The sequence below is a fragment of the Macrosteles quadrilineatus genome, unplaced genomic scaffold (assembly GCF_028750875.1).
Source record: "Macrosteles quadrilineatus isolate MER2022 unplaced genomic scaffold, UCM_ALF_1.0 Scaffold_5__1_contigs__length_97177068, whole genome shotgun sequence".
Classification (NCBI taxonomy): Eukaryota; Metazoa; Arthropoda; class Insecta; order Hemiptera; family Cicadellidae; genus Macrosteles; species Macrosteles quadrilineatus.
In genome coordinates this window covers 91,245,875-91,317,963 of record NW_026542598.1, presented here as the reverse complement: position 1 = coordinate 91,317,963, position 72,089 = coordinate 91,245,875, and the positions used below count along the sequence as shown (strand labels likewise).

The 72,089-nt window shown below is 34.8% G+C and overlaps 1 protein-coding gene across 2 annotated transcripts; it reads left to right on the top strand.

The window, feature by feature from the left end:
* The first annotated feature begins 18,877 nt into the window (after positions 1-18,877).
* On the top strand, positions 18,878-70,868 carry LOC128995434 (NUAK family SNF1-like kinase 1). Of its 2 annotated transcripts, XM_054420453.1 has the most exons (20): positions 18,879-19,455; positions 23,266-23,388; positions 29,498-29,576; positions 30,427-30,547; positions 32,094-32,245; positions 32,555-32,620; positions 33,508-33,638; positions 34,468-34,589; positions 35,274-35,488; positions 36,222-36,327; positions 36,740-37,734; positions 37,996-38,093; positions 38,253-38,381; positions 47,883-48,017; positions 48,833-48,985; positions 51,834-51,999; positions 54,793-54,890; positions 56,656-56,747; positions 64,341-64,398; positions 66,264-66,381. In XM_054420453.1, the coding sequence occupies exons 2-19, from the start codon at positions 23,291-23,293 to the stop codon at positions 64,388-64,390; spliced, it is 3,006 nt and encodes a 1,001-aa protein (XP_054276428.1). In that variant the 5' UTR covers positions 18,879-19,455; positions 23,266-23,290; the 3' UTR covers positions 64,391-64,398; positions 66,264-66,381. The 2 variants fall into 2 exon arrangements, with proteins under 2 accessions (XP_054276427.1, XP_054276428.1); XM_054420452.1 differs by lacking the exon at positions 64,341-64,398 and having other exon boundaries at positions 18,878-19,455; positions 66,264-70,868.
* Positions 70,869-72,089: the final 1,221 nt, after the last annotated feature.

The window sequence follows — 72,089 nt, the reverse complement described above, 5'->3', positions numbered from 1 at the left end:
TTGTTTCAAAACATTGAATCATATCAACTATGCATTAAAAATAAAATAAAAATGAGAAAGTCAAAAAGTTCACTGTAAAACCCGAGATTCGAACCAGGGGCTCCAGCATCGAGGCGATTACACCACGGAAGCTTCATGTCGGACTGTGCAATTATAGCCATTTTGAATGCGAGAAGCTGTATTAGGCCTCATAATATAACTTGAAAAAGATTGTTTTATGGCATTGTGTCATTTCAAGCATGTATATAGCTTTATCTTGTTTCAAAACTGTTTTATTGCCAGTTCAAACTGTTTTCATGCTACTTGGGTGATATGAATAGTATCAATACAATTTCCCTTTATTGATTTCTAGAAATAAGGAATTCAATAATGAATTTGTGAGGGATTTTTATCCCTAACGATAACCCAATAAGCATAACAAAATTGTTAAAAGTTGTCAAAAGCTGTATTACAATTGTTTTATATCAATGTTAACACATCTATCTATTCTATCTATATATTAATTACGTAAGCCGATTCTTTGCGTCAAAATTATGGGCGACTGGGAAGTCGTAGAACGATGGGAGAGAGCTCGAATTATAAAGGTCTTGACCCCGTGACAGCGGGAAAAATAGTGAAATTCCCCAAATTTTAACACAAAATTAGATATACGGTAAAATGTTCTCCATAAGAATAGCATTGGAAGCCATTTACTGCTGATTTTTGTTTATTTCAATACAGCTGATCGTGATTTATCGCTAAGCATGTAAGCAATATTACATTTGGATTACTCATTTGCCATTCAATTCTGCAATGTACTGTATACTATATAAAACCACGGATAATGTTTCCTATAATAATTCAGACTTTTTAGTTTTAGTACGCCTTTTAGTAGGTTTTAATACGTTTTAGTACGTCTTAGAATGTTAAAATCAGTTATTTTACTGTCCCATTTGCAAATTTTTGTAATTTTAAGTAAAGTACCTGGGGACCGAGCTTTGCTCGGGGAAAAAATCATCACTCTGAAAGCAGTCTTAGTATTGGAGATACATAAATCCATTCCCAAACTAAACACGGCTCGCCTTGACTACTTCCTTCACCACTTCCAACTTAGCGGACCTGTTTTCCTCCCTTCCCAAAGCATTTCAGAATTGCAGACACCTTAATCTAATCGTCATAAACAGTTCCCCACGCTCCGGACTACTCGCCTTGACTACTTCCTTCAACACTTCCTACGTCGCGGTTCCCACGCTCCGGACTACTCGCCTTGACTACTTCCTTCAACACTTCCTACGTCGCGGTTCCCACGCTCCGGACTACTCGCCTTGACTACTTCCTTCAACACTTCCTACGTCGCGGACCTGTTTCCCTCCCTTCCCATAGCATTTTAGGATTGCAAATACCTTAATCTAATCGTCTTAAACAGTTCCCACACTCCGGTCAGCTCTCCTTGACTACTTCCTTCACCCCATCCTACGTCACGGACCTGTTTCCCTCCCTTCCCATAGCATTTTAGGATTGCCCATACCCTTATCTAATCGCCATAAACAGTTCCCACACTCCGGACAGCTCGTCTTGACTATTTTCTTCACCACTTCCTACGTCGCGGACCTGTTTTCCTTCCTTCCCGTAGCATTTTAGGATTGCAGACACCTTAATCTAATCGTCATAAACATACGCTCCATACTACTCGCCTTTACTACTTCCTTCACCACTTCCTACGTCGCGGACCTGTTTCTCTCCATTCCCATAGCACTTTAGGATTGTAGATACCTTAATCTAATCGTTATTAACAGTTCCCACACTCCGGACAGCTCACCTTGACTACTTCCTTCACCACTTCCATCTTAGCGGACCTGTTTTCCTCCCTTCCCATACCATTTCAGAATTGTAGACACCTTAATCTAATCGTCATAAATAGTTCCCACGTTCCATACTACTCGCCTTTACTACTTCCTTCACCACTTCCTACGTCGAAAACCTGTTTCCCCCCCTTCCCATTGCATTTAAAGATTGCAGATACCTTAATCTAATCGTCATAAACAGTTCCCACACTCCGGACTGCTCGCCTTTAAACTACTTCCTTCATCACTTCCTACATCACGGACCTGTTTCCCTCTATTCCCATAGCGCCCATACCCTTATCTTATCGTCATAAGCAGTCCCCACACTCCGGACAGCTCGCCTTTAAACTACTTCCTTCACCACTTCCTACGTCACGGACCTGTTTCTTCCCTTCCCATACCATTTTTTATTATTGCCTTTACTACTTCCTTCAACACTACCTACGTCGCGGACCTGTTTCCTTCCCTTCCCATAGCATTTTAGGATTGCAGATACCTTAATCTAATCATCATAAACAGATCCCAGACTTCGCACTGCTACCCTTGACTGCAAATGCTACAATGTATCGAGTAATCTTTAGTATAATCTCAGAGTAAATGAGGTATAATCTTTGCTAGATTATTAACAAGTAATGCTTTCCCTTTTGTACTGTATTTGTAATTTGCTAGTATACTGTGGGTAGTTGGCTTATTATGAACACATGCTACAACTTCAAGTCTTTTGTTTACTTTTTGTTTGTTATTTAATTCAACCAACATGGTTACTTAGCAACCCATAAGACTAATGTTAAAAAAATGTGACTTTTAGTTTAGTTTTTCTACGTAATTAGATTTTTGTTGGCAGTTCTAACTGCATGAAACTCGTTTTTAGGCCAAAAATAAACTATTTACAAGATTTGAAGAAAATCGTCGGAGCCGTTTTCGAGATGTTTCTGCAAGCAAGCAAGCATACATACATACAAGCAAACATTGCTCGTATTAGATTATAGGATTAGTTATGCGTATGATAAACAGTAGAATCATAGGGGAAGGAATTGAGCTTAGAATGGCTGAAAAAATAACAAGCTATTTTCTTCTAATTTGAAGGTTTTTGTTGGGTTGAAGGAATGTTTAACATGAAATAACAACATTGTCTGAATAATAAATTATTCAAGATAAAATGGAAAATTTTAATTTGTTTTGATTTCAAAACATATGTAATAGTACTTTACGCAACGATTGCGTAAAGTGAGTTTTATATAAGCATTGATGTGTGTTACACGAGTACCTCACGACACGAGTAGAAAATTTAACCTTAAAAACTTCTACGAGTGTCGTAAAGACTATTAACGCGAGTTGTGTAGGTTGTGTACACTACTTTACCTACGACCGTTTTAATTACTAGCAATCTGGATTTAATTACTAACAATCACTACTGATAACTTTTTAGAGAGGTTATGTTTTCGTGTATTGTCATTGCCACTGAAAGTGATGCAACGACTTGTTGTATAATCAGCTGATTTCCTGTAATTACGTGTTTGTTAAACTTCGTTAAATATTATTGTTCGGCCGCTTAGAAAGCGACCTCCTCCAGCATTGGTTCAGCATTAGCGCGCAGGTCGTTTTCTAAGCGGCCGAACTATACATTGCTAGCAGCATTCTTACCATAAATAATATTGTATCAGGTACAATTCGGCAAATATTTCATTTATTTTTGGACTTCCACCAACTTAAATAAGAATATGCGAGTATCAACATGAACAAGTCGGGTCAACAATTAAATTGGTCAACTGATCAGCTGATTAGTTGACGTTCGAAGCATTACAATATTAATTCTTTTCTCTCAATACTTGAACCTCATTAGTCCGTTACCTGTGTTGATATGAGAAAAACTATGCTGATATGAAATGAAACTATGCTGATATGAATGTAAACAGCTAAAGTGAAACTTTTCAATTTAAGAACTGGACTGAAATGGCTACTTTAAAAAACGGTCGTAGGTAAAAGATTTTACCTACGACCGTTTTTTAAAGTAGTTTTTTAAAAGGGAATAAATGTTATATTTTTAAGTCGACATTTCAGTGTAAATCCAATCAGTCAAATGGAAATTCACTTAGTCTACAGGTTTGCTGCGGCGGGGGTATTTTCTATTGTAATATTTACGCCAACCCAAATTCAAATAGTAAATAATTCATTTCAACCAAGTCAGTAAATGTTTGTAGCAAACTGTTAATAGCTATTTACCTTACAAGTGTAGTAAGAGCGTTTTTACATCACGCAGGTGAATGTTGTGCAACGAGCGGAAGCGAGTTGCATAATTTACCGAAGTGATGTAAACACGCTCTTGCGTAACGTGTAACGTACAAGATTTTACCTGACCCGACAATATACAGAAGGTTACGAACAATATTTTTCATTATCCATTTCACTCATCTTCTAACAGTAACATTCATTTACAAACAAAAGCTGGGTTAGGAAAATTCTTCAAAACATAACAGAAAACAATAAAATTCAAGCGCGCAGCTGATTTCTAGCGTTGAACGTCGTTGGCTCCATAGAGGTATATTTTTTATGTTAAGCACTCAATGTTATTTAAATGGGTTTCATTACATCACCGAGTGAGTTTTTTCCAACTTTACATCACTCGAGAAGTAACGAAGTTATATACATCACGCTTGGGATAGGGAAGTTTAACATGGCGGGTTAGGTAAATTAGCAAACATATCTACTGTGTTGCAATTAACATATGTTCTTCTTCTCACTTTTAATTTCTGACAACAGCTGGAGTTTCATAAACATTTTTGTTTCCCAAGTTAATCTTATGGAGAAATACGAAACTTTAAAGGGTCTCAGGGCCTCACTGTTTAATTATTTCCCTAAAAAAGTTTCCTGCTTGGAACTTCATGCTACCCTCTTTCCAAGGACACCAAAAACATGTCAATCGGTTCAGTAGTTTCGGAGGAGTAATTGTCACAAAAAAACCTGTTTGCGTATTAAATAAGTAACTAGTAAATAAGTTGCTCGAAATCGAGCAATTATTGCAAAGAAGTAAAGTAGTTATTTAAAAAACAAATAAAAGTCATCATAATTTTCGATGAGTTCAAAAGACCTTGAATTGAAAAATAAATAACAGCAATTAAATTATACAGCTGATCAAAATGTAAACAATTACGTCCTTAAGGATAACATGTTAAACAGCCACTGGGGCAGAGCCCAAGCAAGCGACTTTTTCAAAAATGTAAGGCCAGTTTGCAAATCTACGCGACACGCTCTTTCCAATGAGACGTCAATGGATAAAGAAATGGCGGAGGAGTTCAACCGACAAAGTTTCATGTAGCGTATTAACTATACTATACATAGATTCCCTAAATGTTTAACTACAGTGTCAGTGTGAAACATACCTAAAGCTATGATTGAAAACAGTCTATACAATATGTAGCCTATGTCAATTCGAGTCAAGAACAAGACTGGCATTTACTCAATAAACAATTTCGAATAATGGCTATTACCAATCGCTTGATTAAACAAACCTTTATTAGACATGATTGGCCCCGATTATTCCATTTGATTAATTCATTAATTTTCCTACGCCTACGATAACGTCATGTTGTTCGATCGACATGACAGTAAATTTAAGTTATTGTTATGTTCAGTTTATAAGCCAATCATCGGTCCTAGGTAAAGAACACGACTTTCGGCTTTTCAAACAATATTAGATTTTAATCAAGAATGGAGGACGAAAACGAATGGTAAAATCTGAGCCAAACAGGGTAGTCATGTTCTAGTTTCTCATAAATCACTGCGAGAATGTATAAGCGGATACGAAGCTTTCTATGAAAACTAGCGCGGATTTAAATCGTACAGCTGTGCTTTTGTTAAAGATCTAACTGGTGATTTTTTTAGTTGAAGATAAATTTGTTTATTGGGGCTTACTTCTTTTATAATACAAATAAATAAAGAAACTACGATGGATTTAGTAGATGTCGAGGCTAGTGACGTCTAGCGGAGACTAGACGAACTGCTGCGGACTTTGATGTCAGTGACACCCAGTGACACCTAGCGGAGATTAAGCCGCGTTTACACCGGAGTTTGAAACACGAGTTGCAAACAGAAATTGCAAACATCTCTAAAAACGCACATTTTTAGACGAAACATTTCGCTGTTGCAAACAGTTTTTCAGTGTTTGCAACAGAAATTTTTGTTTCCACTTGAAGTCGGTAAAGATCAAAGGGAGTTGCAAACTCTTTGTTTGCAACACTAGTTTCGGTCAATATGAGCAGTTGAAACACGAAACAGAAACATTTCTCCGCCATCCCCTATGCTACCACCTCCCCTCTCACTCACGTGATCTCTCGCACGACCCTGTGTCTGGAATCAGTGTTAAATTAATCGGGAAAATGCTGTTTGACTGTCAATGAATTAACACTAACCTCAAATGACAAGGTTGTCTAATTTAAAAATAACAATAACGTCTCATGTGAATTGGGTTATAATTATGTCCTTGTAATCTTTAAAAATGAATAACAATGTTAATTTGATGATTTATACAATCACCGATGTTCACCCAGCATCGTCTCGGCCTACGTTGCTTTGACAACACGACTCACGCCACCGCGGCTAAAATAACATCCTCGACACTTGACATCCTCGGAAGGACTGATCCGAGGAACCAGAACGAGGCGAGTCATAATCAAGGTCGAAATTATTTCAAACATTTTCATGAAACATGGAAACAAATCATGAAATGAAATGAAATGAAATGAAATGAAATATTACTTTATTATCACAAAACATTTCACAGATCCAGCGTTAGCTGGTGAAACAGGTGATATTGTCAGAGATCTTAAACACTAAGTTACATAACAAAACTAAAATCCACATAGCTTAAACTAAAATATATTTACTTATCATTTAAATAATCAGAAATATTATAATAATTTTTCTGTAAAAGGTATCGTTTGAACTCATTTTTAAATTTTGAAATACTGTTAATTTCTTTAAAATTAGTGGGTAGACTGTTGTAAAGCCTTAATCCCATATAATAAGGAGATCTTTCATATAAACAAAGGCGATGTCTTGGATATTGAAAATTTTTTGAGCGTGTATGATATGGATGACTGATTTGTTTATCATTGTACATTTGATAATTAATTTTAAAATTCACCATCATTTTAAATATATAAAGTGAAGGCAAAGTTAATATCTCATATTTAGCAAATAAAGCTCTGCATGAGGTTCTTTTAGGCATAAATGATAAAATCCTTATAAATTTCTTCTGAATTTTGAAAACTGCTTTAGAATAAGAAGTTGCTCCCCATAATTCAATCCCGTATTGCAAGACAGAAAAGAACATTGCATAGTACACTGTGAGTTTAGTTTTTAAATCTATTACATTTCTCAAAACATACATTTGAAAGCAAGCCGTATTTAATTTACCAACTACCATTTTTATGTGTGTTTTCCATGTTAAATTCTTATCGATATCTAAACCCAAAAATTTTGCATTTTCAGTAAAGGATATAATATTATTATCATAAGATAATTCAACAGTGGAGTTTTGCCTATTCTGAATTGTTTGAAATAACATCACCTGTGTTTTAGAATTATTAAGTTTTAGCCCGTTGGCTGTAAACCAATTAGATAAATTAAGAATAGAAAGACTGATTTCTTGTTTAAGATTTTGCAAATTATTTGATTTAACTATTGCTGTAGTGTCATCAGCATATAAGATAAGGTTAGACGATACATTTCGAGGTAAGTCATTAATAAATATTTATTTGAAACTACTGTTTGCAACTGCTGTTTGCAATAAAAGTTTGCAACTTTTTGTTTGAAACTCCAGTGTAAACGCGGCTTTAGACGAACTGTTGCGACGGTGAGCGAGCAACTTCGGACGTGATGAAGACGTCACTTAACTATCGTATAGTATCGTAACGATTGTAAAACTGTCACGACTCTTGAGTGAACTGAATAATTACCCCAACCGAATGAATAACACTTGAGGTTAGAATTTATTGATTTAAATAATTAAAACAGGGTTACTATGTCCTTTCAGATTTTTTAAATTTACGTCACGTGATTTGGATTTATTCAAGTCAAATATAACCACCTGTTTTACTTATGTTTAGTTCCTTCAAATTCCGTTATAAAGTGACTATTTTCCAATTTTCCAAATGTCGAGATTAATTATAAACATCGCATTCCATTCTGTCTTGGTTCTGATCAAAATTATTGGGTTTTAGCGAATTTCCCATACATAATTATTGTATAGGGAATAAGCTATTACCGTAGGTCTCATAATAAGACCTGGACCCGGGACCGATTTACTTTTTCGTTTTGAGGTCCCTAGAAGTCAATTACACCATCCCTTCAAATTCATATATATTTATACAGGGTTAGTAAAAAGTGTGGAGAACCCCTGTTATTTTTTTAACGGCCCATACTAGAAAAACTAAACTCGGCACACCTTTATGGCATGTTATGAAGTACTTTTTGGGCATAACCGTCACTTGGTGTACATCCCCAAAATGGGGGATTTTGGGGTAAACTCAAAAATTTCAAATACAAAGACCTATCGAGTGACCCCTCATTTTGAAGGTCCTGGTAAAAGAAAACCAAAAACGCAAACTAGAGGTCTTTATCTCAATTCAGGAAAAAATGGCAGCCAATTGAAATTCTCAGAAGTTGAATTTAACTTGCAGCTTTCCAAGTCTGGAGACCACCTGTAAATTTTGTAGCGGCTCACACTAGGAAAACTAAACTCTACACACCTTTTTGGCATGTTATGAAGTACTTTTTAAGCCTAATAGCCACTTGCTTACCAAACCCAAAATGGGGCATTTTGGGGGAAACTCAAAAGTTTTTAATGATAAGCCCCATCAAGTGACCCCTCATTTTGAAGGTCCTGGTAAAAGAAAACTAACAACGCAAACTAGAGGTTTCAATCTCAATCCAGTAAAAAATGGAAGGTGATTGAAATCTTTAAAATCGGAAATAACTTGCAATTTTATATTGAATTGGTTGCCATATTTTACTGTGTTAAGATGGAGACCTATAATTTGTGTTGTTAGTTTTCTTTTATTATGACCTTCAAAATGAGGGGTCACTTGATGGGGCTTATCATTAAAAGTTTTGAGTTTCCCCCAAAATCCCCCATTTTGGGTTTGGGAACTTATGAGAATTTCAATCGGCTGCCATTTTGTACTGAACTGAGATAGAGACCTCTAGTTTGCGTTGTTGGTTTTCTTTTACCAGGACCTTCAAAATGAGGGGTCTTTGTATTTGAATTTTTTTAGTTTCCCCCAAAATCCCCCATTTTGGGGATGAACACCAAGTGGCATCTATGCCCAAAAAGTACTTCATAACATGCCATAATGGTGTGCCGAGTTTAGTTTTTCTAGTATGGGCCGTTAAAAAAATAACAGGGGGTCTCCACACTTTTTACTAACCCTGTATATGTGTCCGTTAGCACGATAACTCGAGCGAAAATGATCCGATTTTGATGAAATTTGGTATAAAATTGTCATGCGCCTAATAATTACGGAAAAAAAATCCAAAAAAAGTGTAAATTTAAAATTTCCATCTTATTCTTATGGAGAATAAGTAAACTGTTGTAGTTTGCTTGTTTATGAACATATTTTGATGAAATTTGTAAAATACATTCATATCTTACAAAAAAAAACTTTTTTCACCCTCCCTGTTGCAAACCTAAGTACTCGTTAAACTAATTATATTTATATAGGGAATAAATGTGATATTTCGATATTTCTAAGAAGACATTTTAGTGTAAATCCAATCAGACAAATGGAAATTCGCTTAGTCTGCAGGTTTGCTGCGGCGGGGGTATTTATTAAACTTTGTTTAAATGGCTAAACCATATTTAATTAATTAAACTGGTATATGCCTAAATTATATTGAGTTTTAGGTACCTCAGCTAACGTCTATGACCTAAAACTAGAGTTTTTCCTTTTTTCAATGTATAACATTTTTGTTCAATTCAATTCAATTATTTAAGATGGGGACGCCACTATGTGCGTATTTTAACCCAAATATGAGTGAAGGATGAGTGTAGGATGCGTGGCGCGATCTTGTAGTCTTGTTAGTGACTAAGGCCGACATGTTCCTTAGACACAGCTGTTAATTAATAGCCCATACAGCTAATGGCAACTAAGGGACCTACAGTTTATAGTGGAATCCGAACCACATTTTTCCTTGTAATTTACGAATTGGTCTAATTATCAGGATAATACTGCGGATAGTCGTAGTACTCACTAGTGCGGACGTTAATCCACACCAGGTTTATAATGTTACTGTTTATTTCACCAGTTTATGTTAATATTTTGTATAATCCATAATGTTCATACATCTGATACATTTTAGAGATATTTTGCATTTTATTTACCCGTATTGATGTCTATTGATTTATATTTTACATCTAACATATTTAAAAAATATTCTCTAATGATATCAATGAACGATTTGTTTGCTCAAATGATCTATATTGATATATTTTATGTTTATAGATGTCTAGTGATATGTATTGACTAAGTTTTCAGTGATGTCTGTTTGTTTGTATTTACTTGTAATGACATCCATGAACATCTATTGATATCACTAAGCATCTAGTGATATCAATAGATTTTTTCTATTGATTTCTATTGATCTCTTCCACTAGGGCAGAACTCTTAAAATTTACTCACTACTACCGTATGTACTTCTTTGTTATAGTTGTAAACTGAGATTGTAAAAATGTATTTATTTATTCTTTTTAAACATTTCATGTCGTTGCTGTAAGACAATTATATTATTTTAATAAAAAATGTACACACCTTGCCAAATCTGCAGATTCTATTTTTTAAATTGCCAATAACCAACAGAAACTTTGGTATCCAAAGAGAAATTTCATGGGTGCATAATGCAACAGAACACTGCCACTACTGAAATGTATTCTCTTTGCCAAAGGCTATACTATTATAACGCGTAATAAATGGATTGCTCTTAAAAATACACAGCCCTTTAGAGCCAGGGAATAGCTAAATGAGGCGCAACAAATTCAGGCTTATGCCCAATTTGATTCTTTATTATGTGTTGGCAGTACAGTGTCATTGCTTTTAAGACCAAATTATATAAATTTTTAAAATTATATTGATTCAGTCAAGCCAAGGGTGTAGAAAAAAATGTCAAAAGATTTGAAGACCGTTAAATTGTTAAATTGATGTGAACTTTTTAATGGTTGTGTTTTTTAATTATACATGAACAATTACATTTTCTGAATACAGCCATTAAAAAATTAACCGGTTAACGAGTATCACTATTATACAACCTAACTTTACATCGGTCCGGTCCTGTCCCCCAACAAAAATGATTACAAATGTTTTTTTTGTTTTGTCCTCTAATGTTATCATACATTTCAAACGTTCTCCTTTCCTTAGACTTTACTTACTTTCACCTAAAATCATAAACAAAAATGAACTGTCACATATATGTGGTGTTTGTGCTATTTAAAAAAAATGTTCACTATTGTCTTCGCTATAGACCGTGTGTTGACCGGGTGTTGCAAATATGCGACATTACAAAAGGTTTATCAAAAATATATATATATAAAAAAGAATATATTATTAATGAACAAGATTGCAGGGTATTACAAATAAAATTATCAATGTTTAACAGGTTTTCACCCGTGGTCTGCGTGTACTGGTGTACTGTTAACCAAGTGACAGCCAGTCTATGCGTTAAATATTGCATACCTCTGTCCGTAACTCCGGTAGCGAACATGTTAAAGACTGAAGATGGACAAAAAGGTACGTAACCTATAATATTAATTTCTTCATAAGTTTTCAACGTCAAGGGATGGTAAGGGCTTATAAAAAATCGTGAAACGATAAAATGTTCTCTGAAAGCAGGTAAACTGTTACAAGTAAGAAGAATGTCAAACGGTCTCCGGATTGTCGCCGTCTCATTGACACTAGATGCTATTATCAATGCAAGGTTGACCAAAACGTCTAGCCGCATTCTTGAGGAACAGCCAGTGAGTTGTCAATGATGAGCTACCGGATGTATCAGAAATAACCTGACAAAGTTATGTGATTGGCTTCTGTATTTGAGATGAGAGATTGGCAATTATTGTTTTGTATGCAAATAGATATACGTTTCTTAATGGAAAAACAATTTTAAAGCTCTTTGTAGGATTTCCCATAGGTGTTGATGTATCTTAATGAGAGTTGAAGTGATTTATAATAGAATTTTATGAAATACTAGCTGAACCCGGCAGACGTTGTCTTGCCTTTGACTATTTATAATTTAAGTACCGTTACGTTTAATTTTCAAGATGATCTCGTTCGCATGGCTCAATCACGTCCTGGTTGAAGTTCGTTCGCTACGCTCACTCACCTTTAGGTTGGAGCTCGTTCGCTACGCTCACTCACCTTTAGGTTGGAGCTCGTTCGCTGCGCTCACTTGCCTTTCAGGTTAGCTCGTTCCCTACTCTCACTTGCCTTCAGGTTACCTCGTTCGCTATGCTAACTCGCCTCCAGGTTGAAGTTCGTTCGCTACGCTCACTCACCTTTTGGTTGCAAATTGGCAGTTGTCATAAATGTAAAAGAAATAATAGTGCTGCACCCTGTTGGCAATCCTTGTAACTTTAAAGCTATTGAACATCATAGAACAGAACCAACTTGTTTAATTGAAACAGCTGTTAAGATTCATTAATTCCATTTCTCATAAGGTTAACATGGGAAACTCCAGAGCCACTGGGGCGGAGCCGATTGGACGGATCACGAAATTGATGGTGTATAAACCTATTCCATGACATTCTACACGTATGTACCAAGTTTCGTGGCAATCGGTTCAGCGGTGTCCGAGTTTATCACCCCCAAACAAACAAACAAACAAATATATATACAAACATCCTCTTTTATACTTATAGATTTTGAGTAATTTTTCAACAAAACTAGTAAGAAAATTTCTTATTTTGAGCTCAAAAATGGTTAGTCAGGGATAGCAGTTAATGTAGCATAAACTTTAAGAACTTTAAAACATACTCCACTTCTACTCTAATAGTTTAATAGATCAAAAGTACTTAACAAAGGACTTTTACGATAAGGTGAAAGTATAACCATAGAAAACATACTCCTTTAGTAGATTTTGTCATTCTTATGGAACACCTCAAACCAAATTTATTGTTAGTTCTGTACGTCAATTGCACTATGGAACACCTCAAACCAAATTTATTGTTAGTTCTGTACGTCAATCGCACTAGTGGTCGTGTTTTTTTTTTTACAATTGGTTTCTTGTTATTTCAGTAATTAACAACCTCGTTTAAACAAATAAAACGATCTAATCATAAACAATAACTGGTCTCCTACAACCAAACAGTAAAACACAAATCATGAATATAGTCCTAAAGTAATAGAAACAAAATGTTGTCCACACTAGCGATCAGTGTTAACGTGCATGAGCTAGACACAAAAAATAAGCTTCAAAATTTACAATAGGATGTGAAGTCTACTTAGTGTTGCTTAGTCAATGGTAAAACATAGAGGACAACAGTTTTATTTTGTTCTGTAATATCAGTTTGGCTGATTCATACCTTGCCTCATTATTGGATAACATTATATTGTCAGATTCAAGATTAAATTAAGATCAGAAAAAGACAGCCACACAGTTGGTCCATTGAAGAGCAGTTTTGGCTAAACATTTTGGCTCATTAATTTCAACAAACAGAGCCAAAGCTGGCACGAAGGGTTACTGAAATCAAGAACTACAGTAATATCTTATACTTAATTACAAGACAACTTAACGTTATCTATCTTTCTCATCTACTAAAATACTGAACAATTAAGTGCTATTTCCAATCACACACACATAGTGCATGATTTAGATGGAATTGTTCATTTAATTTGTCTACAAGTACACTATACTGAATACTGCATTTAGTGCCAAACAAACAACAATTTATAAGAAGCAATGAAAGTTACTGTACTGGCAGAACTCCTTGGCTTCGGTTGGTCTTTTAAATTCGAGACCTGTTTTCTGTAGCTTCAATAAATTACAAACAAATTGTACCGTTTATCTAAACTTTAGTGGTTGAGTCTAAATAGTTATCCATGAGTCGAGGCAGTAAAACAGCATAATCAGTATTGTAAAATTTAAAATGAAGAGTACGGTACAAGTTTAGTGGAAAACTATGTTTCCATTTTAAGCTGCTTATTTTGGATGTAGAGTTTCAGAAAACAAGCAATCGTGACAAATACCAACTTTGGTGAGCAATCAGTTGTTGTTTCTGAAACTGACGATTCAAAATAAATAGGCATGACAGAAATAAATATAGACATAACGTAAACAAACATGAAACATTTATGTGTTGTTTACGCAAAGCACTGTATAGTAAGAATCTATAATTAGCTCAATCGAAACTCTTGATGAAGACATAGAAGATATTAATCTACCGTACCTTATGTTATGAAGTCTGTATCTATACTGTACTTATAAAAGGCAAAGCCCTCACTGACTCACTCACTAATTCTCCCACTTCCCAACCTAGGAGGCTGAAAGTCGGTACACCGATTCTTTGGGCATTAAATAGGAAAACTAAGTAGTTTTTATTCTGATCGGGCTTTCGGGCTCCGCCCCAGTGGCTCTGGAGTTTCCCATGTTAACCTTATGAGTACTCATATTTAAATGGAATTAAAGAATCTTAACAGCTGGTTTAATTAAACAAGTTGATTCTGTGATGTTCAATAGCATTAAAGAGTTAATAGGTTTACCAACAGGTTGCAGCACTATTATTTATTTACATATTATATGACAACAGCTTGCAACCAAAAGGTGAGTGAGCGTAGCGAACAAACTTCAACCTGGAGGCGAGTTAGCTAGTGAACGAGCTCCAACCTAAAGTTGAGTAAGCATAGCAAACCAACTTTAATCAGGACGTGATTGAGCCATGCGAACGAGCTCATCTTGAAAATTAACGAGCATTTGACATAAAACCACATTAGGACAGGACGACGACTTGACCAATTGAGCAGATTCTTTTCATGAATGGAGCTAATATAACCACAAGCTTAGTGGAGATAGTCATTTTTAATTTATTATTAATACTTATGAAGTTAAACGGGGCAAAGCCCTCGGGTACAGCTAGTTATCAATATATGCTTGACACATTGTCTACCAGCCATCACACTTCTTGCATGAGGATCCTTGTCTCTCCTTGTAGTGAATGTGTTACGCACGAAACTATTGAAAGTATAATACTTTGTAGGGTAACAAGGAGCCTGTTAAATGAAGTACTAATTCCTGGAAGCCAACGATCTGTCTTTCTGAAATATTACCATGGATAAAACATAATCCCTTAGTGGATTTCCCATCCTTATGGAACAGCTGAAGCCAATTTTATTGTTAGTTCTGTCCGGTTTTCTGTAGATGTCGGGTTTTGTTTACAATTTGTTTCTTGTTAAATTTTGTTTCAGTGATTTAAAACCTCGTTTAACCAAATCAAACTATCTAATCATAAACAATAACTCTATATACGCTATATAACCAAACAGTGAGAAACAAATAATGAGAAACTAAACCCTAATATAATAGAAAAAAATTGTAAACAAAACACGACATCTACGGAAAACCGGGTGGAACTAACAATAAAATTGGCTTCAGCTGTTCCATAAGGATGGGAAATCTACTAAGGGAAGATGTTTTATCTATGATACTACTTAACTCCTACAGGGAAGAATGTCATGCTATTTTCCCCTCTTTAAAAATCATACCTATGAAAATACTTACATTACGTAATTGTTTGCATTATACTCTACGCCTAGCTCTCTTCCGTGTATTAAAGTCAAATTCAGGTAATGCTATAGTGACAAGAACTTAATTACTACTTGAATAGTAAAAGCAATGAAAATTGGAGTGGAAAATATCATAACAAGCACAGAATAATAAGAAGTCATAACTGAGCAAGCCATCAGCTATGTTTGTACTGATGCTCACAACAAAAAAGTTCAAAACTCTGTCAATGATGAACAAATTTTGTTGAAACACAAATGGTATAAACAAAATGTTGTTGTTATAATAACTCTGTTGTGAACGTAGGTTAAAACAATAGTGCTGTAAACATTATCTTTGCTACTCTTCTTGTGAATAAATCTCTACTGGTTCCACGGTATAAATGAAAACATCAGATGTTTATAAAAAAACTACCGTTCTTTGGTTTATTTTGTAAACCTTTTTTAACACTTTAGTAGTAAACTTATTTAGTGTAAACGCAGCTTTATGTTATGATGGTAACGAGAAATTTTCTTCTAGTTAAGACGCTGACTTCAACTGCACATTTGAGTCAGACAATTAACTGTAATATTCTTCCTGATGCTTCTGATTATACTAGGTCCATGGATCCATCCCCCTCCCCCTCACAACCCACGCATGAGTAAAGTTGTGTATAAAATCTCTACTGTTACCACTCACTGTACATACAAAGAAAACATCAGATGTTTATAAAAAACTACCGTTTTTTGGTTTCTTTTTTAAACTTTTTTTTAACTTCTGTTCAACTTTGGTGTAAACGTGGCTTAATTTTATGGTGGCGATAAGAAGTTTTCCTCTAGTTAAGACGTTGACTTCAACTACACATTTGAGTCAGACAATTAACGGTAATATTCTTCCTGATGCTTCTGATGATACTAAGTCCAGTCCATGGCTCCATCCCCCTCCCCCTCACAACCCACGCATGAGTAAAGCCTTGAGAGGCAATGCGTTGTCAGATGTTTGTTGCCAAAACTTTGCCTCTCTTGGCAACCAAATCACAACTTGGTACTAATGCAGATTCTGTCGTTCACATGCCTTCTATTTTAAACTGAAACATTTAATCTGCTTTGTGTTAAGATTAAAGTATTTTCAGAGGCTGCATTTTAGAGTTGTGGTGACAAATCAAAGGGCTGAATTACCTATTGTCACCTTATGGTCCAAATTCATCCTATTGGATCATGTGAATTTGGGTGTGAAAAAATGAACTGATAGGTACTGTTTTAGACAGTGCTCGATTTGTAAAAAATGAGGTGCTGGAACTGTACGGTAACAATGTGATATGTACCTATTTATGCCAATATTTTTATCTTTCCAAATGAGAGGTACCGGAACTCTGTTCTGCCGTTTTCCCCCGCAAATCGAGCACTGGTTTTAGATCCATATATGTGCCAATGAAATTCAAATTTGAATTAGAGTAGCATAAAACCTGAATAGATTTTGTTTGGAAATTCACAACAAATTGATGAAGATTACTTTCCTATGCTGTAATAGGCTGTTAAATGTCTCGTCCCACAATTAATTGGCCTATAAAACCTTTGGCTGACACACCACCACTTCTATAATTAGATACTATTTTCATGACTAGCTTCCTACTTCACAGTCTAGCAAACTATTTTTAAACTGTGAAATAAACTTTAACCATACTTCCTACACTGGGATAGTTGGGTGTTGATATTTACTGCATAAATTTACCCCTGCTGAAAAAGAATGTTCATATTATTTTGGAATGATAATTGAATGACACTGTGGAGATTTAAATCACAGAAGATCTGAAGGGATTTTATAATATAAAGGGTTTCAGGATTTAAAATCTCCCTATAGCTTTGGGTACCAGTATATTTAAATTCAAGTTCCTGGGAAAGTGGGAAAACCTTTTGGATGAGTGATGATCGATTTGTATGTAGGTTGAGAGGGTACTCAACCTACAAGTACAAGTACAAAGCAACTTCCAAATTTCCCTATTTCAAAATAGCTCAACAATCCATTTCTTCAACCAAATTTACTTTACACTTATTACATCAACTAAGTTAGCAACCTAAAATTATTGTTGACTACAAAACGTAAAATAATACAAATTTAAACCTTTGATATTGTCAGTAGACGAAAAATTATGCTAGAGTAGGGATATGATTTTATTCAATGATTGAGGATGAATATTACAAGGTGTAATAATTTTGGTTGCTTGCTTTCCTTGTTTGTATTTGAGGATCAACATTTGATTTGTTTAGCTATTTTGCATGAAGAATTGTGTCTAAACAACATAGCTGTCTAAAAAATCCACCACTAATGAAAATAAAGATTATTATTTATGACAAAATTATTTTTACTAATATGGCATCAAGTTGGATGCTTCTTATATTCTGATACTTTCGAGAGATAGGCGAGCAGCGTGGATTAATTGCAGCTCAAGTGATGCCGAGGTCTAGGACGGCATAGCTTTTCTACACCCAAAGCCCATCAGGGTTATTCAGAGTATTTATATCGTAATCTTTGCTCCGTGGGCAGTCGGCGAGGTCAATGTTTCTCTCTGTCGCACGAGTCTGCAGCTATCTAGTCTTATTCAGCAAATTTTTTGGTCAAGTTATTTCATCTTACCACCACTCAATCCTTTGTAATCTGATTTGAAAATTACTGAATTCTAGCTTGAACTATAAAATACAAATTTAGGATGAAATGGATATCAGAAGGAAGCATAGCTTATGTTAAATTTGAGAAAAACAAATTAAAGAATTCAAAAACAGAACACAACGTTGATCGTTGAATAGAAATTTTTCTGCAGTCAACTATGTGTGTTTCTATAAAACAACCTGGAAAGCGTTTCTGTATAACACCATAGTAAACGATGTTGAAGCGCTAAAATAATGCCATGTGTACTTAATTGATCACAGAATAGAACTTTACCGTTAATGGAGTTTATGACAACTACAATTTCCAAGTAGAGTTCTAAGCCCATTGCCAATTGCCAATGAGGTCATGATTGTGGATGTTATTAGTCATCATCTGGCAAATATCCAAATTGCATAGTCAGCGTCCGCAGTGTCTATTCACGTTTTTGAGTAGGATTTAATGTTTGAAACAACCATTTTGTGAACAAAATCATACAAGTTAGAACTATAATTTATATAGTAATACCACCCCTTAAGTGTAAGTTAATAAAATAGTATTAAAAGTCTGCCTGTAAACAAATTTGATAGCCTGGTGCTAATTCAAAATGACGTCATGTGTGCAACCAGGCGCAGATGGATGTGGCTCACAGTCACAGAAGCAGACGATGTTTCCTGTTTAACCTAACAACATCACAACACAATTAGGGAGGAGTAGATAAAACCTACTTAGAAATTCTAAAAATGTTGAAAAACAATACAATCAAAGGATGTGCTGTGTAAACAATAAGATTTTTTTAAATTATGTCTAGGTTTATAGATTCATTGTGTGTTCTATTGCTGGAGAGTGAACAGTGAACAATGCTACACATAACCTAAAAGTACTCCATTAGCATTTTGAGATATGAATTATTCATCGATCAACATTTTACAGTTTCCAGTAAGATGGTGTTAATCTTGAGTTACACAAGCTGGACGTTTTATTTTTTAGCGTCAATGCGTGTACAGTTTTCAACTAGCTGTCTCTGGCTGAGTTAAGGCTAAAAATAACTAGTATGTCTCGAGCGTGAGTGTGTGTGTATGTGTGGGACAAGGGAATTCACTTGTCGCCTTGACTGTTTTGTCTTAGTTTTTCATTATGTTTGACAATTTCCGAAGTATATGCTGTGTCCGTGTGTTTAGTGTAATTTGTGATGCTACAAGTCAGAGTTAATATGATATTAAGAAGATAAGGATTAACTCAAACCAAGGTAGGTAACTCAGGCCTAACTAACTAGTCTAATTGGATTGGGTGGCAAATTAAACTATTAGCCGGGAAGTAAGTGTTATTTTAAATAACTGATGTTGCGTATTTCCCTGGAAATACGGTTAGTTTTAATATATTTGTTTACATACATTTGATACTCTTCTCTCTGAAGTCTTAAGAACAAGAAGTTTCAAATACCCCACTGTGAACATCCTAAACATGACAAAACAAAATGGTGCAGTGTAATTTAGTCTGGGCTATTATTGGTTTGAGTAGGTACTGTAACCTAAGTGAAACGTTAACACCACACTAAGCGTTTGAGCTGCAAAGTTGAAATAAGCATAACTTATCTCGATAAATGTTAGAATGAAAATCTGTAAAATAATTTGTCTCACCAGGCAAGCTAGCACTGATTATACAAATGTGTGTTAAATACAAATTATATATTTCTTGAATTTTAACTATCAAATAGCTTTGTCATTTTGTGTAAAAACTTGTAGCACTAAGTTTATACCATAAATAAATAAGTCAGGCCCAAGTTATGAGACAAAATACATAGGCGTACAGAAGTTATCAATTTAAGTAGGAACTAATGCGTAATATATAGAGTACAGTAACTTGCCTATCTCAAACGTAAATCCTAAAGAAGTAGGCCTAACTTAGCCTACTCGTAAAACAATCCAGAAGCCAATTTAGACTCAATTAAAAGGAATACTTAATATGCCTTTAATAAAGATACTGCCAGTATAATTCTTTAGATTACATATTCCTTTCAAAGTCAATAACTTAACATACAAGTTTCCATCCTCAAAAGTAATCTATAGAAATCTAAGTAGGCTATTAAATAAATTCTAAATTCTAAATGACGTTTTGCATCTTGGTAAGAATTTAAGATTTGTCTTTATTTTTAGTAAGTTAGGCTACTATTGCAATGAGCTTTAATCAGTGTAGGTTACAAATTGGCAATTCGATATTACCTAAGTAGGTATCCACATTGTAAATTGGTTATCTTGCTATGAGAATTAAAAAATAAGCTGCTATTCAGGTTACCGGTGTTGCAGAAAATAAATAGAACGGATTTAATGTTAAATAAGTTAAACGTAACTTATTGTCTTCAAATTAGATCAGGGTTTGGTGTTTTTACCCAAAAAACTACAACGCCTAAACTTAGTTTGAAACTGACACAACAGGCCTAGCCTAACTTAGTTGTCTATAACAATAAAAACCAAGATAGGTAGGTTTTTGGACCTAATATAGCACCCTAATAAAAATACGGGCATAAAAGTGGGTTCCTTATAAAGATAGGCATATCAAGATTTTGTTGTTAGGATATTACTGCTACAATGTAACTGGGTTTATCCTGTTTTGAAGCATTGTAATAAAATAAATGTATAATTTGCATCTTTTATCGACTAACCAACATTATAAAAATAATTTACTGTATCATAATTTCACTTTATTTAAAAAGATAATATCTTGTAGGCTAAGTGTGGGGGTATTTTTAAATCACATCCCACGTTCTTATTTACAAAACTCAATGGGATGGGAAAAACTGTTTTTAAAAACCTTAAAACTTAACTTAAATATTTTAGCTTTGTTGGTGAACCTAAAAGTCTAGATGATACTTATTTCAACTGATTTCTTTGCCTCGTTAACGTCAGCTAGCTATATTCAGATGATCAACATTATTTTCCCTCATCATCATTTTCACTCTATAAAATCAAAAAGTACCGGTAGGGGTAAAAATGGACATTTTTGATAGATTTTGGAATTACAAAAAACATCTGGAACAAAAATAACTAGGCCTAACTAATTCTAAGATAAGAAATTTGCATTATGGATAAATTAGGCTGTTAGAAATTTAGAGGCTACAGAAAATCAAGAATAGGCTAAGTTATTTCAGAGTCAGAAACCCTTTTATTGTCATGTGTCAACATTATATTGCTATTGACAACGTCATAGAACATTAAAAAATTATCTTAAGATAACTTTAAGCTAAACATAAACTACAAATGTTAGATTACTGAGTTGTCTCCTTTGGCCTTAAAATGTAAATGTATTTTGGCTACCTGAGTTCTACATGAAGTTTTTATGTTGGCTCACCTATAGTATGCTTCATTTAAAAAAAACATTTACAATATGGACAGCATGGTGTAATAGCCTATTCAAAATTAAGTATGAATAAGAGCGACAAGAGTGTGACGAGTGAGATCCCTTGTGTAGATTTGTTTCTGGCCAGCTGCTTATTTAGCGGAACCATTAATTGAAAGCCTAATGATCAAGGAAAAACTGGGTTCAGTCTCAAACCATTTAAAAGTTTCACCTGTCGTCACACTCTTCTGTATGTAGAGTCTCCAGACACCTGGTAGTGAATGGGTGAATAGCTACCGACTTAACGCTTAGTTAATAGGTAGTAAGTTAGGCTACCAACTTTTTCAAGAACTTGAGATTGTTAGGCGAGGACTTAACCACCCTGCTATAACTGTGACAGATTTTTCTTTATGGGCAACTCACAGGCTTATGAACACTAGCATTTGATACAGTAAAATTATTAAGTTAGGTAATTAATTAAAATAGACCAGTTGAACAGCTAAACGATAATATATGTAGACAAATTATGGTACGTCAGTTAGTTTTCTCTAGAAAGTAGGCCTAGTCATAACACTATTTTAGGGGATGAAAAGTTAACGAGCCGACTCACCAAAACACATGGACAATCCTTTCAGCCTCTTATGTTTGCAGGAACTGAGCTACCCACTCGAACCAAAACACATGAACAATCCTTTCAGCCTCTTATGTTTTTGCAGGAACTGAGCTACCCACTCGAACCAAAACACATGAACAATCCTTTCAGCCGCTTATGTTTGCAGGAACTGAGCCACCCACTCGAACCAAAACACATGAACAATCCTTTCAGCCTCTTATGTTTGCAGGAACTGAGCCACCCACTCGAACCAAAACACATGAACAATCCTTTCAGCCGCGTATGTTTGCAGGAACTGAGCCACCCACTCGAACTAAAACACATGAACAATCCTTTCAGCCGCTTATGTTTGCAGGAACTGAGCCACCCACTCGAACCAAAACACATGAACGAATCTTTCATCCGCTTATGTTTGCAGGAACTGAGCCACCCACTCGAACCAAAACACATGAACGAATCTTTCATCCGCTTATGTTTGCAGGAACTGAGCCACCCACTCAAACCAAGACACATGAACGAATCTTTCAGCTGCTTATATTTACAGGAACTGAGCCACCCACTCGAACCAAAACACATGAATGAATCTTTCATCCGCTTATGTTTGCAGGAACTGAGCCACCCACTCGAACCAAAACACATGAACAAATCTTTCAGCTGCTTATATTTACAGGAACTGAGCCACCCACTCAAACCAAAAAACACATGAACGAATCTTTCAGCCGCTTATGTTTGCAGGAACTGAGCCACCCACTCGAACCAAAACACATGAACGAATCTTTCATCCGCTTATGTTTGCAGGAACTGAGCCACCCACTCAAACCAAGACACATGAACGAATCTTTCAGCTGCTTATATTTACAGGAACTGAGCCACCCACTCGAACCAAAACACATGAATGAATCTTTCATCCGCTTATGTTTGCAGGAACTGAGCCACCCACTCGAACCAAAACACATGAACGAATCTTTCAGCCGCTTATGTTGCAGGAACTGAGCCACCCACTCGAACCAAAACACATGAACGAATCTTTCATCCGCTTATGTTTACAGGAACTGATCCACCGACTCACCAGAACAGACGAACAATACTTTCAATCGCTCATTTTTACAGGGACTGAGACAGATAAGCAGGCAAGATGGTGGTGCCGGAGTCATCCATCAACAACATCATGGGCGGCCTGGAGAGTACGGGGGGCGTCCGGCTGCACAACCATAAACGGAAACTCAAACAGAGGTAGGTCACCAATGGCATTTTGAATTACAAATCTTTTTGAGTGAAATGGGTCTAAAACCCTTAAGTTGCTTTTGAAATGTTGAAAAACAAACATATCCAAAGTACAAGATGCTAACCACTTTAAGATACTAATACACCCAACCCCACTGCATTAAAGATTATTAGGCAGATGTCTTATTGTTATGGAGGGGGTCGTGTACTTTTCAGTAGTTTTTGTAGTTAATCAGTTACCCTAATGTTAATGTAGTTAATGTGTCACCTAGATCCTAACGTCAGTGTTTAGGGAACTAAATTAGGCCTACTAAAATATACTTTTCACTGAAAATCAAGAATAATTTAAGTCCCTGCAAATTGGATAGATAGACAATATAAACATTTATTGATAGTTCATAATCAGACTATATCCTCAACCTTCATCCTTGAAGTGAAGATACCATTCAATTTAACAAGTGATTTCCTGCTTAGTTTTTTACATAATATCATCAATACATAGGACATCCACTTAGTATGGAAAGCTGTGATGGATATTAAGCAGATACCGTACATTTGACATGTTCTACATGACTTTCAAGGCTATTAATTTCGGTAATTACCATTCTCATAGTCGTGTCACAAGTCATTTAACACAACTGTACAACCACTAATAGCAGTCTGGGAAACCACAACGCACTCTTAGATAGATTGAATTGGCGTGGTTTAAATACGTCAGATTAATGAAAAGTTATAAATGTCTCACTTATGTATCCTTAGTTTCATTTAGCAAAAAAATCTTCCTAATTTTAGATACGTTAACAAGTAATTATACCTCAGACTTAATATTGTGCTTTTTAATCTGAATTTATTTAGATTTTTTTTATAATATTTTTATAACCATTCTCTCTAAATGCTATAATTACAATGTCTCTGTTAACCAGAGAAATATATTCACTTCTTGACGTTTACCTCTTTATTTTAAGAGTTCCTAAGCATTGTACAAATTTGTATTTAATTGAGAATAAGTATGTTTTTAAATTTCTGGAAGTATTGATTCTATTGGCTTTGACTATGTCACTATATCCTTATAAATATAGTTTAAGGGGTTGTTTTTTTTAGAAAATAATTACAATAGGCTTAATAATCCTAAATACTATAAAAGGTATAAGATTACCTGCAAATTGGCTCTTTCAATGATTACTCAAGAAATTCAGCACAGTGTTAATTCAGATTTCTTTTAGCGAATTTCCCATATAGGGAATAAGCTATTACCGTAGTACTCACGGTAAGACCTGGACCCGGGACCGATTTTTTTTTTCGTTTTGAGGTCCCTAGAGGTCAAAAACACCATCCGTTCAAATTCATATATATATATATTTATATTTCTACAGACCATACATACAAAAATTATAACGAAAACATTACCATACTAGACATTATTAACAAAGGAACCAAAATGAACATAAAAGAAAATTTTCACATATATAAACACTACAAAGAAGACAGAAACAACATTTTAAATATAGTACACACACAAACCACTAATCCTATATTTAACAAAATTATAAGTGTTAGAAAAACCAACAACTAAACATTCATTCACATAGGTACTAACAAAATTAACAGCTGTATTTATTCATAACATAATATTTTTGTTTGAAATTAGGTTAACACACTTGAAAATGTCCTTAGAGACGAAACATGTTGTGATTTATTAAATAAAAAAGAATATAAAAAAAGGGTACTCATGTTATTTTACATATTATTTATTAATTTATATATATATATATATATGTGTCCGTTAGCGCGATAACTCGAGCAAAAATGATCCGATTTTGATGAAATTTGGTACAAACGTGTAAACCTACGTTTATTCAAACGAGTTCGCGAACCAGCATGATCGGACCATGGGAACGGGGGTTTATGGGGGCTTTTATGGGGTAAAAATGGGTTTTTCCCATTTTTGACCCAAAAAACATAAAATTTTGCAATTTCTTTCGAAACTATTTTGTAGAGCTTAAAAAAACAAATAATTTAGTATATTGAAGCGTTATAATGCGCCTAATGGTTACGGAGAAAATTCCAAAAAATTGTAAATTTAAAATTCCCATGTTATTCTTATGGAGAATAAGTAAACTGTTGTAGTTTGCTTGTTTATAAACATATTTTGCCCAAATTTGGAAAATGTTTTTATTTCTTACTAACTATTAACATTTTACATAAAAAAACACTTTTACCCTCCCTGTTGCAGCAAACCTAAGTATGTTTTAAACTGATTCTATTTAAATAGGGAATAAATGTGATATTTTTAAGGAGACATTTTAGTGTAAATCCATTTAGGGAAATGGAAATTCGCTTAGTCTGCAGGTTTGCTGCGGCGGGGGTATTTAGTATATAGAATTGTCCAGGCATTCTCGCTTTTTTCCATTGTAATATTTACGCCAACCCAAATTCACATAGTAAATACAGAGTCCCCAGATTGTCTGAAGTGGTTGGGACCGGACCCATTTCGGATTACCAAATATTTTGGATTAAACATTTTTTTTATTACCTATTAAAAATATTTTAATTTTTTATAAAAAAAATGTTGTCTTTAGGACGCTAGGCATGAGCCCGCGATTGTTTTCCACATTACTTTAGGCTAGACCTAGGGACTGCAGCATTATCACTTAAATTAAATCCATTGGTGATTTGGTGGGATTGTAACCTGGGACGAAAATGAAAATATTAATTTAATTAATGGCGAAATATTTACTAAAATACTCTTTAAAAAACAATTCTATCTTGCCCGGTCACTACAGAATACTTTGAAGAGGTAGGGCCTACAGCTAACTGTGTTAAAAATTTAATAAAAAAAAATTATCAAAAAAATGTTTGTTTCGGATTAAGCGGACTTTCGGATTACCGAAGTTCGGATTATCGGGACTCCACTGTATTTCTTTAAGTCAGTAAATTTTTGTTGCAACTATAGGCTAGTCCAGTCAATGAATTATCAAGACTACAAGATCGCGCTACTCATCCTACACTCATCCTTCACTCATATTTGGGTTAAAATACGCACATAGTGGCGTCCCCATCTTAACTAATTGATAATTGATAATTGATATCCAAAAGTGGGTGTAGAGTGTATGAGCAGGTAACTAAGCGATTCCTTCAGAAACTTGTTCAGGGGGCTTAGGGTGTTAACATACCAAAAGACCTGACACCTAGGTGGTGAGCCAGGGGGTTGAGGGGGAAAAGAGGGGGGGGGGGTAAAGGTACGCATTTTGGGTTTTTGGTTGTATCTCGAAAACTATAAACTTTTTGTATACCTACTATACTAAATTATAACATTGAAGAAGATTAAATTTTCTTAAAGAAAAGTATATAATGTGTTCATTTTGGTTAAACAGATTATGAGTTATTACTTATTTAATTAATATCTTATTAAAATACTCCTTCCATAAGAAATACATGTACCTAAATTAGTATGCGAAATGGGGTGAATCCTATCCGCCGAAAGGAAATGTAACCGATATTCTGGAAATCTTGAAAAATTTCCAGTAATTTGACACTTTAATCATAAAAATTGATCCAGAATTAAGGCGAGGCCGAGGTAACAAAAATGTTGTGTTTCGGTGTTTTTTATTAAGAATTACAAAAAAAACTTCAAATCATCCCGTTTTTAAACGCTCATCCTTGCTTTAATTTTTGATAAAATGTTATGATTAGAGTGTCAAATTGCTGGAAATTTTACCAAGATTTCCAGAATATCGGTTATATTTCCTTTGGGTGATATATTTCCTTTTCTTTCGAGCAGAGCCTCGATTTGTATACAGCAATGTTCTTACTTATCTCTGTTGTCTACTCGTCTCTATTAATCTTACTTATTTTCCATAATCAATGGCAAAATCATAGAATAAATAAAAAAACCTCATAGTCCTATAGAATATTTTTATATCCATCCAGCTGTTAGTTCATACAAATTATATTGCACTAAAACAAACCTAAGATTTTAAAGACTGTCATAAAACATAAATTAGAACATCTAGTATTATGTAGGCTATATTTAAATAATCACTCATGCTCTTGCCAAATAAATGAACGTATTATAGCATTACACATAGTATGAATACGTCAACCCAACGTGTTTAATTAAGTTTTTATCCAAATGCTTAATTTGGGTCACAAACGCTGATGTTTACAGCTGTTACGTTGAGCAAATGGTATTATACCAAAATCTTGTCTAGAATGTTAGCATTGGCTGCTAGACATTTTTAAAATTAAAACTCAATTTATAAAAAACTGAAACCCTAAACTAAAATTATGGCTTCGACATTCCCTAGTTCTCAAAATTATCTTTCTGTAAACACAAAAATCATGAAAATCCCTCAAGTGGTTGATTCAGAATCGCGAAATAAAAAAACCATGTCACGTTTTAATATATAAGATTACAGCTTTCAATTTCCAACTACTTGTCATTGACACTCGTCATAGTTACAACCAAACAATTGAGGTGTATCCATACGGCAACAGATGTTTCTTGTTTGTTTATCACTTCTAATAAACAGTTTCCAAGCATCATTTACCGCATCATAGCCTACTTTTGAAAAAGGAAATACTGGAAAAGCAGGGATTTTCGGTACTTTCCTGTTAAAGGGAACATTCATTATTATCGATGATTTTTTCTCGATATATCAATATTAACAAATTGAAACATATCAGCTGACAACTACGATAGCCTATATAAATATTGTTCAGAATCAACAAACAATAATTTAAAAATAATATTGAAATGAAACTGTTCTAAACTAACCTAACAAAACCAACCAAACTTGCTGTAACATTTAAAAACTCCGTTTAATATTCTCCACTCACCTTTATTATCAAACGGAATTTTTAAATGGTACAGCAAGTTTGGTTGGTTATGTTAGGTTAGCTTAGAAGAATTTCATTTCTTAATCCATATAATAGACTATATTTTAGCCTTAAGATCAGCTGTCGATTTGTAATGCATCGTAAAGGAAAACAAAAATATCGATGTATCGAAAAAAATCATCGATAATAATGAATGTTCCCTTTAACAGGAAAGTACCGGATTATCTTGTCACATCTTCATTTAATATTATATACTGTATACACATAATTATTTTCTTTTTAGAATATGACCCGAATAATTGTTGCAAAATGTCTTGTCTCTCTTTGTTGAAAGTAAATAGTGTGGACATGAGGTGGCAATAAGTATTATTTATGTGAGGATATTTTAAGTCCGTAAACACAAGAGTTGTGCCAACAAGTTTTCACTTCACCTGGGTTTGAACTGACATTTACTACTGTGCCTCTCTTCTGTCATGTGATGAATATTCTATCAGTTGACTCAAAATGTGTTTAAGTGTAGTTGGCCTACTGAATGTTAGAACAAATCTAGTGGAACTTGGATGGTTCAAACTCCAAGAAACCAGTACGGTACACAAATTTTACTTGACAAACTTGTTAAAAGCTTGAACATTAAAAAGCCACACTTTGAATTGAACAACTTAATTGAAACAAAAACACAAGTTAGTCAATTTGGGGTTTACTTATATCTGACGTTTTCCTGCAAGAGTAAAAGAATTGTAGGTTTGACTTGATAGTGACATAATTGCTTGATTATTATAGAGGTAAACGTACTCAAAATAATTGGAACCTAGATAATTTGACATCCGCGTATATACTTAGAGGTTTACTGTGGCTAATCTAGGCAGCAAAGTGGAACAGTTGTAGTGCTTGCCTCAAATCTGATTCATTGCTAACGACTTTTTCAAAAGTAATAGAAAAAAAGCTCTGTTAAAAATGGTGACACATACCAGATACAAAAAGTTGGTAACTGAATTTCCGTGACTGCTGTGCACACTGTATTCCTGTAAAAATAAAACTTTTGCCCTCCAACCTCCTATAAATCTTAAAACCGTGTCATTATTTTGTTTCTTTTAATTTTTCTGATTTATACTCTTCACACAAGCTGTGGCAAGAATACAGGTGTGGACTTACCAGATAAATCCCACTATAAATGTGTTTATTTCATCAATGTCTTGGTTTGAAGAGTTAATTATTATTTCCGTGACACCTGATGATGCTATAACCTTGTAAGTTTGATTTTTACATAATTTGTTCACAGATTTGACCTAGTCAAGAAGCTGGGACAGGGAACGTATGGGAAAGTACAACTAGGGATAAACAAGGAGACAGGTCAAGAGGTATGTATAAGTTTTATTGTTCACTTTCTGTAATCAACATCGATTGATTTTATCTTGTATTAGAGTGGTACCGTAGTTAAAATTGTTAATTTGGCTACTGTATTTCAAAACACTGAAAGAAAAAACAAATTAGGAATAGTTATTTGTGCAACTAGTGAGAAAAGTGAGCAATTGACTCACTCGAGAGAAATCCTTACTCACGAGCCGTAGGCGAGTGAGGAATGGTTTCTCGAGTGAGGCAATTGTACTTTGAACTCGAGTTGCACATTATACTTTTCCTACAGTTACCATCAAACAAATAAATTGGTGAAGAAACATAACCTATTTTTACACAGAAGTGAACTTTTAATATAACATTTAATGTGAAGTGACAAATACAACAGTACAACAGCTGACCAGCTGATTTACAGCCAGTGCTGCCAACGTATTTAGTGCGCATACGAAGTTGCCTGCATGTTACGCGCTCACTATTTCGTGCCTTCACGTTGAAAATCTGGAGTGAGACAAAGTAATTAGAGTGAGACAATGTTAACATTGTCTCACTGATGAGCGAATTGGCCACTTTGCTTTCTCAAATCAGTGAGAGAACATGTACATTGTTACGTAACTGTAGGAAAACAAATTTTATTCACCCTAAAAAGTAGTTTAGAGAAGTGGACAAAGTTTTTCTCAAAGTTTACCCTCATATATAAATTTAAAAAAATGTAATTTGAAAAAATATAAGTTTGGACTCTCATACTACTTAAAGGGTTATAAATCATATGAATTGTTAACACATTGCTCTTTTTAGCATACACTGAACATAAAAAATTGCTTTAAATCCCAAATGTATTTAACGTGTTCATTGCAGGTAGCCATAAAGACAATAAAGAAATGCAAGATAGAAACGGAAGCAGATTTGATCAGGATACGACGCGAAATTCAGATAATGAGTTCAGTGCAACATCCGAACATCATACACATATACGAAGGTACGTTGCACTCATGATTTTTTAATATGTATAAAAATGAATTGGCCAAAGACTGCAGGTTTTTTTTAATGTAGCATGGAAACACATCATGCAGGGTCAGATTTAAAAGATTTTGTTACATTTGCATAACAATTGGTATAATCGATAACTATTGAAGGATTTGGTGGCCAATCCCCCCATGCTTAATTTTACAGTAGACCCCCTCTTAACCGACCTCGTATTAACCGATAATCGGATTATCCGCCCTCGATCGTAAAATAATACAGTTTGTTTTAACCGACCTTGATTTGAGAGCAGCTCGGTTTAACCGCCGCTTTCTAGGAATCTCGGCATTTCCGCTCCCACGCTGGGCAGTGAGAACTGAACCATACGCTTATCTCCACAGGATATGACTAACAATAAGCTATTTTGTGTTGAGCACAAAGAATATAGCATAGCCTATTGTCAGTTTGTCATCATCGTTCGTAGCTCGAGCACATCTGATCTGATTTGTTATCTGTGCGGCAAATTTATAACATCATAAAGTGCGTTACGATTTTGAGAACTGATTATCTTATCGCCGGAGTAAACAAACAACGCAACTTGTAAGGAAGGCAGGGAAAGGGGGTTAACAACTCCAAGGTCAAGATAGTTTTTGTGCCTGGAGCCTCCAGTGAGAGGCTATAAATAAACGTCCTGTTTTGTAACAAAATGGTCGCTTGTATCTTTAATGTCGACAAAAGGTTCTGTACTATATTACGATGTATTTGGAAAGCATCAATTAATACATTACAGTATTAAAGTTATTAAAATAGGAATTTTATTGACTCTTGCCTAGTATTATAATAATATATTCCACTGAAAGTAGGCCTATTTGACTTAACTGTGTTTTGTGTTTATTTGTTACTTTTCTATCAATATGAAAAAGGAGATAAGAGTAGTTTATTTTATAAATAATGCAAGTATGACTTCAAAATAATGATTATATAATTCCAAATGAATAGCACTTCATTATGTTATGATTTTAGGGATTGCCCGTTTTATCCGACCTTTTAAGATATCCGACCTAGGTCCGGTCCCATTAGGGTCGGTTAAGAGGGGGTCTACTGTAGTTCTTCACATCTTCACTAATTCATTTTTGTGTAGAAATTTGCTGAGACCTAACGTTAACTTCATAGAATTTTAATTTTATTTCTGCCAAAAGTGTAGTGTAGTGTAACTATGAACAAAACGTTTAACATAGTTTTTAGATGTTACCTGCTTCTGGATTACTTAACATATTATACAGAGGTTGAATAACTAGTTGCCAAAGTAGTCCTGGGTTGTCTGAATGGCAAACAGTTTCGAAGCACTAAAGGTGTCGAACATCATTGTCAACGAACATAGACAAACATGATTACGAACAACACTTTCTGACATCAACCTAACGTTTTAAGGATTCAAAATGACAAAAATCGGTCACTATTCAAATCACTGAGCGTTCCTTTGGCAACTAGATATTTTATCTTTTGTACAGTTTATAAACTTGAACTATGTAACAAGACACTAAAGTGTTCTGATCATGTAGTGTTTGAGAACCGAGAGAAGATGGTGTTGGTGATGGAGTACGCGGCTGGAGGAGAGTTATACGATTTTCTCAGTGAGAGGAAGGTGTTGTCTGAGGAGGAGGCGAGGAGAATATTCAGACAGATATCTACGGCTGTATACTATTGCCACAAGGTAACGTGAAGTATGTTTAGACGCACTTAAGCTGTATAGCCTAGTAGTATTTTAGATGCCTATTTTTATATTTTGTCAATTTTTTATGTCTATTTTTGTAGGTTTACTATTTTTCAGTGTATTTGACCACACTGTGTATACAAATTTCTGGTAATCCAACTCCTTCAGTTATCTTAATCCTTGGGAAATCCAATTCCTTAGATATACATCTCCAAAACAAACAATCTTGGATAACCCACTTCATGGGATGGTAAAATTCTTTAGATATTTGAACCCTTTCTCAATAATAATTATTGCATTTTGTTTCAGCACAAAATCTGCCATCGGGACCTGAAGTTAGAAAACATACTCCTTGATGAAAATGGAAATGCAAAAGTAAGTTTTTAATGTCTTTTACTGATACTGTGATAACAAAAAAAAAAGAAAGTAAAACCAATCAATAATAATCCTGATCATATGTAATTTGTATTTAATGTTCATTTTTAAAATCTCATAGAAGGTAATCAATATGCACAATCTGAACATATGGTTAAAAAATTACAATACAAACAGCTGATCCAATTATTGAGTCATTGTTTTCTAGTCCTCCCATATTACTACACCTTATAAAAAATGGATTGCATATGTACAAGCCATAGTAAGTTTATTTTAAAAACAGAATGTTTAAATAGATATACATCTGTAGTAGGCCTACTTATATTCTGTCCATGTATTAATTCCTAACCATAAATAGATTATCTCTAGTTTGAATATGTTTCTTTTGAGCTAAATTGAAGGGTAAAAATATATATGGCAGTATTCTGTAGCCTAAAATCAGAACTATCAAAATCCAAATGTAAAATAAAATTTATTTTACTATTACAATTTTGTCTCAATGAAAAATTGCATTCAATTGAATTTTATAAATTTACCAGCAGAGTACCCGTCCTTCGTACGGGGTTGGCGTATAAAATATGAAATGCTTATTGCAGTTATACTCATGCTCTGCTTTTGCAATGCGGGAGGACACGGTTTGAGAAAATTTGGTTTTTTAAATTTACGGTATGCTATAGTCATAATTTTACCGTTTTTTTTTTTTTTTTTATAACGGTGCACATCTACCATAGCCATAATTTTCTACCACTGCACTTGAACAGTAGAAATATAAACTGCTCTTTTTGGTACCCACAGTTAATAGTTTAAGAAATGGAAAGGTTTTTGAGGTTTTGAATGATTTACTCAATAGTTAGCAATTATTGATGGAACAACTAACTGTCCCACAGATTGCTGACTTTGGGTTGTCGAATGTATTTGAAGACACCAGACTTCTCAGCACATTCTGCGGAAGTCCTTTGTACGCTTCTCCAGAGATCGTTAAAGGAACTCCGTATCACGGGCCTGAAGTAGATTGCTGGTTAGTGTAGACGAGTAAAGTGTTTCTTGAACTTTGTTGTGATTGGTCACTAGAGATTTTTGATGTATTTTTATACAGTAGAACCTCGATAGTTCGACAGTTTGTGGACTTAAGGGATGTCGAACTATCGAAATGTCGAACTATAGGGAGTAAATGGAGTTTAATTTACAGGAAAGTAAGAACACAAGTGTTATATAGAAATAACCCAAATTTATTAAATACTAAAAAGCTTAAAAAATTCACTGATCATTAGTTAAGTCTCAAGTCAACAATAGATGACAAATTAATTACATCACAATAGTAACCTTTAAATATCACTTGACAAAATAACTCAGCCCGTGTCGAACTACAAGGAGTGTTGAACTATCGAGTGTCAAACTATCGAAGGTTTACTGTACCAGTTTTTTTCGTCAAATATGAAGAGTGTTTTTGTAAAATTGTTTAGCTACGGCACCTAGCAAAACAAGAGTCGAGGGGCTTGTGAATACACAATAATACGATCACAAAATATACCACTGATGTTCGTTCTAGCCTAGAACTAGTTCAGAGGAGTTGAATATATTTTTACGGTTAAGGAAACTAAAATCGTTCCCTTCCAAAAAAATCCTTAACCGGCCACTTGGATTTTCCTTGAAATAACCAAAACAGCTATTTCCCTCTAACATGAAATTGACTGAACAGTTATTGAGAAAGCTTATACTAAAAGTACTACATTCGTAGAATACAACTTGTCCTGCTCCACATTTTGAAACCAATATTATATTTACTGCAAATATCCCAATGTTCGAAGATAACCATTGCATATATAAATACATGATGTTTGATACAGGTCACTGGGTGTATTGTTGTACACTCTAGTCTACGGAGCAATGCCTTTTGACGGATCAAACTTCAAACGACTCGTCCGTCAGATCTCACAGGGCGACTATTTTGAGCCTAAGAAACCATCACGTGAGTGTCTCAAGTTATATTCTTAAGTTTTATTTAAGTCTGCTAAGGTAAAATGTTAAATCCAGTATTTAAAACAAATTCACTAAATTCCGGATTTAATTTTGATGGATGTGAAATAATCGGTGAAGAGTGATTGTAAAATAAATCTTGTATGACTGTTAAGTGACTCACTGATATAATTTATAATTGTAAAAACCTTTTTTTCTGCTTCTGATAAAAAGTGTTCCCCCTGCAATAACAACTCGAAATTTAAAAAAATCATAACATTTAAGTCTATATTTAAACTAGGAAGTATTTTATGATGTAGTAAGAGACAGAAGAATTATATTAACAATTTAGATGCAGTTTATTATGGAATTCTATAATTTTTTATATACCTTATTCTGTTGACTAAAGCCTACCATGGATTATTGAGATTGACATCATCCTAAGCATACCATTTAAACAAATACCATAAAAATTCTCTCTTTCTAAAAATCAAACTCTCCTTGGGTAAAAATGTTGTCAATGAGAGTCAAATATTGTAATTTTTATGTCTTTTTGTGTGTATATTTGTGTTTCTTGTGCTAGAAGTTTTTTATACCATTCAGGTAAACCGATGCTAACAACAACTCTTAAAACACTTGTGCTCAAAACATGTAACAACATCTTCAACCTCAAATATTAAACAAAACATATTTTCAGCTGCATCACCGTTGATTCGAGACATGCTCAACGTAAACCCAGCTCGGAGAGCAGACATTGTGGCCATCTGTTCTCATTGGTGGATAGACGAGAACCAATCTGAAGCTTGCATGGATGTGGCGGAGGAGTTGGCCAATCAGACGCCAGTAAGGCTTGACCTACTCCTGTGTTTGGCTCCCAGCGGCAATGACGACAAGCTGCTATTGGCTGATCAGGTACGGCAAAGTGATCAGTTTCAATGTATCACCAATGACGGTAGATTGTAATACTGTAAAACGGCCAGTGAATGTAAGAAAACATTATTGAAGCGTAGTTCTGGCATTTGAAATTGTCAAAATAATTTCACAAAAGTAGATCATGCCTTAACATTTTTTCTCTGATTACAGGGGTGTTTTGTAAATAACGTGAATCATCCTAAATTTGAATTCAAGGCAAACTCAATTAACTGCTTCAAATTTATAAAATATGTTTTTCACTCACACAAAACAACTTAAATTTAAAACAAAACAAAGGTTCAGTATTTATTTTTTGGGCAAACTCACTATCGAGTTTACATGTTAATAGTTGCTTGAGGGGTTGTAAGTTTATGTGTGACATAGTTAATACTGTTCTCTGTGAGTTCCTCAAAGTAGTAAGCGAGCTGCTCTCTTGTGGAACCCTCAAACTGCTCCACTTCTAGACTTCTCAAGTTTTCAAGCTGTTTATTAAGGAGCTTCCAATTCTTAGTAGGAAACATTGTCAGTTAGGCAGAACCTAGATATGTTCAATTTGACCTATCGCCTCTTGTGTGTGTTTTAGTAGCGCCTCTTGTCATACAATCTGTGAAGGACCTCCCGTAAACACCAGACTGTTTTAATCCGTCTCTATTTTTACCTTTTGTTTCTGAATTTGCTAAAATGCTTGTGTTCGGAAACTCCACAGCCTAATTAAGTGTTGTTGTTGTTACAGCCACCCAACGCTGAGGGAGGAGACAGACCATTGAGGTCTCAGTCGCTCAGCAGCCTGGCTACGGCACAACCTGACTTCCTCTCCGAGGCCCCTACACAGACCCGACGTAAGTACACTAAGAATACGGTTAGATTGTCTTGTTGTCGCACAATGATTACTAAACCCAAACTGAACTCGTGATTGTTTTTGTGAAACAGAACGGAGGTATTGTATGAATTGGTTATTATTTTGTGACGTTTACCTGGCAGACAACCATTCAACCAAGATGCCTTGTAGGCAATAGAATACCTGAGTTTGTGCAATATGCAATGTTCAGTAAAACACCTCTCCTTTTTTCAAATCTCTTTTTTTAATTATTCAATCTCGTTATGTTAATGAAAACAAAACAGTATTAACACAAGTTTAAATATTTTTTAAAATCAACAAAGATAATCGTAACCATTTACACACACTGGTTATTAGACATGTACATTTATAAACTCGTGTCTGCTCTTATCTCTATTCTTTGTGTATTTCAGGTGACACTGAAAGCAGAAGTAAAAGAAAAGAAGAAGGTGGAAGTGTAAAGAGAAAAGAACGCTCGAGAAGTAGAAGAGAAAGATCAAGCAGTCGAAGCAGAAGAGATGATTCAACACCCGAACCAGACTCTGTCTCTGAGAAACCGAAGAGAAAATCAGTGAAATCGAGAAAAAGCAGGGAAGAAGCTCAAGTCGTCGAGGAACCCAAAGAAGAAATGCTGCAACCGAAGATCGCAGAGGTTGACGAAGAGTTGGCTAAGTCCAGTGAGACGATCCTAGCGCCTGTGACTCCTGTTGATGAAGCACCTAAACCCAAATCACCTGTGCCTTCAGATGAAGTTGTGATTGAGGAGGTCAAATCACTCAGTGAAGAACTGACCACACCGACTCCTCTCACTGCAGAACCTGCTAAACCTCCGTCTCCTGCTCCTCCTGCAGGAGTTAAGCCTAGCGCTACAGTCATCCTGGAGAAAACTGAGGAAAAGGAGAAACCTGCGGAGGAAGAAAAACCTTCTAAACCAATGGAGAGGAGAAAGTCAAAAATATTTGAAACCGCTGAGAAGTTCAACAAAATCGGCACAGCTGAAGCACAACCGAAGCCACAACCCAAGAAAGTGGTGTTGCCAGGGGTGAAAGTTAGCGATTATAAGAAAGCATACGAGAGGAGATCCTCATTGGCTTCATCAACAACGAATTTTGTCAGAGGTTCGGCTTCCAGAAAAAGTTTATCGGGTGAGTCTAGCATCTCTCCTCCACCAGTGGACGATACTAAGTTCTCTCTCGCTTCTACCGTGGCGCTCAACAAACTGGTTGAGAACGTGGAGAAACTGTCGAAGATGGAGGATGAAAAGGAAAAGGCAGAGAGTGAGGAGAGAAAGGCTGAAAAGAAAGCAAGTCCGGAGAAAGTTGTTGAAGTGAAGAAAGAAGAAACAAAGACTGATAAAGGAGTTAAGGTGGAGGACGACACAAGGAAGAAGGTGAAGAATGCTGTTCAGGTGAGATTCTTTATATTTGTTTAAGTAACAAATTCAATATGAATAGATTGAAAATGTGATTTAAGAAAGGAACAAGTGCTTATCCTCTGAAATTCAACAGATTTTATGTTAAGACAATTACTTTGACTTTTCTTTAGTTAATTTTTATTACATGTTGGAGCTGTGATGATGTCAAAGGTATATAGTTCCTCCTGACAACTTATTTAAACTTAATTAGGATCAGTGGAGGAAATATTCTATGTCTATTTAAAATTTGTCTAGGTTATTGGCAATGCAATAACCGAAGGAATCGGTGGAGACGGAAAGGCAGCAACATTGCCTAGAAGACGAACGTCAAGAGCTGAAATCAAATTGACAATGTGAGTACAAAAAAATATAAATAAACTCTATGTTTGACAATTCTTAAAAAAATATTTCTGTGAACTTGTGTTTTTAAAGCAGGCCTATTGGTTAAGATAACATAGATTGTTTCCAGTTTTCCATGTAATAAGACCTGAGTACATTATTTTGTTTACTAGGCCCCCGCCTAAGCCTGTGGAGTTCCGCAGTGAAGTGGAGCACATGGTGGCGGCCCCCGCTGCCCCCACAGTACAGAGGTCAGAGGTCAAATTCCCTGTGGCAGCACCCCCGCCTGTGTCAAGTACCAGGTAATGTGCTAACTCTACAAAACTGTATCATAGAATATACTGCCTTCTCTTAAATCAATATTTTTTATACTTTTTAGTAAAACTTTTTGTACTTAGATCATGAGTCTTTCTGAGTGACATAAAGGTTTGAGAATATGTAAAACAATTGTAATGTAGTAGTCATTGGTCTTGTTTTTCTTTGAAACGGAAACAAAAAAATAGTCCTTGATGCGGATGGACAGGCAGAAATGGTAGAAATTGACATATAAGGCTTATATGAGTTATTAAGGTAAAGAAACTAAATACCACATCATTCCAAACCCTGTATATAAATTCAGGAATTTATGTCCTTAGAAGATTATCTAAATTCTGTGATTTAGCCACTTTAAAAGTAATATATTTTAGCTTGGTCCATTCACATTTGGCATATAACATTTGTGTATACGGAGCAACAACTCACAAAAACTTCAAAAAGATATTGAAACTCCAAAAGAAATGTATAAGAATCATGCTAGGTTTGAAGTACAAGGCTCATGTACAGGATAGGTTTAGGGAACTGGGAATTTTGTCGGTGTTTGATTTATATATATATGAATGTGTTATGTATGTGAAACAAAACATGACTAATACTAGTTTTCTTGGCCATAATCATACTTATAACACTAGACACAAAAATGATTTGAAATTAGAAATACATAGATTAGAATTAAAAAAAAAGACCACATATTAGGGTGCCAAATTCTTAAATAGATTGCCCGAAAGTTTGAAAAGTGAGACTAACATAAAGAAATTCAATAAAAATTTAAAGGCATTCATGATTGAGAACACTTGTTATTCAATTAATGAGTTTTTATATAAAACTAGCTGTGTGCCCGTTCTACGCACGGGGATCTTATAGTAGTCAGTTGAAACCTTCTTATATTAAGATTAAGAACAGCAGTTCTGCATATTTGCAGATATGCTGGCAAAACTATTATATATAAACCTTCGCAAATACAGTATCTGACAGTTCAAGCCAAAATAAATGCTTCGCAATTAAATGTCACCCGGATCGTTATGGTCCATATGTCCAATGATTAAACTAAAAAATGTTTTACAGATCCATGAAGCGTAGCCCTAAAGTAGGCCTATAATTGAAAGTTACTTTCCACATCGGTTAACTTAAACGTATTTAAAGTACTACCTCAACCTCACCATTTAACACTTTATTCCGGTTGACATTTTCAGTATCAAAGGTGCTCTTGTCCATTCTGTGAAACACTGAGAAATAAGGACATTAATGCGTTACCAACAGACATACACACAACAATCCAAAAAAGGCCACGAACTATTGATACACAAACAATATAAAGGCGTAAACAATTCATGATGGTTTGCCCAACAAATGTTTTACTCAAATAGGTTATCATTTTCTTAGCATACCGGGTAAGCTAAGATTTGGAATCCAGACAGAAAAAGCAAAACTTATACAGAGTTAAGACATCACTTAAATTGAATACGGACGGCTCTAATAAATAAGGTGCAACACCAACGATAACTAATTTGTAAACTACAGTGATGTGTTGGTACCTACGTAAAAATGATTCTAGCAGCTACCAACGGTTCTAAGGAAAAGAACCAGTACCTACGTAAGAACCTACCTAAGAACTATAGTACATCCGACCAATTAAATACATTAATATCTAGTCCCGAGGTTATTGATCTCTTGCTTTTGGATTTTCTCGTAAAAAGTTATAGCGTAAACTTATCGGTGTCAGTTTGAAAAAAAAACAACCTTACCCAAACAACTTTTTGTCATTTAATAGATTACGCATTATCTAAACAATGATTAGTATATCTATTAACATTAGAAGGAAATGTGACGAAAATCACACAATGTTGGGGTTTTGGTCATTTGTAATTATATTTCTTAAGTAGGTAGGCCATGTATTCTATGGAAAAGTACCGGTATCAAGGATCGTCGTCAAAAAAGTTGTTATGAATAAATATGTAGGCTTACGTACCCAAGATATGAGCTATGGGCCTATTGGCTGTATGGTCCAGCGATTGCATCACACGGTGAGTAGAAACAGAAAGTGACACATTGGAAAAGCGAGTTTAGCACTTCCTCTGTTAAACCTCTGTTACAATCACCCACTGCAGTTGTGATTTTTTACTTTACACTTTACACAACCGCCATTGAAGCGCCGTCAATGAGTGGAAACCTTTTTTGTAAGCTATTGGCGACGATCATTTCAGTGTCCCAGCCCTATACAACACTGATTCAAGGTCTTCTTTCTGGTTGTCAAAACTCAAGAAACATTTTATACTCAAAGAATTTCTGGTTCCGATTTGGACGATGTCTAGTTATTTGATTTCATTTACGGCTACACTATTAGACTATATTATTGCACTTGCGATTAATTAAATCCGTTATGTAAGAAAAACGTTTTTAATCTCACTTGGTTGGGATTTGCTTTCAAAACGTGATTCGAAATGGTTCCGGTATTTGTAAACAACATTTGTAAACATATCATTGACAGCTAGAAAAAATAATCTTGATCCGAACAGCTGTTCGTTATTTCATAGACGATTATGTGATAAAAATTGACCGAAAATTTGACAAAAATCGCACAAAACTCCATTTTTGAACGTCCGTAATTTTATTTACAAAGTAGTGAAGCCATATTTCAATCACTAAAGACACTCTCGCCAATCCAGTGAATATATTAAAATGACTTGGATCTTGATAGGTACTCTGGTTTTCACGGAGAAGATTGCGTAAATGCCATCTTGAGTGTTACAGACAAAGGGAAAGACAGACAGACAGAAATAGAGATAAGACTCGTTTCTGCTTCTTTAATGTATAAAACGTAAAAATAACCTAAAAGTATATAATTCTGAGCAAAGTACAGACAAAACTATAATTTTACTAGTGGCTTGTAGGGACATAAGTCCCTAAAAAGCTCAAATGTAAAACAACTTTTTGCAATACCGGTATTTAAACAAACTCAGAATAACATTATCTATGTGTCAGAATAGGCATCCCTACACCATATCTTTTGTGTAAAAACCAGTTTGTTGTTCTTCTTTGTTTGCTTTTGTTGATGTCATTTTCAATAAATAATTTGAATCACTCCAGTGGTTTAACATGAAAAGGCAGCAAACATATCATTGTTTGTGAATAAATACTGGTTTACTAAGGTAGCTTTGGTCTTGTGGTTAATGAGGATAAATAAAAGCTTCCCTGTTTGGAATTTTAAAAATTCATTGGAGGTTCGCCTTCAGATGAATTGAAGACGCCTGCAATTTCATCTGCAGTAGGCTTATTATACCTACGACGATCCATCCTGTCTACAAACCTAAGTTCTAATTCACTGTCACCTTGTACAACCATTTCTTCCAAAGCTCTTTTGTAAATTTGTGCAAATGGATTTCCTAATAGAATTTCAGCTAGTTTTGACAATATTTCAGGTTTTAAGTCACTATTTTCTCGACGCCTTTGACGAATTTCTGTTGCTGTTGATGTGTCAATAATGTACAATTGGCCATACACGGGGTCTTCATCATGTTGAGGCAGCAAATCTGAGATTGAACGATAAATCTGTCCTTGAATTTTGAAACAGTATGGTCCTTTCCCTGGAATATCTTTCTTACTGGCTGAAAAATAAGCAAAAGCCATCGCACTGTTGCATTGTCGAATGAAGTTATACAGTTGTGGGCTCTCTTCAAACAAACTTTTAAGTTCTACATTAGTTTTTGACTGAGGAAGGTTAATAAGTCCGTTATGGCAACATGTCATAAAATGATTATTCGTTAGTTCTTCTCTAAAATGAAGAGCACTACATTGAATGCACTCTTGGTCCAATAATCCTGCATCATGGATCTTTACATTTCTCTCGTCTACCATGGGTCTCCTAAAAAGGGGTTGTAACATATCTTGATTAAGTTCGTCATTATCTACTCTTGCTCTCCTACGCGCACTGTCATTCCTATGAACAGTTCCCCGCCTTTGTGGTATTCCCCTGGCGTTCATATTAATTACAGTACTTATAATGAAAAGCAGCAGCCTACATACCAAAACATCTTGAATCCCTGGTGATTTTATAAAAGTATGATAGAATATTATTACTCTACGTTGTATATTCACTGCACTAAAAAAATTTACTTACGAAGGAATGCAAATACACCATTTTACCTTTTACCTTTTACCTTCGATGTCTTCACCACAATCCGTAGATCGGGGAATCGTCATAGTTCTTCCGTCTGGACGGGATTTTTCTGTATATTCACGAAGTGAGCTGGCGTATGTGTGTGTAAGAATGTTCCTCTATGTACTCGTTTATGTTGTAATATGGTCTATTGGTGAGGTATTTTTTTAAGTGTTGGACAAATGTTTTATTGTTGTGTAGATGTTTAAATTGTTTTGGTAGCAAGTTGTAGAATTTTGAGCCAGTGTATTGTGGTGTATTGCTGAATTTAGAGAGTCTATGTTGGGGTAGATCTATGTTTGCTTTGTGTCTTGTATTATGTGTATGGAGTTCTTGTCTGCGGACAGGTGTTAAGTTTATGGAATAAATTATGGTTTCAAGGATATACAGTGATGTGATGGTAAGGATGTTGAGTCGGATGAAGTGTGGTTTGCAGTGTTCATTTGGGTCCAACCTCAAGATTGTTCTTACGGTCTTTTTCTGTAGAATTAATATTCTTTCGAGGTTTTTGGCAGATGTAGAACCCCATGCGGCAATGCCATATCTCAAGTGTGAAGCGAAGATGGAGTGGTAGGCTATCATTGTAGTGTCCAGATCGGTGGTGTTGCAGATTCTACGGAGTACAAAGAGTGCAGTAGACAGTTTTTTACTAAGGTAATCTATATGGATCTGCCAGCTTAGGTTTTCGTCAATGAAGATACCCAGGAATTTAGTTGAGTCAACCGTGGGAATGCTCAGTCCGGACCAATCGTCTGTTCTTTTATTGTTATTGTTTATTCGGAAGTTGATGTGTACTGTTTTGTTCTTGTTGATAATGAGGTTTATATCTTCACAGGCTGTTGTTGCTTGATCCATTGTTGATTTTATTAAGTTAATGTTGGATGCTTGACGATTTGTTGGAACAACAATAGTGGTGTCATTGGCAAAAAGTATGCATTTTTGGTCGTTGTCAAAACTGGAGGGGAGGCTATTGATGTAAATGATGAAGAGGAGGGGACCCAATATGGAACCTTGGGGAATTCCTCTTGATGTATTTCTAAGTGATGATTTGGTGATGTAAATGGTGTTATGGTGTTGACTTTCAATTTCTACATATTGGTATCTATCTGTCAGATAACTGTCGATCCATTCCAGTGCTTTGCCTTGGATATTCATGCTGATTAATTTGGTTCTGAGGATATCCCAATCAAGAGTGTCGAAGGCTTTCTGTAGATCAAGGAAGATTCCAGAGGCATTTTTTCTTTCTTCCCAAATATCGGTGATATGAGTGACTAGTTTTGAGATTGCGGTAGTGGTGCTGAGGTTCTTCCTGAAGCCATGTTGGCATACGGAGAGGAGGTTGTTGGAGTCCAGGTGTGTGATAATTTGATTATATATTGCTCTCTCTAGGAGTTTGGAGATAACGGGCAGGTTAGAAATGGGCCTGTAATTGTTTGGGTCTCTAGCTTCACCTTTCTTATATATCGGATGAATTTTAGCAATTTTGAGTTTTTTGGGAATTTTAGCCTGTAATATTGACTCATTTATTATGTATCTAATTGGATTCCTTAATTCTTCCTGGCAAAATTTCAACATTTTCCCTGTTATTGTGTCAAAGCCTGATGAGTTGTTTGCCTTTAGGCTCTTGAAGAGATTGTCTAGTTCTTTTTCAGTAATGGGTTGAAAGGAATGCAATGCTGGTATCTCGTTAGTTTGGTCCGGTATTTGAGTTATATCCGAGGTTCTATGCAGGTTTGGAGTGGAGAGGGCAAATTGTTTGTTAAAAATATTACAGATGTGGTAGTGATCGGAAATGGTTTCATTGTTTATATGTAGGGTAATGTTGCTTTTTCTTGCAGTTGTTTTATTTCGTTCTGAATTGATGATATTCCAGATTTCTTTGCTCTTATTATCAGCTTTACGTATTCTGTTTTGATTGTGCATTTTCCTGTTATTTATGATATCACGATCATATGCCGCCTTGTGCTGTAGAAATTTTATTTTATCCTGGATCAGACCAGTGAGTTGGTACCCATCCTGCGCCTCTTGTAGCTTGTCTCTTAGGTTGTAGGTGTGCTCATTCCAAAATACTGTAGGCCTATTTGTTGTTGACATCTTCTTTAGTGTCTTAGGCATGGTTTCATCAATAATGAGTTGAAAAGTTGATAAAAAGTTGTTGTAGATGTTGTCTATTGTTGTCTCTCCTGTCATACTGCTCCAATCAATCTTGTGCAACTTACTTTTTAGTCTATTTAAGTTTTGAGTTGAAAAACTTCGTATGGATTTATATGTAGCACCAGAATATTCCAGTTTACTATTGATTTCACAGGTTAGGAGGTGATGGTCTGATATCGGGTTGCTGTATGCGTTTACCTTGATGTCCGCTCTTTGGATGTTTGTGTAGCATCCGTCAATGCTAGTGACTGTAGTAGGCGTGACTCGTGTGGCTTCTAGGGGATAGGCATAGCATCCATGTTGAAGTAATAGGTCGTTCAGTTCTTTTATGTGTGGGTCGTCAGCTCTCAGAATATTAAAATTTGTATCACCTAAGATGACAATTTTGCTTTTGGTTTTACTATAAGAATGCAGAAAATTTTCAAGTTTGCTGAGGAAGCTATCAGTGCTTGAGGCAGGGGATCTGTAAGTACCTAGTAGGATAATATTGTTCTTTTTTATTTTAATTTTGACTGCTATTGTTTCGAATTCCAATTCAGTTGGTCGGTGGAAACCCAGCTCGAATAAGTTTAAGTCTTCTATTTCAGTCTTCAGGTTATTCTTTCTGAATAGCGCTATACCCCCCCACATATATTGAGTTCGACAGAAGCTAGCACACAAAGTATATCCTCTAATATTTACAACAGTTATTTCTTCAGCTTTCAGCCCATGCTCCGATATAATTAGGAGATCAGGTGTATGCGTATGGAGCTCAACCAATAGACGGTCAATTTTGTTTAGGAGACCTCTTTGTATATTTAAATGCAATATTTTGATATTGTCTGTTTGTCTGAGTCTATTCTGGCTTTCTATTGTAGTGGGGTGATGGTGGGGTAGTGGACTATTAGTTTTATCTATTGATGTGGCTATGTTGGGTTCAGTTGAGGCGCTGCTACACCGTTTGGGTGGAGGTTTCGGTCTTGATGTTGGACAAGTATGTTAAGAAGTCATTTTAGAACCAATAACATTTATAGGTTATTTTAGTTGTATATATTTACACAACCTTAACCTTAAAATGTGTAGAAATATAAAGAAAACAACATCATTTAAAATAAACTTGAACATATGATTTAAAAATAAAAACAAAACAGAAGTAAGATTTAATTTCGACTCTTTGATTATTTATACAGAATATTTATTCTATGTCGTTTATTCCTTTAACACGACAATAACGTAAAAGCATGAAAAAATGAAACTTGAGTATATGATTTAAATATAAACAAAGAATGCAGACGTTTTTCCGACTAATCTTCAATATTTCAGTTTTATTATAGTATACATTTCATAGTTGACTGGCTAAAAGTAAACCAAATGTGTGTATTGAACACTGTTTTCAAATCTGTGGCACAGCTGTTTTAATTTCAAAAGATGTAAACAAATTAAACCCCATGTTGTTTTAATGGGAAAAGTTTTATTCTGTTGCGAATTTATGGTAAAAAAATAAGAAAAATGAATAGTTTTCCCTCAAAATTCACGTCAAGACCTTTAAAATAAGACCCCTCCCATCCTTCTACGGCCATCCAGTCACTCACAATTTCTTTAAAAAAATTTGACTTACGGAATTATATATATAGATTTATATAGATAAGTTAAATGGCGTTGTTGGTAAAATTTGTTGGTAAAAAGGTGTACTGTATTATACTTGTAAATAGATTAATTTTAATGTACTTGTTTTTATTTCTTAGAAATAAGATCTGACACCATTCATTGTACATAAATTGTACATATTATGAATAAAGACATATTTGATTTGATTTGTATAAACTATCTCTAAGTACATGTTAGCTATGTCTTATTCCACTTTGGTGTTTAACGACCAATATGTGCTCAACAATCAATGACTAAATTAGTAAACTGTGTTGCGAGTTCCTTGGATGGATCTCAGAAGACAACTGGAGTTCTGTGTGATTTAACCAGAGCTTTTGAATGTGTTCATCACAGTTTGTTAATAGACAAACTTGAAAAATATGGAATAAAAAACAAGGAACTAAATTGGTTTTCTACATACTTGAGGGATAGATATCAAAGGACTAAAATTATCAAATTTGGACATACTATAAATTCTAATTGGGAAAAAGTTGAAGTAGGGGTGCCTCAGGGATCAATATTGGGCCCCTGTCTATTTCTTATTTATGTAAATGACCTACCAAATGTGTTAAAGATGGATGTATTTCAATTTGCTGATGACACAATGCTGTTATGTAAGGGACCCAATGTTGAATCCCTTCAGCACACAGTAGTTACAGAATTGGCCGCTTTAAACGACTCGTTTAGAGTAAATGGGCTCTCCTTGAACATGGACAAGACTCAAGTAGTTAATTTTCGATCAGATCATAGAAATAGTTTAAAACAGACCACTTTTACAAATCATCAGTTAATGTCTGAGGAGACAGTCAATTTTTTGGGTATTCATATAAACGAAAATCTTGACTGGCTTCCTCACATTGACAAACTACGGAAAAAACTTTCTTCAGCAATATTTTCTCTCAAAACAATTTCTCAAGTTACAGATACTAAAACTCAATTAACAGTTTATCATTCATATTTTTCATCATTAATGTCATACGGAATACTTGTCTGGGGAAATTCTTGCCATGGTAAGAAGATTTTTAGGCTTCAAAAGAAGGCACTTAGAATCATAGCTAAAGTACCCCGAAGAAGTCCGTGCAAAGTCATCTTTCAAGCTTTTAGCGTTTTGACATTTTATGACCTGTATATTTTAGAAGCATTATTTTGGGTATTCAACAATTTGTCCATTTTCAGGGAGGGTCACACAAACCATAGGTATAACACTAGACATAAGAACCTAATTAAGCCCACTAGCCATAGATTATCACTATTTGAAGCATCACCTCAATATATTGGACCGAAATTGTATAATTTGATTCCTGATCATTTAAAAAACATTGCAAATCCAAAAAAGTTCAAACAAAAATGTAAAGAATGGTTATTGACAAAAACATTTTATTCTTTAAATGAATTTTTAAGTGGAAATTGGGAGGGTTAAGTGTTGAAATTATTTTATTTGGATTTATTACTATTTAGATTTAAGTATTATAATGCATTGACAAATGTCCTGTCATTTTATGATGTAATGGCATTCTGTAAATAAATAAATAAATAAATATGATTGTCTCAGAGTGACCCCAGTTAGACAGAGCAGTACACCGCGGGAGTACATTGTACCTATACAGCTGGAGGACTCAACAGCTGTGAAACCCCCTCCTCCTCCCCCCTCCACTCAGCGACCCGTCAGTCGCACCAGCTCCAAGAGGTGGGTCTTGTGCTATGTTTGTAGATTATGTTTTGTGGATATGGCTCGGTTCTTAATCCAGGTCTAGGTTGAACGTGATTGATTGAGCTTATAAAATCTAGCCAAGTTCCTTAGACAGGATTTAAAAAAACCTTTTCTCAAAAAAATGGTTAAGGCTCAAGCTCGGTTATAATTTCTGGCTATATGGATAAAATATACGATCCCACTCGTTTCATTCCCACTATCAAGTGAACATTCTTTCAATCTGGAATTCTCTTGCAATGGATTTTCTTGTAACTAAAACCAGTGAGCAACAATTTATCAACATCACAGTTATGTTAACATTAGTTTTCGTCTAGGGAAAGCTGAAGACAAAGATTTTGATTTGTAGAATAAATGTATAGCAGATAGCTTATCTTAGAAGAAGTACTGTTTTCATTAGTCCAAGTAAAGTTTCTAGACCAGGATTTTTATTTTTTATGTTGAAGATATTGCAGCTACCTTAAGGAAGAAGTGAAGGTAGGCCAAATAACACACATAAGAGAGCTAAAACACACAATATTTCATTCTCTGGGGTACTTTTTCTAATGTAGACAAAGAAAACGCTCTCATGCGACCAAATATTGTGTGTTCTTTGACCAAACTGTACTTATTCTAGGGTAAGCTAGCAGCTACCCCTTCATTCTACAAATCAAAATATGTCAACATTGCTTGATTGCAAATTATATTTTTAATTGTTTTACCTTACAAATTTTTTGTCCACTTTATGTTTGGTGAGTATGAGTTATGTTACTAGAATATTCAACTGATATTTAAACGAGTCACATTGTTTTCAGTCTGTCTCGCCAAAGCACTGCAGACTCAGACTTTGGCAGCAGCACTAGTGTGGGAGAGCCAATACGCAAGTCTCCGAGAGAAGTAATCATCCCTATAGCAGTGGAGGGTGGCGGCTACGTCACTCCCAGCGCGGAGGCCATCTCTAGAATGAGGTCGGTAGAAATAGTGCAGTTTTAGCTAGTGAATAAAGGTTTAGACTGATGTTAAAATTTGATTTTTTGATCGTGCTGGAAAAGGTTTTGGTCGATTGGTTGTCACAAGTTTTGCACCTCTTTCACATGGAATATCCGAGGTTAAACATCTTTGAAACAAAAAACATGACCAACAGTAATCAAATTGTTGCACAGTATATAGGCCTATCCGCCAATATCCTCTGAACCAGGATAAGTGGCCATAGACAAGATGTATCTACTAGATACAAAGACAAACCAGTTGTACAACATGCCCAGAGCCATAACAACCCATATTTTAATGACTGCTACACAACAAAAATAGTCGAACCCCTACCTCCTCAGTGTAACCAGTCACACCTGAGAAGGTGGGAATTATCTTACCATTGGTTCACTAATTCCAGACAACCTCGCTGATACCTAAACGTGGCAACACCTTTCACCTAACCTAGCAGACTAACATGCATGTTCACCCATATAAAATGTATACAAGACCAACTTAAACATTCTATTGTGTTTCTTGTGCCAGTTTGGACTCATTCCCATTCAGGTAGTGCAGTAAAAATTAGCAAAAATTCCATAAACCGAACCTAAAAAAATTTAGCACAAGCGGGGAATTTGGTACAGATTTTGGGTGTACCTTCCTCTTGAACATATTAAAAGTCCCCTAGAATTGAAGCTGTGCTACTGCCGCCACATTGGAAAATGGCAGCATATGTCTTTATTTTTGGCTATAATGACTTTATTTTTAGAGATACAGGAAAAATCTAAATATGTATACAAAATGTGGTCCATCAAAAAATACACATTTTTTGTATTTTTCATTTTTCTCTAAGGTTTTTGAGTTATTTGTGATTAAGTATATTTATTTATTTTTATTTATCAAAAATAGGCGAAACCCATGGAAATTGACGATTACTTTCAAGGTTTACGACAATTCATCCCAGTTAAATAGTGTGATGCTATAAAATCTTAATTTTTAACTTTATTTAATGAGTAAAACAACTCCGCCACAGCTAACCTGCTGACTCAGCAAATTTTCATTGGACTGATTGGATGTTTCATTAAATGTATATAAATAAAAATTAGGTTTAACAGGTACCTAGGTTTGCTGCTATATGGAGGGTAATATAGCGTGTTTTTTTTAGTAAAATGTCAATAACTTAGTTAAAAAAAACCTAATTTTCTAAGTTTGATCATAATAAATCTATAAACAATTAAACTATAACAGTTTAATTATTCATAAGAATAGCTGGGAGCTTTAAATTTACAATTAACGAATTAACAAATTTAAATTTACAAATTTTGGTTGTGTTTGGGTCAAAACATATTTTTATTGCACTAGTAAGCCTGCTACTACGGTGTGCACCAACTACAGAGGTATTTCTCTCCTCAACTGCACCTACAAAATACTATCAAAGATTTTACAAAAAAGACTGGAGGAGTATACATCAAATATAATAGGTGAACATCAAGCAGGCTTCACAAGAGGTAGATCAACTACCGATCAAATATTCATACTGAAGGAGGCAATTGCCAAATACTATGAATTCAATAAAACCTTTCTCTGCCTTTTTATCGATTTCTCCAAAGCATATGACTCGATTAGTAGAAGACGACTCTGGAAGATTATGGAAAAGTATGGAATACCCAAAAAATTAATAAACTTATCAAAATCAAGCATATCAGAATCTAGGTGTAAGGTTAAGATAAATGGCGAAATCTCAGAAAAGTTTGATGTAAGCACAGGCGTAAGACAGGGTGATGGTTTGTCCCCATTGCTATTTAATTTAGCTTTAGAGGAAGCACTACAAGAAGTAAGGCAAACAGAAGCTGGAATTACAATAGGGACCAAAATAAACGTCCTTGCATTTGCAGATGATGTTGCAATTATAGCAGAGAGTAAAGAAGAGTTGAAAATGCTGGTCACAAAACTCCTAAACCATACAAAGAAAGTTGGTTTAAGAATAAATGAAGGGAAAACAAAAATAATGGAGTGTGGGAGAGCAACGCAAATAAACAATGACAACAATATAGAAATAAAGGGTACAACTTTAAAAAAGTAAACAACTTCACTTATTTGGGAGTAATGCTGACGAATAATAATGAAGAAGATATGGAAATACAACAAAGAATAAATGCAGCATACAGAAGTTTATCAGCATCCCACAAACTATTAAGCTCTCGAATACTATCACACAAAACAAAACTCCGTATATATAAAACCATTATAAGACCAGTTCTGTTATACGGCTCAGAAAATTGGGTGTTAAGTAAAAAAACAGAAAAACGTTTGATAGTATTTGAGAACAAAATATTGAGAAAAATATATGGTCCAACCTTTGAAGATGGAGAGTGGAGGATAAAACACAATGCAGAGTTGAGGCAATTATATATGGACCCAGACATAGTGGCCGAGGTGAGAGGTAGGAGAATGAGATGGGCTGGCCATCTACTAAGGAAAGAGGACGACTCCTTAGTCAAGAACGTCCTTTTGAACAATCCGGAGGGCAGAAGACCACCAGGAAGGCCCAAGTTGAGATGGCGAGACCAGGTTAGAAAAGATCTAAGAAGACTGGGAAGAAGGGAAGATGAGGCAATGGATAGAAAAATCTGGAGGCAGTGTGTTGGCGAGGCAAAGTACCACCTTGGGTACCAAGAGCCACGGCAGTAAGTAAGTAAGTAAGTAAGCCTGCTATCCTCACTTAAAAACCTATTAACCTAGGCCCATGAGGTCTATGTTGCATCCATTACTTAAATGTTTTTCAGACATTTGTTTACATCAGGTACATTGTAATACACAGATTGATATTTTATCTGTTTTGTGCAGTTCCCTAAACGAAAGCGAGGATGACGTGCCTCGTGGCTTCGGTCTACACAGCACTCGACGACAAACTCGACAATTGGAGACAGCGGATAGCGTTAGCTCAGACGAAGATGATGACAACTTTGAGATACTCACTGCCGAGAACCTATTCTCAACGTTGCTGTCAAGGGTGAGATTTTTAGTTCAAGAGAAATCTAAATATGTTATTGGTAATATTGTCAATCACCCAAAGGTCTTTTTACATTCTAACATCTGTGGGTTCCTGGGCCTAAGGGGAAGAAGATGAGAAGAACGGAATCTTGATTGCGGAAGACCTCAGTGTGTATTTGCGATGTTTCAGTTAATGCAAGGTAAATGCGGTTGTTCAAAATGAAGACGGGGATCTTAAACATAATAAATATCTGTGACATGGGAGGAATAAGTAAATTAATAGAGATCATCTCTTCCTCTTCCTTAGTTGAAAATGCTGTCAGTGACAGTGAAATATTCTAATGTTTTGTGTATATAGTGTAAAGTTTTGTTTTGTGTTTCCTGTGCCAGTTTGGACTCTTTCCCATTCAGGTAAGCCTGCTATCCTCTCAAAAAATCCTAAAAAATCTAGGCCCTTGTGCTCTATGCTACACCCTTAAATTAATAGAGACTTTAATACTAAAGAGACCCAACTATGTGCGGAGGATAATTGACAAACAAAATGAGGAAATGTGCGAATACAGATCAGAGACTATGTGTGTGTCGGCCGAGAGAAGCGATGCAAGTGAATTTGGCTTAATAAAGCCAATGTCAGGGGATTAGAAAGGAACTGGAGACCTGAAAAACAAATGTTTCCGTTATTGAGCTAAAAAGCGTTACTTTCGTTACTGGATTCGCAACCCTTACATCCATCATAACAATCCTATTCTCTTTCACACACAACAACCGAATGTAAAACATGGGCTTTAAGCAATATATAAAGAAATATATAGGGATGGTCAAGTCTCGAAATTTCGGGAAATTTTAATTCTCGTTACACGAGACGAGATTTCTTTTTGGCCAAGATTTTTATCGAGACGAGAATAAAAAAATAAAAAAATTAAAAACGCCTGCAGAAAGTCAATACAATACCCGCAATACAGGAGCGTGTTGTAGTTGCGTTTCCTTTGCGAAGCCGTTTTTATTCAATAAATTCTTTTAATGTAAATATTACTTTAATTATTTTAATTATATTACTTTAATAACATTTGAGAAGTTTTGTTAAGTGTAAGCAGTGTGAGGAATGTTTTATTACTATAAAAAGTCTAAACAAGTAACTATTTTATAAAAATTAATATTGCTTTTATTTTATGATTTATTTTATTTTAGGATAAGTTGAACTCTATCCTAACTGATATCACTATGTTTCCTAATCGTCTAGGCATTTTTAATAAGTTAGGCAGGGTGCACACTGGAGGAATCCGTTTCAGGAAACCAATTTCATGAAATGTGAAACTTTAGTTGCTCGCAACAGATGGATTAGTTTAACACAGGGTAGTGCACACTGCGTTGCATGAAACTGTAATTTCATTTGTTTCTTGCAACTGGTTTACATGAAATCCAAAAAACAGATTTTGTATAGGCTTCAGTTTCACGTTTCTATTGGTTTTCTTGACTTACCTCAATGTATTGTTATTTTTCCTCAGCTCACAGAGCTAACCTCCGGTTGGCGTCCTTCTTTTTTATTAGTGGGCTAAGTAATTCCACTAAACGTTCAAAAAGAGGCTTTGGCATTCTTAAAAATCTAAAAATATTACAAATGTACAGGATTACTGCATAATTAACGAGCTACAATGTAAGTACTGTGTTGACTATCCCTAATCAACAGGTGAACCCAATACTTCCTTCTTTTAGTTTTCTTTAGCCATCACCAATATAGTCACATCATCATCATTCGAATTCATAAGTCACATCATCATCATCCGAATTCATATCACGAAACTGATGGAATCCCGTTTCTTCTGTGTGCATTTGTTAAAGAAATGGTTTCCTTGAAACCAATTTGATGAAACTAGTTTCCTGAAACGGGTTTCTCCAGTGTGCACCCTGCCTTGGGCGTGATTAATAAAAAAATGTTATGCTGATGTTTTTTAGTAAAATATTGTAAATATTCTTGCCTATTATCATTATTTTTGTATTTAACACGTTCGCTGCGGCACGTCAAATAGCGGGCGTATCCCCAGTGCGGCGCAGCCCTCAGCTTCGAGTAAACCCGATTGCCGCGTGTGATTGGCCTTTTCAATTTTGGTCTGACGAATAGCAAATAACGTGAGGGGATGTCCTGCTTTACAACAAGAGTCGATGTAGTTCGCTAAACACCCACAGATAGCAGCACTGCTTGGAACGTAGCCGGTCCCATTGGAATTGTATTGCCAAATGGAGGGAAAAAGACGGGACAAAAAGAAGACTTTTGAGATTGCCAGACGGGAATTTTACGGGGAAATTTACTACCAACCTACACCACAACAAAATGCAAGTCACATACTACACGCTAACGTCGTATAGGTCCGCTTTCGGCCGACGCTAGAGCAAAAACGAAGATATACAAAAGGCATTACCGAGCGTTCCCGATGGGGTACGGACGCACCGTACGGGGGCCAAGCGCCGTACCCGATCGGGAACGGCCGCACTCTACGTGTTAAACAGTCATCTAACAATGTTACAAAATCAGGTAAAAATTTTGAACGTGCATTTCCCGTTGTGCATGAGAAGGGAAATCCCGTCTCAATCTCGTCTCGAAATTTTATGAGAAATAAAAAATCTCATCTCGTCTCGTCTCGTCTCAAACTAAAAATCCAATCTCGTCCATCCCTAGAAATATAAAATGTTAACTTAGCACTAAACAGTGAGTTTTGTTATACAATGTCATAATTGGTATTAATTTTTTGTTAGTATTAGTTAAACTCAAACACCAGCTATTTAAAACAGTTATTAAAACCTTGGTTATTTTCAGGTAAGAAGTCTGACCCAAAGACTCAATACGGAAGACAGGCAGACAGCTTTCCCAAGACTCTTCAACCATCATCATTCGATTTTCGACATCCCTCCGAGGTATTTATAAATTGTCGACTCCTTAAACTAGTTAGTCTCAGTTCGTTATTACATTCAAACTTTTCACTGTCCAAGTTGTTATTGAATATTGATCTAGCTGAAATGTGATTTGCAGTCAAGATTTTTATTTCCCAGCAGTTTTCAGATTTTGACTATTTACAATGATCTATTTATTTTGATGTGTTATTGTGATAATATGCGACAACAAATTGCCCCCAGAACTGTAGAAAAAGGAATGTTATTTCTTTTTTTACCATACCTGAAGCTCATTTGATTCAATTTTGTTGTCAATTAACTAAAATGAAGGTGATGGAGTGATTAGTTTTTAAAGTACTGTAATGTTTTTTTGACACATAAGGCATGATTCCTCCTTTTCTTCTAATTGTGTATTTTTCTAAATTTATCACACAGGCCTACAATAATTTTACCATCTGTTCAAATTATTTAGTAATTTAAATTCCCCCAAAAATATAATATTTTTCTAAAATAATTTAATTTATATTTTGTGAACGTTTATTTCTTTATTGGTATTTTATGGTTTTTTTTCACTTGCTGAACAAGGATGCATTACACGAGTTGGTAAGGCAAATTTGTATAGGTTGTTACTTTTAGAAAAATGGTATTTATTTTATGCATTTTTACGATTATCCATGCTACTTTGTCGCTAACCTAATCAATCGGCATGTAAACCCTATTTTTCTTAGTATGTTGACTATTTCTCCATTACAGATTTAAAAATATTCCTCGCATGTTTGTACTGAATTGAAGCTATATGGTTGATTGTATGACTTCTTTAATGAAATCTAAATGATTTTTCCACCTCCCTCATTCTGAATATTGACAAGTGTAATTTCATACCTAATTTGTTATTTCTGATATTTTATTTTGGTTCTCTATTTTACTGTCCACAATATAATATTTGTTCTTTATTTTCTATGCAGTTTTGTTTGCTAATCCCTAGACTAGTTTATCCAAGAATGATTTCTAGTTTAAAACTCATATTCTCTTCAATCAGCTTGCAGAGCAGTTTCCTGCTATTTTATTCTTATTTGAGTTTTGACAATATAGTCCCTTTATTTATTTCACTTGCTAGAGCAGTTTCAGACTCATTATGTCACTTATTGAATTCATAGACAAAGAAAAAAATCACAAATTTAATTTGTTAATGTTTTGAAGATATTCCAGAATGAATTTATTCTCCTGAAAAAAATCAATCAATTTTATAACACTTTTACTGAATTATTTGTGTACAGTTGTTCTTAAACTTGCAGCTAGGCAAGTAGACGAACAAACGCAAGGTTAAAAGAGGCCACCAACCTCTTAAAAAAAAATGAAATTAAACTACAAAAATTTATTCAAGCTGTGTTTAAATAATTCTTTAAACAATTTATTTTCTGTCAAAAAGTTTAAGTTTCAAAAAGTATAAAATGTGAAACAAGAATAACTATTGGATAACAATTGATGAGTCCACTCATTTAGCAAAAGATACATTTTTGTGTTCAGGAAAAGTTATGTCAATACACACTATTATTATAATAACAGTTTAAATTTGTTAAAATTAATTATTGAAATGAGAATTAATTCTGGCACCTGTTCTGTTGATTCCCTACCACATATATATATACACATTTAGGCCATGCTACGGAAAGCAACCTAATCAAACTTTAAATGAACTCGGAACAAATTTTTGTTAGTAACTTTAACATTTTTAAATGTAAAATAACAGATTAGGTTCTAATACTATTGAAGAACTTGTTGATTCTAGTCGGAGGTTAGCAGAGGCCCGATCCTTCGGCCGCGCAGACAGTGTTCCCTGGCGACGCAGCGCGAGTCGAGAGTCTTCCACTTTGCCGAGAGGTAAGTCTGCCATCGACACACACTACACAACATGCGAGTGATAACTAACCTATGAGAGATTGAAAACTTGCTGCGTAACGATCAGCAAACAATGCCATGAAAAATTCTTTGACTTTTTAAAAGAAACTGACAAGGTTTAAATTTTAGAAAAAATAACTGGCACTCAAAATTCTCTTTCCTCACAAATTGTTAGTTTGGTCTGGCCATTTAAATTTTCATTTTAAATTAAAACAGTTGTTATATAAATGTTTTAATGACTCTTTGGAGCATGTTTTGAGACTGGTCTGTAAATATTTTTACATAAAATTTAAAACTTGAAAAGAAATTTCTATACAGGTTTCTGATCTCTTTTTCATAAATCAGTCTTTCAAATCTTTGTCCGTGTTTATTTTCTGAACTTTTTCAGGATGCAAAAAGTTAATTTATTCATACAGGTTATGAATAACAAAGGACTAAAAAAGAGAAGAAAAACAAAAGGACTTAAAAATAATATCAGTGCATATATCTTATTTTTCTTATCTCATTACCCGTAATTAACGGATTAATTGTGAAATCTTCCTAATATTGATGCTGTAAAAATGCTTTTACTGTTTGAATGTGTTTGAATCTGTTTTTAACAGTAAGTTAATATGTTACTGTTTGTGATTTATTTTTTTAAACTGATTTGAACAATCTCCATCAAACGCATGACCTGTTCTGTGGCTTTACTATAAATTACAACTAATATTTTTGTTTTTTATTTTTTGGGTGTTTATTTTTTCAATTGTTGTGTAGTGTTGTGTGGATAGCATTTAGGGTACGGCTCGGTCCCTTCCTAACGGTGTGATCATTTCCTCGCTTTATTTTAGTGTTATTTTTATTATGTACAATCTAGAACATAATGTATGTTTGTAGTTTACTGTACAACCAATGGGTGAACTCGAGCATTCAAACAAATCTACTTGTCCATAGTGTTATAGTTAGTTTAGTTACCAGTAAATATGGATTCAATAAAAAATATTACGATTTTGATATGTTGTTAATTATTCGTTCAAATTTATTCTAGTCAAGCTATTTAGAGAAGCATCGTATTTTAACAATTTTTTTTACATTAGAATTCACAAAAGATCTGTGTTAGTTAATCCACTAGATTTCTTAGGTGAAATTTTTAAATGAATATCTAGCGGTTTTAACTTGATAATCATATTAAAAATTGACTCGCACTTGTAAATGGTGTGTCAAATGAAAGAGGCATTCAAATAGTTATGTCAATAAGGTTAAATGTTAATACCATTCTTTAGAGACTAATTAGATTCAGATTGTTTATTCGTCACAATACACTTTCCTCGCCAGCACAGCTGGTTAAACAGGTGACATGTCAACATCTTAAAAACTAAAAACAAAATTTACATGATAAAATTTTGTTGGCAAAATCTTAATCGAATGGCTTAATTTTATATACATATTTACATCATATTAAATTCTATGCAGTTAATAAAATAAACTGTATATGTCATAAAGTGCTTAAACCCCGTTGTTAATTTATTTATTTACAAAAAAAAAAAAACAGTTCTTAACAAAACTCATTACTGCAGTGATATGAAATAGCGCACTAAAATATAATTGCTCGGCAAATACAAAACATTTTGTGTGAAGTAACAGCCCATATACTGGTTATGGTATTTGAAAACAGTTACTTAATTTGATTTTTAAGTAACATCTATGTAAATAGTTATGTGATTTATTGTTTATTTCTCAAAATACTGTAAATAAATAAAAATGGAATGTATTAGATAGCCTAATATGTGTATAGTATTGGGCTGCTTGTTATAGTTCGGCCGCTTGAAAACGACCTACGCGCTAATGCTAAACCAATGCTGGAGGAGGTCGCTTTCTAAGCGGCCGAACTATAGTATTATCTATATATCTATCTATTACTTATTAATACGCAAGCAGGTTTTTTGTGACAATTACTCCTCCGAAACTACTGAACCGATTGACATGTTTTTGGTCTCATTGGAAAAAGCGTAACGTGAAGTTGTGCCAGGAAACTTTCTTTTTAGGGAAATAATTAGAGAGTGAGGCCTTGGGGCCCTTTAAAGTTTCGTATTTCTCCATATGATTAACATGGGAAACAAACATTGTTATGAAACTCCAGCTGTTGTCAGAAATTAAAATTGAGAAGAACATACAGTCAATAAGTTTGCTAATTTAACAGTTTGCTTCAAACATTTACTGACTTGGTTGAAATATATGAAATATTTACTATATGAATTTGGGTTGGTGTAAATATTACAATGGAAAAAAGCTAGAGAGCCTGGATAGTTTTATATACTAAAAAGATAACTGAATTAACACTGTGTTGCATTTCTTAGTAATCATTGAAAGAGCCAATTTACAAACTATGGAAATATTTGAAAGTCATGGAACACCACCAAGGAGAAGAAATAGAAATAATGTTTTTTTTATTTTTATTTATAATTGTTATTATGGACAACCTAATTCGGCTATATGTACATCTTAAGTATTTCCATAATCTTTGAGTCGAATCTTTTAAAGTCATCAGAAATTATGACTGTTATTTGTTAACAGCCTGTAGTACTTAGCAATTGCAATTACAGGGACCCTAGTAATTTGTAATTGCTCTGTGTGAAAGTAATCATACCAAAACCCAAAACCTTTGAATAGTGAATTTTTTTTTTTTTTTTTTTGTTTTTTTTGTGGGGGCTGGGGTAATGGCATACCCCTAGCTACTTCGGCCTGGAGACCTTTTGTAGCACCCTTTAATTCATTCTGACAGCCCTAGGCTCCTCAAGTAGCCCAGGAGCTGAAAGACACCCAGCTTCCTTATCTCTGTTGGTTCCAGGAATAACCTCCCCAGAGATATAAGCCTTCTATGGGCCAACGCTGGACAGTCCAGCCATAAATGTTCTGAGGTTTCTACCTCGTTCTCACAGAACCTGCAGAGGTCTGTTTGTGACCTCCCTATGGTCCTGAGATGTTTCCTGATAGGACCGTGCCCTGTTAACACTCCTACTAGCAGACTAATGTCCCCTTTCTTAAGGCTCAGCAAGTCTTTCCAGCCTTTATCAGTGGGGTCGATTAGTAATTTGGACGTCCTCATACCTGGGTGGTTCATCCAGGCCAGAGCCTTTTGAACCTTGACCCAGTCTTGGACTTTGGCTACTCCTGAGCTTATGGGGGTACCACAGTAGGGTTCTGGTCCTGACAGTTGGTCTTCCGCACCCTTCCTGGCCAATGCATCGGCTTTTTCGTTCCCCTCATGCCCCGAATGTCCAGGAACCCAAGACAATTTGACTTGGTTTCGCTCTGCTAACTTTTTGAGGGTGTTTTTACACCCTTTTACTGTTCGTGACTGTGTCACACATGACCCCAGCGCCTTCAGTGCTGCCTGGCTGTCAGAGAGAATAAGGATTTTACCCTTTCTTAGATTCTTGCTAATAATATTATTAGCACAGCACTCAATCGCCAGGACCTCTGATTGAAAAACTGTTGTTGTTCTGCCCAAGGCCAGAGATATTTTGGTTTTGTTACCATACACTCCCAGCCCTGATCTCTCATCCTTCCGACTTCCATCGGTGTAATAGACCAAGCATGCTCTGTCATTGCTGAAGTTGCACTGTTGCCAGTTGTCTCTTCCCCCTATTGCAACTTGGTAAGGAATCTCGAAGTCGTATTCCTTTGTCATGAGGTCTGGTGTGCCTAGTTCCATGTCCATGCTTGGGAATCCCCTCAGGATGGACAGGTGGCCAGACTGCCTCTGTAGATTCAGCTCACCTCTGCTGCCCATTTTTAGTGCAGATATGGCTGCGCATTTCTTAACTTCCAGCCCTAGTGGGAGCATGTCGAGTATTGCCTCCATTGCAGCTGTGGGACAGGATTTCATGGTTCCACAGATCCCCGAGCACGCTAGCCTTTGCAGCTGCTGCAGTTTCCTGCCAGCTACTGTCTGCTCTGCCTTAGGCCACCATACTAAGGCTGCATATGTAACCATTGGTTTGACTATGGCTTCATAGGTCCAATGTGTGAGTTTGGGACTGAGTCCCCATTTCTTGCCAAAGGTTCTTCTGCAAGCACCAAAAGCACCTGTACCTTTTGCGAGTACATAGTCAAAGTGCCTGCTCCAGGTCAGTTTCTGGTCGAGGTAAACTCCAAGGTATTTTGTTTCCTTCACAAGTTTTACACTTTTCCCCTGAATTTTTGGGGCTGTTAGGTTAGTTCTCCTTCTCGTAAAGGAGATTAGCTCTGTTTTGTCAGGGTTAATTGTGAGCCCCTCTTTGGAGCACCACCCCTCAATGAAGCTAACGGCTGTCTGGGTAAGGTTGTTCACTGTGGCTGCGTGTTTGCCTCTGACAGTCAGCACTAGGTCGTCTGCAAAGGCTTGGAGGTCTATGTCTCTCCTGTCAGCCTCTCTCAGTAGATCATCCACCACAAGAGCCCACAGCAGGGGTGAGATAACCCCTCCTTGAGGGCAACCCTGCCGAGCAATGATAGCTGTCGAGTAGCCTCCCAATTCTGCCGTCACCACCCTGCTCTTGAGCAGGGCATTTATCCAAGCTGCTACGTCGGGGGAGATGCCCCTGCTTCTGACTGCAGCCTCTATAGATTTGTAACTCACGTTGTCAAAGGCACCCTGTATGTCCATGAAGACCCCTGCCATAATTTCCTGGTGTTCTAGGGTTTCCTCGATCTTTGCCACTAGGGTGCTTAGGGCCGTCGTTGTAGATTTGCCCTTCATGAACGCATGTTGGCTCGCACTTAGGGGGTTGATAACTAAATATGCATCCCTAATGTGGCGGTTTATCACTTTTTCCATAGTCTTTAGCATGAAAGACGACAGGCAAATTGGCCTGTAGGATTTAGGCTGGGCCTGGTCTCTACCTTTTTTCAGCAGAAACGCCACCCTTGATTTCCTCCAACAAATTGGGATGTAACCTAGGGCAAAGCTGCCCCTGAACAGAGCTATCATATGATTTAAAAGGACCTCTAGTCCTTCTTGGATGAGAGCTGGGAATATTCCGTCCCCGCCTGGAGACTTGAAAGGGCTGAATGAATCGACAGCCCACTTCACGACCTCCGGCTTGAACAGCTTACTCGAAAATCTTCTAGCCAAAGCAATGTCTCTAGGTGATTTCCTATTCCAGGGTATCACGTGTTGTCCTGTTGAGTTGCCTAGTGGGGTGTTCCCTGGGAAGTGGGTGTTCATAATGAATAGTGAATATAGTGAATACAAATATATTTCGATACATAACAGAAATATCTCATACAGAAAAGTAATTGTTTTGAAAGAAGACTTTCTCAATTCTTTTTCTAAAGAAATTCAATGTTTTCTTTATTTTTATTAAGAACCATCCGTTTAAGTTCATATAGTTTGATTTTCTTACATTATAACTGTTTGCATGTTATTTAGTTTATCTAGTTTATACATACAGCTTAAAAAATAAATAAGTTTTAAGTTGAAGACTTGGGTTTATCCAATACATTTTTGTGAATTGTTATCAATGTGTTTTTTATTTCTAATCTTTATGTCCAGGACTTGTTGGTTACTGAAATCTGGAATCTAATTTAATCTGTTCACATTTTGCAATTGAAGTTTCAGATTTTAATTACCAACAAGTACATACAAGATTTGAAGATAAAAAATAATCTAGATAGCAATAAATTTGTAAATAATTAAAATCAAAACCATAAAATATTCCAAATTACAATATATTAACATAAACATTAAATTATATCACTTTTTGAAAGTAAATTCCTTCTTCAAGTTGTTTTCGACATAAGTCAAATACTATTATTTTCATGTATTATTAGATAGTTTTAATTGTTCTTTACTTGATATCCATATTAGAACAACCATGATAAAATAAACAACTAATATTAATAGATAATCAAATCAGACTCTGAGTTTACTTTCTACCTGAAAAAGACTATTCAAATCTGTTGAAGTATTAAATTTTGCATTCGGTTAAAATCCCAATGGTTATTAGACATTACCTGAATTTCTGAGTAAAATTCAAGGTCAAAAAATCTATTTAAGGAAATATTTAAGTAAAAGAATAAATAAAAGATGGTTTTCTTGTTGAACAAAAATTCAATAGAATTTTTAGTAATGATAGGCCTACATAAAACCTTTTCATTAGTAAAAAAAGATAATTAAAATATAAAACAATATTCTGTTGTATTTCATATTTTCCAACTCAAGTTATATCCAATCTGTGTTTTTTTTTTTTTTTTTTTTTTTTTTTTTTTATTGTTGTAATGATTGTATTCTTCTCACAACTTGGACAATAAATGTCTCTAACTCTGCTTGTAAAGTTTTTTGGTAATTAACTCCATGTTTGCAATCTAAATTCATAAAATAATTCTTGGTTTCCGCTAATGTTTATAACCTTTTTTATAGTTTTATTGCACAACATAAATACTTGCCACACATAATCTCATTCGCTTATACAATAGCAACCTTTTATGGTAACATATATATATATATATTTTAATAACTACTAAGACCAATTCATTTGCCAAATACTGCAGTACTTTTTAAAAATCTTGAATATTTTTACTATTGTATTGCATTAAATTTGCTTTTGAATATTGGATATTCAAATTGAAAAGTTTAATTTAGTATATTAACCTTTCCTTTCTAATTTATGTATTTGTATTGGAAAAGCATCAAATTTAACATAAATATTCTTAACTCATCAATCCTATTAAGGTTATTTTGAAGGACGTTATATAACATTTGTTAAATTGAAACACCATTTGAAACAATCTTTAACTGTGAATATATATTTGACACATTATTAACTGTGTAATAGTTTTCATAGTGTAAGTTAACATACCACTTTATGTTTTATTATTATTTATTCAAAGTTATTTTAAAATGTACTGGCAGCCACATTTGAAAACCCAAGCATTAAAGTCTCCTGTCACTGTCAGTCAACTACATGTCCAAAAACCTATCCAATAAAAAAAATTTCTGGACATCATACATCAAAAAAACCATAATCATTCAAATCTGCTGGCAGCCATATCCGAAAACGTAACCATTTAATCTACAAGCAGCCATGTCCAAAAACCAAATTGTTAAAATCTGCTGGCATCCATATCCGAAAACGTAACCATTTAATCTACAAGCAGCCATATCCAAAACCCAATCATTAAAATCTGCTGGCAGCCATGTCCGAAAACGTAACCATTTTATCTACAAGCAGCCATATTCAAAAACGTAACCATTTAATCTACAAGCAGCCATATCCAAAACCCAATCATTAAAACCTGCTGGCAGCCATATCCGAAAACTCAATCATTTACCTGCTTTCATCCATTTCCAAAAACTAATTAAAATCCCTTGGCAGCCATATCCAAATACCTACTAGTTAAAATCCGCTGCCAGCTATATAAAAAAAATAATCAATCAAATCTACTGGCAGCAATAATAAAAAAAAACAAAAACCGAATCATTAACCTGGTGGCTGCCTTATTAAACAACAATTAAAACATGCTGTCAGCATATCCGAAAACCAGTAATATCCTTAGTCTTTGTCAGGTTGGTACCGAGCCGTTCTCAGTAGTGTGTGTGTGTGTTTGTTTCAGCCGCGGACCTGCGAGCCGAGGTGCATGCTCCTCCAGATGATGATCAATAACTGCATAGGTAATACTAACCTCTCCTCTCGTAGAGTCTAACTGTGTCCTCTCACCCGTACAACTCCAACTGTCCGAGACATTTGTTGTTTCTGCAACTGACGCTTGAAATACGGGTACAGAGTTTCTGTGGAATAATGGTGGACGTGGTGTGTAAAACCAAGTAGACATTCTGTTCCATGTTTAAGTTGTTAGAATGGAAATTTAGTCAAATTGATATACTGCAGAGTGTGCTGTTTTTTATTTCTGTCGTATTTTCAACCAATAAAAAGGTCAATTAAGTAGTAAACGATAAAAAATGTTAAGCCACTTATCAAAGAAGGATAAAATTAAAGTTATGCATACTCTACAGTTTACTCAACTATGTTTCAAAATTCATGTTTCTAGCCCTTGGACTATATTGTCAAGACAATTATAGGTTTTACATAACTCTGTCAAATAGTCTGACGATTAATATTGCTCGTCAACTTACATGTTTTGTTGTGAATAGGGTACAATATTTTGAAAGCTTGCAACTTGTCAAAAATACAATTGAAATATGAACAACACAAACACAAAAAAACATTCAAATGGTACGAATACAACAAAATTTAGATAACGCTATCAAAATGTTTGTGTTCGTAAGTTTGAATTTTTTGTGTGTTTGTGTTGTTCATGTTTTAATTGTGTTTTTGACGAGTTGCAAGCTTTGTAAATGTTGTCTCCACAACAAAACATGTAAGCTGATGAGCAATATTAATCGTTGAACTATTTGACGGAGCTATGTAAAACCTATTAAGACTATAATAGGTTTGTGAACATAGGTTTGACAACTATGTTAGTTGTGAATGCAACATTTGCTACATCTGGTTCGTATAGATGAGATTTCTTCATCAGAACACAAAGTCAATTCGTAAACCTAAGTCTTGTTTATTTGGTTTTATTTAACAACCAACCATTATTTTCATGAAAACCATGTGCTTTGTGCATCGGATGGGAGTGTTCTGTCTTGTCTGTCAAGTGGTTGGTCCTTCAAAGCCTTATTAGGGTTTGGCAGATGGTTTTTATTTTTAGTGGCTTGAGCAGTTTGATGTCTATCCCCAAGGACAAAAATTATTATCCATTGAGAGTTCCGATTTTCATCACACTCACATTTTGAGTGTCGTACAAAAAGTTGTGATACATTGATCCACTCCACTATACTGTGTCTACGAATGTTAGAAAAAGTTATGATGTTAAAAATACTCGAGTATGAAAATAATACTATTAACAATAATTTGAAACGTCCATTTTATCTAAAAATTTTCCCCCGAAAGCTTTTTTCACTCGGATGGTTGGAATTCTATTCTTGCAATCATTTTATTGTAATTAAACTACTAAAATGCACTATTAAACAGTTTAATGTTTACTTATTTTGCAGTTGATTAAAGGGTTTTAAGGTACAGTGTTTATTTATCTTTTCTTAACATAATTTAAATAATAACTGCACTCTATTTCAATGAATAATGTAGAGATAATTGACGATCAATTTATAATATAGGCTAACCTTAAAACTAAATCAGTGAAAATAAATAAACCTACATCAAAATAATTGCATTGCGATTTGTATTGGTTAAAGAATTATGAGATCAAGGTCATTGCCATTTTGTGTTTTTCTGTATCACATCAATGTAAGCTGATTCTATTTAATAATGACTTTTTGACTGACCATTTTTATTTGTATTTTAAAAGCTGAAATTTTTATTGTTCAGTTCTCAAAAACTACAACAAAAACAAAACCTTTTAATACTATGGAATGAAATATAACAAATGTTTAACTAATACCAATTTGAAAATGTCTTTTTAACCACTAATACCACTTTTTACAATATAACAGAAACCTTTTATGGATTTCAGATGGGTCAATCAATAGAATCGGAACTTCACGTAGGACAGGATCTTTGAAGTCATCAGGGAAAGAAAAACCGCCCCCGTATAGAACACCAGTGCGAAACTCTTCAGAAGTGAGTCGTCCTAACTACAGCAATTCTAACAATACCGAGTGCTCAGAGATGAGCAACTCTGCACAAGAAGCAAATTTCTCAACATTGCCAGAGAATGGTCAGCGTGAAATAAAATCTACAGAATATGAAAACACTGCTGTAATCAAAACATCAAGGGGTATTCCGAATTCCGAAATAATAGGATCTTCAGTAAGTAAACCCACAAAGACTAAATCAGAATTGTCAAAGAAATGTTCAAAACTTCCTCGCTTGCTAATAAAAAATCCACAAGAAAAACAGAAGAGTGAGAGCGTTGAAAGTTCTGTAAATGGAGACAGCAGTTTGGAAAGTTCTCAAACCCCTCGGAGAAACTCACTTGAAAGACCTTCATACTTCAATTCGCTTTATAAGACAGGATTCAGACCGTATAATGATAGTATGACAAGATCACTTAACCATCCATCAGAGTTTGTGAATGGTGATGTTAGACCAAGTATGTCTACTTCACTTCACAGTGATAGTTTGGACACATCTGGGTCAGAATATGATTATCGTTCTATCAGGCCTTATGGCACTCTTGGACGAACGTACAGCTTAAGGAATTCACCTGCAAGATCATACGGAACTTTGCATACACCGGTGAAATCAAGTATGGATCCTGACACGGAATTTAAGTATTCCAGTCCGACGACAAATGTGAGTAGAGGATCAACCATGAAGGATGGTCAACGCACTTCTCGGTTCCTGAGACCAAAATCATTCTACGGTGGAAGTGATTTGAGCAGCTACTCTGTGCCTTCTAGTCCTAATCCTATAACAAGTAGTGTTGAAACCAGGAGAAGTCCTAGCTACCAGAGGTCGATATCTTTGTTTGAAGGTAAGAAACCAGAGATTTACCAACGGTCGTTGAGTGTTACTCCTGATAGATCTGTTCTTGGAAAGTTTTTCAATGATAAAAAGGATGATGAACCGTCAAAAGTGTTGAAAGAAATTAATAGAGAAAAATCAAAATCACGAAAGGTCTCAAGGTTTTTGAGGCCTGACTTCTACGACACACCTAAAGAAGACAGCGCTTACGAGAAAAAGGAAAAGGAAAAAAATGTTGCAAATGGACAAATCTGGAAAGAGAAATCAAAACAGAGTTCTACACAGAAGAAAACTTCAAAGAAGTCACAGGAGGATGCAAAATCTGTTGATAATCGAATGAGCATTGTTGATAAAGCGATTAGGTCTTTAAAAGAAAACAGTTTAGGTAGAAATGATTACGATTCCATAAGAGAATCAAACTTAATTAAAAGAGCAGTTTCTCTAGAAGACTGTTCAATTGTGCCAGAAAACAGAGCTAGAAGATCAACATCTTTGACTCCTCAATCACATCAGGAAAAAAAATCCGATAAATTGCATAGCGTCTTTCAAAAAAAGAAATTCGAAGACTACAAAAAAATTGTGGATCAGAAATTAAACAAGAACAAAGAAAGTGAAGACAGTCAAAAGAGAGAGTCAGTGATTGAAAGACTGTCGAGAAAACTAAGTCCCAAAAATAGAGATAAGCAGAAAGTGACTGAAAATTCTTGCAACGGAGTTACCAGTCAAAATGAAGACTTGGAATGTCGTAGCAGACACAGTAGGATCGCCGGATTGAAGAGGTTGGAGTTCAGTCGACCAATCCCGAGCGCAGACTCTACTCCAAGCGTAGAAGAGTCCAAATACAGTGGAGACTTTGATGATTCCTCCTCGTTCCTGTCGCCCACTGAAGACGGGAGTGACACGTGGTCGATCAGTTCAGAGTACGCAGACGCTAGGGACATCTTCGCAGGCTCAGCCAACAACGAAGACTCTGTCAGTGAACGAATCCGACGAAAAAGCTTCTACTCTCGTTTCAATCAAACAAAACGGAAAAAATCCACGAGTGGCCAACTAAACGGGTCAAGGTCTAGGCTTCCGATGTATTCAAAGTCGATGACATCAGATCTCGCCAGCCCGACCTCCTCCAAGTCATTGCGGAAGATTTCAGATCCCAATCCACCAGTGGAGAAATGAGTTAAACTTTTTAGTTTTTTTTACCAATGTTTGTGGAAGTTAATTATCATTTTTATTGAAATAATGTTATGTAGTGTTTGATTATTATTATTTAATTTGCATGTTTTTTACCTTGACACTGGTGATGTTATTTTACAGATCGAAATACAAAAATTTGAGGATTTAGTTAGTTGCAAACAAAACTTTCAATTAATCACGTTGTAAAGCTTTGTTTTGTCACTTGCCAATTTAAATTCAGGTAATATATCTACTATTTAGTGGTAATGAAATTTATTGATTCAGTGACAGTCAGTGCACTAGATAAACCAAAGTTTATTTAAAGTATTTATTGTTGTGTTCCGTTAATCCTGACGATTCTAGTCATAAGTTACTGTCCAGAAGTTACTGTTGTTGTATGATGAAACAAGCAGCCCAGCTGCAGAAAGTAATTAGGTTTTTCTGATGATTACTTTAGTTTCATTTTATATTTGAGTTAAAATTTTAGTGTGCTTTTTAGGCTTTTGTTCTACGCACAATTACGAATCTTCTGTGAAGCTATTGATGTAGTATTCGTAGCTAGGAGTAGTGATATTTTTGTAAAAATAAACTAATAACTGTTAAATGCTGTAGAATGTGTTTAATCTTTTTAACTTCAGGTTTGCTGTACAAAAATGACTGAGAAAAAAGCAATTTACCATGTAAGGGATGGTATACATAACTGTTAATGAAGTAAACATTTACAAAATTACATCAAGTAACTAATAAAACTTTACTGATATTACTTTATCATAGGATGTGACAAAACCAAATATCAATAATCTCAAAACCATCAAAACTTAGGAAAAAAGTTTCAAGATTCAAAAGTTTGGCAGTTTTATTCTTGAAACCCTTGACATTTTTTGCGTCATTATTCTTTTTCACACTAGCTGGTAGAAATAGAGCAAACAGATCAACATTAACGGTAATGAGAAAAGTTGAATTGTATTCTGAACCGAACCTGAAAATCTTAAATACTATAACTGAAATTTACAACTCAGCTCAGTTTCATAACTATTTTTACACATAAGAAATATTGACCCCTAAGTCTTCTAATTAGTTTAATATTCATGTTTTAGTTGGTGTCGGTGGTTAAACTTATTTTAATGTTATCAAAATAATGATGTTTTCGGTTTTTCGATCATTCACATATTTATATAATTAGATCTAAACATGTTTTTTTCTGCCACTGAGCTACAAGCTATATTATTATGTCAGTATTAGGAGTCAATCTCTTTCAGTTTTGTTTACATACTTAACATTTTATTTTCACCTGTATTTAATTGTAACCAACCTATGTAACCAGCTAAATAAAAAAAGTTTCGCTTTTAGGTTTCAAGATTCGGGGTACAATCTTTTTAAGTTTTGGTTTTGAGATTCAACATTTCTGGTTTAGACCTCACTACTTTAGCAACTGTTAAGAATTAGAAATAAATCCTCACTCTGTTTATTCCTCTTCAAGATATAATAGGAATGTGTAATATTAATTCAAAGATTGGTATTACAATTATAGCTATCAAAACATACATCATTTTTAAGTTACCAATATTAGCAATAGGTTCCAAACCTTATCATTTTAAAAATTTGACGGATATATTTTATGAAGTACACAATTAATTTTAGTTCTACATCAGTAAAATTAGTATTTTCCTTTTGTCTACAATCAATAGTAATAGTGTAGTTTTAATGGAAAATAAATTACCAATTTTGGTGCTAAAGATGGTCAATCGAATAGGTATTTTTGATAGAATAGATTTTATATTTAAATTTTTAAAATGTAAAATGTTTTTAACTGTTTTAGAAGATCTTTGCTATCTAGTTTTAAATCTAACATGAATAATTGATCAACTTATTCGCTTAAATTATTTTAATTTTAACAAGGGATTTTAATTTTGTAGTTTTTGTACCACTAATTATTTATTTTTTAATTTATTAAACAGTAACATTTTATTTTTGAAATACTTCGCTATTGAGTAGATAATTAATTTAGTTACTAAATTATCACTAATTTTCTCTATATAAATGTTGTTGTTTCATGATCAAATTGTATTAAAAATGTAAATGATAAACTTAATTTCAAATATCTTCCTGGATTTATGAAAATGTAAAAACATTTCTAATCTGTTTGAAACTGTTTTGTATATAAGCAGCAAAAAATGCTGAACCCTCAGTTACCTAATGATGTAATGAATATTTTTCCAATCTATACTTTTGAAAGAGTAGGTAATGTAATGAAAAGTTAAAAAACATTTTTGTTTATATGGAATTATTTTTACAATCAAGGTAGCTTTATATTACCGAAATATTGTTTGTCGCCTAATAATTTTTTCTTTATGTAGCACATTGTTAAATTAATAAGATGTTAAGTATTATGTATATACAGAGTTTACTCTTGTTTATGATAACAGCTGATCCTCACTGTACATACACTGCTTGACTCAATAAAGAGAGAGATTTTGAATAATTTGTCTTTGATTACCACCTTTGAGAATAGAAAATTATATTCAGACTGGTTTTAGCCCCCCCCCCCCATATTTTGGGTACTTTTAGAAGATAATTAGTATGTTAGGTACTTACGTAATTAATTAGATGGGCCTTACCAATCACCCTAAAGTACCTTAAATTTCAGGACAGTTTTGAGGCTCTTGATTTTAAGTATGTAGATGGATATCTAAATCAATCAATTCAATTTGAGTTTTCACTTTCTTTAGAAATGACCAAGTCAGTGAAGAAGTAACATTGTGGTAACTATTTGTCCTCCAAATTTCCATTATTTTTTTAAAATTAGCAAAAAATATTAAATACCTAGTTTTGATTTAGGTAGGTTAGTTACAATACTTAAGATACAATACTGTTAAGAAAGGAAGAGGGATCCTTAGTGAGAAACGCCCTAAACAACAATCCCGAGGGTAGAAGACCTCCTGGAAGGCCCAAGTTGAGGTGGAGAGATCAAGTGAGAAGAGATCTGAGAAGAATGGGAAGAAGAGAGGATGAAGCAATGGATCGTGCAGTCTGGAGGCAGTGTGTTGGCGAGGCAAAGTACCTCCTTGGGTACCAAGAGCCACGGCAGTAAGTAAGTAAGTAAGTTACAATACTTATGCCTATTCCATCAAACACCTAAAATGAATAAAATGAAAATATGCCTCAGCTTTTACAAATAGTTCAGAAGGAAAATTGAAATTCCACTTCTTAACATAACAGGCCTATTATAGACTAACTGTATGTTTTTATCTTATCTATGAGTACCTAGTTAGTTAGGTCTTACAGCTCAATGGAGTGACATAAAGGCTAAGAAGTAAGGTTTTATGATTTGGGCAGTAATTTGGCTGAGATCAAGTTTGATATAGTTGTTCTTAGAAAACTGAAAACTTTACCCTTGAACTAGGTTGGATGAAGAACCAGAAATCTAACACGTTAGAAAGAAATTAGATCTTCAGGTTGAGTAATTTAACTTTGTTATCGTAATCTGATGAATGTTCTTTACTCCTTAAGTTCAAATCTATGACTCTATTTTTTTATTTTCTCTAAAAATGTAACTTATTTTGAAGTATTTACCAGTCACTTTCCACTTTAAATTCTACTATTATAAAAAAAAATAAAAACGTACCTACAAGCCTAAAGAATAAGAAATGAATAAATTAACATAAATTTTGAACTAAGCCGACAATGACGGAGATACTAAAAA

What these genes read in the sequence shown, in the direction of transcription:
- LOC128995434 (XM_054420452.1), top strand. Translation starts at nt 23,291, where the DNA reads ATGGTGGTGCCGGAGTCATCCATCAACAACATCATGGGCGGCCTGGAG. An exon ending in ACAAGGAGACAGGTCAAGAG is followed by an intron (nt 29,577 to 30,426) that starts GTATGTATAAGT and finishes TGTTCATTGCAG; the next exon opens with GTAGCCATAAAGACAATAAA. An exon ending in GTCTTCCACTTTGCCGAGAG is followed by an intron (nt 56,748 to 66,263) that starts GTAAGTCTGCCA and finishes TATGGATTTCAG; the next exon opens with ATGGGTCAATCAATAGAATC.